The sequence below is a fragment of the Haemaphysalis longicornis genome, unplaced genomic scaffold (assembly GCF_048455015.1).
Source record: "Haemaphysalis longicornis isolate Haplotype H1 unplaced genomic scaffold, Haemaphysalis longicornis Haplotype H1 scaffold_13, whole genome shotgun sequence".
Taxonomy (NCBI): Eukaryota; Metazoa; Arthropoda; class Arachnida; order Ixodida; family Ixodidae; genus Haemaphysalis; species Haemaphysalis longicornis.
Window position 1 is genome coordinate 14,921,403 of NW_027526233.1, and position 72,089 is coordinate 14,993,491.

Below are 72,089 nucleotides of genomic sequence, written 5' to 3' on the forward strand. Positions count from 1 at the left end.
GCGCTGGCATCACGCCGCCAACTGTCGGCGCTCATTAGGTTCATGATGCGCTACTTCGCTTCGCCTCTTCTAGACGGCGCGCACCATCTGAGAGAGATAGAGTTCCTGTATATAGCTCCCCTAGGGGAGGAACTCTAGAGTGAGTCATATGGAAGGACATAAGGCGCGTTCGTACAGTTGAGGTCGTCTCGGTTCGTAGCTACGAAGACTGCCACGTACCTCCCGTTGCGGCCAGAGAGTCGTGGGTCGAAACCGGGCGCCGCCGCGTCAATGGCCGTTTTTCTGGCGACGTCACTTCCGTAACGGTACACGTCACCAAAATCTTTGTGTACCTTGGCATAAAACACTTTCGTTGTAAAAATGAAGCAAAAACTAGAGGTGCTGGATGCAGACCGCTATCGCGGCGCGCTTGTGCGTGCAAGAGCGGATCAGTTAGCCGCAGGCGGAACGCCCACCAAGCGTGCGCTTGGCTTAGAAAAGGGGCATGCTCGACGTAACCTGATAAGTGAGATAGAATGGAAACGCCGAGTAGTTGCAAAGAAAGAAGATATCCAGAATGCGTTTTTTGAATTCTACCTACAACTGATGCTCGCCGAAAGGTGGATTTAGAGGGTTTTAAAAAATAATTTGTTAGTGCATTACCCAAACTGGATGATGAAACTAAACACAGATTAGAACAGGAAATAACCGCTGAAGAAGTAAAAAAAAGCAATCCAGAACTTGAGCCCGGGCAAGTCCCCTGGCCCAGACGGGTGAAGCGCGGCTTTCTATAAAGCATTTGTAAACATGTTAGCGCCTCTGTTAGCAGCACTGTTCAACGAGGCTAAACTAAACTAAAGTACGAGGCTGTTAACTAAGGTATTTAGCAGCGTCTTTCAGCGAAGCACACACAATATTGATACCGAAAACCAACAACGCAGAAAAACTCAAGCAAGTTACATCATACCGCCCCAATTCCTTGACCTATGTAGACTATAAAATTCTTATAAAAAAGCTTGCCCAGAGAACATGAACCGTAATTCAGCAATTAATCGGGTCACACCAGATATGTGGTATCAAGGGCCGTACAATATTTACTATACTCCGTTTTATACATCAAGTTCAACGCTGTGAAGGCTACACAAGTAGTCCGCAAAGAAAGAAGGTGTATCGCTCCGCGCGGTTTTGTAGCCGTCTGTCGGTGAAATAAAAGTGTGCGGACGGCATGTGCAATTCGTGCATTTTCAGGGAGAGAGCCACGCCCGCTTGGACCACATTTATGTCTCTGTTGATCAAGTGTGGGAGTGTCATGAATATTGTGTCACACCAGGGCCACTTAGTGACCATTGTTTAGTATCTTTCTGTCTTGGTAGGACGAAGCAAAACGTGAATTTTATTTGGAACCTCTTGAAAATGAACAATAACTTATTGCAAGACGAAGATTTTATTCTTGCTGTGAGTAAAAAGATTAAGTAATTAGCATGTATGACTAACTGCGCCCATAGTTGGGAACGTTGCAAGCAAAAATAAAAATGACTGCATTAGAAAGGTCGAGTGCTATGAAGCACTCACAACGTATGAAAAAGGAACGTCTCCGTAGTACCCTTACATCGCTTATTGACGAAGAATCTCAGACACCTGGGGTCTGACATTAGGAAGCTGTGATTAGGAAGCTGACATTAGAGGAGATTAGGAAGCTGAAAGCGCAGCTGGAGGTAATCGACCAGGATAAGTACTACGGCGCCCTAATAAGGGCGAGAGCGGAAAGACTGCTGATAGGTGAGGCACCTAACAAGAGAGCCCTCGGCAGTGAAAAGAGGTATGCCAGTAGAAAAGAAATAACTGAAATCGAAAGTGATGGTGTGGTGTTAACCGATCGTGCTGAAATTACACACGTGTTTAAAGAGCGTTATGACGCATTGTTTTCTTTTCATTCAAGCGATTTAGAAAAATTTTAACGCGAATTTATGGATTTGTTACCCAGGCTAGATGAGGAAATCAGGACTAATCTCGAAGCGCCTATTACCGTTGGTGATGTTAGTCAGGCCATTGAAGAATTAAGCCCTGGAAAGACGCCAGGTCCAGACGGCTTAGGAGCAGCCTTTTATAAAGCTTTCAAGTGTGAGCTGAGCCCATTGTTGTGTCGCCTTTTTACTGAGGAGTACGAGAACGAAGTGCTTCCACCGTTCTTCACTCTTTCCCACACTGTTCTCATTCCAAAAAACTGATGATAGAGTGAAACTCAGAAAGGTCACGGCGTATCGCCCCATTTGCCTCACTAACGTGGATTCATCATCATCATCACCATCACCAGCCTTTCTACACCCACTGCAGGGCAAAGGCCTCTCCCATTACTCTTCAATTACCTCGGTCCTGTGCAAACTGTGACCAATTTATCCCCGCAAACTTCTTGATCTCATCTGCCCATCTAACTTTCTGCCGCCCCCTGCAACGCTTGCCTTCTCTAGGGATCCACTCTCTTACCCTTAATGACCAGCGGTTATCTTGCCTTGGCATTACATGCCCTGCCTACGTCCATTTCTTCTTAATTTCTACTAATATGTCTTTAACACCAGTTTGCTCCCTGACCCACTCCGCTCTCTTCTTGTCCCTTAATGTTACACCTATTATTTTCCGCTCCATTGCCCGCTGAGTCGTTCTCAATTTAAGTTGAACCTTCTTAGTGAGCCTCCATGTTTCTGCCCCGTAGGTGAGTACCGGTAAGATGCAGCTGTCATACACTTTCTTCTTCAACGGCAATGGTAGGCTGCTATTCATTATCTGAGAATGTCTGCCATATGCACCCCACCCCATTCTGATCCTTCTAATTATCTCTGCCTCATGGTGGGGATCTGGGGTCACAACTTGGCCTAAGTATGTATATTCGCTTACCACTTCCACTGCCTCGCTATCTATCTCAAACTGCTGTGCTGTCCCGAGGTTATTGATCATTACTTTAGTTTTCTGCATATAATTTTCAGCCCCACGGTTCTACTCTGTTCGTTCAGTGTGGAAAGCATGCTTTGCAATTCGTCCCCCGAGTTACTTACCAAGGCAACGTCATCAGCAAATCTAAGGTTACTGAGGTATTCTCCATTAACCCTTACTCCCACCTGTTCCCAATCCAACGTTCTGAATACTTCTTGTGAGCATGCTGTGAATAACATTGGAGAGATTGTGTCTCCTTGTCTGACACCCTTCCTTATAGGTATTTTACTGCTCTCCTTATGGAGGATGATGGTAGCTGTAGACCTATTATAGATATCCTCTAGTATTCTTACATAATGCTCATCTACCCCCTGGTTCCGTAGTGCCTGAATGACTGCTAGTGTTTCGATCGAGTCAAATGCTTTCTCATAATCTATGAAGGCTATATATAGGGGTTGAGTATACTCAGCGCACTTCTCTATCACCTGATTGATCGTGTGAATATGGTCCATTGTTGAATAACCTTTACGGAACCCTGCTTGTTCTTTAGGTTGACTGAAATCTAAGGTTGCAGAGATTTAGCGATTACCTTGGTAAATACCTTGTAGACGACTGACAGTAAGCTGATCGGCCTGTAATTTTTCAAGTCCTTCATGTCGCCTTTCTTATGGATTAGGATGATGTTCGCGTTCTTCCAAGATTCCGGTACCATTGCGGTCATTAGGCATTGCGTATACAGGTTTGCCAGTTTTTCAAGTACAATTTCAAGCAGACCTCTTGAAGGATGGCGGAGAAATTGTACTAACGTGGATTATAAAATACTCATGCAAATCCTTGCAAGACGATTGCAGTTAGTAGTTCACGCTATAGTTGGAACCCATCAAATGTGTGGCATAAAGGGCCGTTCAATTACAACAAATATACATGTAGCCAGATGCATCTTAGACGATTGTGATAAATTGGCTCAAGCGGTGTCAATGGTACAGATAGATTTAGAGAAGGCCTTTGATAAGGTGTCACATGAAATAATGATGAAATTTGTTGAACACGTGAATGTAGGAAGAATAATTACCGAAGGAGTGCGTATGGCGTACAATGAGTGCAGCACAAGTATTATAGTGAACAAATCTGTCAGCACTCCCATTAGAGTGAGACGCTCGGTTAGACAAGGCAGCCCCGTTTCATCTTTGCTCTCTTTCATTTACATTGAATTGTTTTGTGCCAACATCGACCACAGCCGTAAAATTCGGGGCTTTGCATTGCAAGCTTCCGAAGTGCGCGTACTTGCTTACGCCGATGATATCGCTTTGTTCTGCACGGATACAAGTAGCATAAACGAGAGTATTGATATTTTAAAAAGATTTTGTAAATATAGCGGTAGTAGCGTTAACTGGGAAAGTGCCTCGGTTTTTGGCATGGTAAATGGCAATCGAAGCCCAGCTTATTTGCACCAATAAACTGGGTAGTCACGTCCACGAAATACTTGGGCGTCCCACTTGAAAATTATCGGGATAGTGGCCCGTACTGGCGAATGCAAGCAATCGAGATGCGGGACAAGGCCGAAAAGTTGGGGGAAAGCAACTATCCGTTTTTGCACGTGCTGCTGTTTGTAATTTGTTTTTCGTATCCAAATTGTGGTACGTGATTAAGGTATTACACTGCGGGCGTGCCAATGTACAAAGATTGCACCGTGTGTTTGCCGTGTTTTTATGGGGTTCCACATTGGAGCGAATGAGTCGGACAAACCTGTTTCGTCGTGCCCACTTCGGTGGACTTCCTTTGGTGCACTTATTCTTGCGGCAAGTAGTAATGCGTTTCCTTTTTCTGCGCGATGTACGCGACCCTTTTTTGCGCACAGTGTGTCAGGTTCGTTTGGGTGCAGCACTGCCCCGATTGGTTGTTTCCTGTTGCGTTTATGGTGGTGGAATCCATGGCTACCGACGTGAAGTTGTTGATGCCACAAGGTTTCTTTGTGCCCGCTTCACCTTGGAATATTTATCTCATGTGCCGAGGAAGAAATTGTATAGGGATCTCGTGGATACGGTGTTGCCGATCCGACTGTACAGGTCCCCATACCGTGTGGGGCCGGGACAAGATGTTCTTCGGCGTGTGAAAAGAATGGCAGCTCCTGCCTATCTTACATTGTTTTTCTTTAAATTGCATGTGGGTGTACTACCTGTAAAAAACTGGATGATTGAGAAAGGTCTATTTGTGCCTTGGGGCCCTGATTGCTTCCAATGGGAAAAACCAGAGACCATTGAACACATGTTCTTAGATTGTTGGGACGGGGTCTTCCTATGGGACGTGTTACAGAGTACCTTAAAGAAAGATTTTCCTGCGGATAGTTATGGAATTCGGTTTTTAGCCATAGAAAATGAAGGGGGTGTTCTACACGACTTTATAATATTTCTGGCCCTACATGGTACATGAAAGGCTCGCATGGCCCGTCAGTACAATGATGTCGATGCTAGGCCAGGGAGGGAATATTTTTGTGAAAATATCCGCTACATAGAAGAGGTGTTGAAAGTCGAGCATAGTCCACCCGAGTGGCTGACTGTGCTGGAGAGTGTGGCGAGACTACCGCCTTTTTAAACCTCACACTGGCAAGGTATGTGCTAGTGTTTTTTCACGTGGTGTAATTTTGTTGATGTTTTGCATGTATGTATTGACCCAAACCAGGCAATAAAAAAGTTTTTGTAGCCGTGTGGTGTAACGCGTTGCTCTAGAGAAAAGGCGCTGAATTTTGAAATACATGCGTTCGAAACCGCGTTCCGACGTTTCTTTTTATTTTTTATCACATATTCTGCGAGTTCAATTCTAAATCTTAATTCGTTCCCAGTAACTAAACACTATGCGCATGCGGATACGAACTGCACGTATGGGTTCACTGGATCCATACCGTTCTCATTTGTGCGGCCCGAAACAAGCGCGCACCGATGTAACTGTGTGACCCTTTCTGTTGAAGGGCTTAAAGTCCAAGAGTAGGTACTTGAATGGCTGGAACGCGTGGAACCACTGACCACACTGAAATAACTTTTTAACGACAACACCATCCGGAAGAACCGGATTGTGGCTTTGTATTGACACGTGCTGTCTTGTGCTGTAATGTGTTGGTTTTCTGTATGTCGAAGTCCGGCAATAAAGATTTAAACTTAAACTATTTAAACTTAGCTATTTAAATTTATATACACATAATGTCGTGAGATGTCAAGCATACCACCTGCGCGCTTGTTATTCTGCTGTTTGAATTTCGCGCCTTTCGTGTATGTTAGGCTAGTGGGATTTGCACGGCAAGATTTAGGCAAACAAGGTATTTTTGTTTATTTCATTCGGGCGAGTAAAATGCTTAAAGTGAACGGGTTTTATTTACGGCTCGAGGTTAGCGGCCAAAAATGTTTTATTTGTTAGTGCATGAGCGTCGTGGGCTTTATTATTCTTATTATGCTCTAAGTGGGCCGTGAATGTCTGCCGTTATAAAGATAAAAACTATATTAAGTACACAAAAAGTGTACTAAGGGCATAGTTTGAGCAGTTGGAGGGTTTATTTTTTGATATGTTATTTGGGAGCGGAAAATAACGAAAATTCTATAGATCCAGACCTTTGAGCCTCTCCAATCCACTGTTCATGAACTTCGGAGGTCAACTGTCAGTTTAAACGTCTAACTGGATGAGGGCCTTGTATTTTGTTCAAATGCCTACTGTTAGAACTGTGAATGAATGAAGACCAGAGAGGTTTAAAAAAATTTCCGTAGGGGAAGCGGTGCCCCGTTGTTGGAGCCGGCGGTCGCCATATTACTGCAGGCAGAAAATGTGGAAGCGACCACTTGGGCCCACGCAGCAGTTGCGGCGTTAGCGGCGGTTCTCCACTCCTCGTGTGTTAAAACGCTTCTTAACGCTATGGCAGGGGTGAGACAGCTGAATCAAGTTTGAGAGCAGTTTTTGGAGCAGTAAAATCTCGATTTCGGAGTAGAAGAACCTTGGTTTGGAGCAGTTAATGACATTTAATTACGTCACCTTAGGTGCCGAAAAAATAAATTTTTGGCAACCCGGGGGGCGGGGGGGGAAGAGCACTTTTTAATTGCTTTTGAGCGTATATAACACTGAAACAGCCTTTTAATAAAGTTTTTCTACCGGAGTATCACGTGGTATCAAATGCACTACCTTTTTACAAACCATTTTTAAATTCTTAGGCTCTATGTATAGATAGCATGGAGTTGCGTTGAAAATATCGAATTGAAAAACTAAGCAATCGTAAAAATTTTTTATTATCATGGGAATGCCGAAATAATTATTTTTGTAATCCCAGACTTGACTTTAAGCACAAGTGTAGAGCCACAGAAAATGCTTGGTGAACTCGAAAACAAAATTTGCAGACGCGTTCTTCGGAGGCGTGATATCTTGCACTGACGTCACTTTCATTGCCGAGTTGATGCGTTGGTTGCACAGTAGAAATTTGCAGCTCTTCTCTCGAGCAGCGCTGAATCGATCAAAAAGTGTGGTGACAAGCGACATGGTTTACGAGACGTTCCAAGACGCGAGCTTAAGCTAAAAATGCAACGGCTGGCGTTGCCGTTCATCATTAAAAACGGCCCCTTGTCGAGGCCTTCCACAGTGCCATCTTAAACTCGGCAGTAGTTTCTAGCGAGGGCTGGTCTCCCCGCCAGTAAATAGCACATGAAGGTAGGGGAAAAAATTCCCCCGCACCTCCCCGAGGGGGATTATGAGGATGCAGAAATGCGAACGTCGAACGCAACGTCCTCGGGTACCATGTGAGGAAGGCACCGCACAACCTTTCACACGTCGATGGGCACGTTCACCGCCTGTCCCTTGATTCCAAACTGCCCGTTGCCTCGAGTCAGCCACCTGATGCTCATGAAGGGGAGTCGAGGCGCGATGAGCCGCTCTTCGACCGGGTTCGACAGGGAAGATGCGCCGGTCGAGGAGGATAAAGGTAGCCAAAACTCACACAGCCCTCCTCTTCACAGCTTTGTCTTCTTCTCCTTCTTCTTCTTCAGCGGTTCCCCTACGGGAAGATGACGATGGTCGTTTAACGCGAAGCTATCTCGTGATGGATTGTTTGGTTGGCCAATTTCTAGGGTCATCATGCCACAATCATCATCAGACGCACTGCGCACGCCGGCCAAGGGACGCACGACAACCCCCGACTATAATGCATTTCTGCATAAAACAACGACCGGAATTCACCATCGTCGTCAGCTTCCTCATTACATGGTGGCATAAACTAGAAGCGGCACATCGGGTTGCCATTCCAAAGCAAAACGCTCCTCCAGCGGCAAGATGACGGAGCTCTTCGACAAAATATGCGAGGCGAAACAAGGCGCCGCACGCGTTAAACTGGGCATTATGATGTCCGATTAACAACCCACAAACGTGCTTCGGTGTACTCGGATATTTTATTTCCAATGCAGGGTCAAATTAAACCACCATGCCTGCACGGTGGGGCTATACGCTTACTTGTAAATGGAATGCAACGCGAGGGTGGTAGCCAGCGCCACTGGCTCCCACCCTAAAGCGTCAGGTACAGTCGTACTAAATATAAATACCCCAAAAAGTGAAGGAGAACAGAGTCGCCCAGACAGCCGAATCGGTAAGGCATTTGAGATCTAATCGAAATGCGTGGGTTCGGTCTCCACACTGGGCGCGTGTTTTTCTTTCTTTCTCACGTAATTAATACAAAATAATGTAACGTCACTAACAGTAAAAAATAGTCTAATCATTCCCCTATGCCTTCTTTGGTGTTGTAGACTGCCGGCATTTTTTTCTGTTTTTCCTAACGAGCCCCTCATTTCCAAACCCTATTATCATGCGAAAGCTGAGTTAGTGCCTCGGTTCTGGCAGCCTTGATTCGGAGGTAGCATAAGAGGATTTCCCGCCAGTTACCCGCTTATGAGAGGCTGTAGACGTTTGCGTCACACCCCGGGGTTGAAAAGAAGGTCCCCTTCTCCCCGTGAAGTCTGAGTGGCACTGGCTACCACCCTTAAGCTTCAGATACAGCTGTACTAAATATAAATACGCCAGAAAGTGAAGGTGAACACAGTCGCCCAGATCGCCGAATCGGTAAGGCATTCGAGATCTAATCGAAAGGCGTGGTTTAGGTCCCCACTCTGGGCGGGTATTTTAGGGGCGAAGCTCCTTAAGTCATGGGTCTGTCCATCCCTTGTGTCTCGTGGTACGTGACCACCGCATGCTTTCGGAGATGTCGCAAAGTGGGCCGCGTTGCACGCGCAAGAACCGGCTGCAACCGGCAGCGCAAACTCGGCACCGGGAGCGCGAGGTTGTCTGTGTTCGCCAACGGAGGCGCGAGCGCACGTGCACTGCGAGGGGGAGATCACGCAAGAGATCACGCCACGAACGCAGGCAGTCGTTCTCGGAGATCGAACGAGACGCAAGGACTTTTGCTCGTTTCCTCTCGTCTTGTTCGGGCACAAGTTCGCCCTAAATAAAAGTTCTTTCTTTACCGTTGTGTCCCCTCCTACGTGACAAATTGTGGTGGAGGTGCGGGGTAGTCCTCGATGGCGCGGGGTCTTGCACCAGGTCTGGGCCTGGGAGCATTGACTCCGAAAATAAAAGTTGATTTGTACAATGTACGCACACAGTCTTACGTCTTTCTTAATGATGTAAAGGGCGAACTTTCACGGGAGAGTTACGGTTACCGATGATCTCCCCCTCTCGAGCTTCGCCCCACTTATCATCATTCATTCCGTGGATATGGCGTGATTTTTTTTCTTTCTTTCTCCCGTAATAATAAAAAATAATGTAACATCACTAACGGTAAAAAATAGTCCCCTATGCCTTCTTTGGCGTTGGAGATTGCCGGAATTTCTTTCTATATATATTTATATATATATATATATATATATATATATATATATATATATATATATATATATATATATATATATATATATATATATATATATATATATATATATATATATATATATATATATATATATATATATATATATATATATATATATATATATATATATATATATATTTATATAGATATATACATATAGATATATATATATATACCGGCTGCAACCGGCAGCCGGTATATATATGGCAGAACAGTATATATATGGCAGAACCGGTAAGAGTGGGCAGAACAGCAGCAGCTTCGGCATGTTGCTCAAACGGCGCTTGTTCTATCTGCAGATTTTCTTCGCTTTCACCGGGCCTGCGCTCTCGGGTACTGCTCCATTACGGTCAACTACTTCGGTGTCCAGTCCTCGACACGTGGGTGCCAAGCGGGTGCCTGCAGACTGCCCTATCACCCTTGGAGGTGATAGCCTTGGTGCGTCCGTTGGCGCAGCTGATGGCGCGCCGCGTGCTCTGTTTTGGGCCAACGTCACCGCTGATCATCCAATGATGGACTGCCCCAAGATTACGTCATCTTCGTGTCCCAGTATAAAGGACCGGAAACCTTCAACACTCTTCAGTGGGCAGAACAGCAGCAGCTTCGGCATGTTGCTCAAACGGCGCTTGTTCTATCTGCAGGTATGTTACCTTAAGAACGCCTACGGTATTCGCTGTGATGATCGCTTTATGCTGCTGCTCTACTGCCCCAAACGTTTTTCTTGTTTGAATGTTCTGTACAGTTTTATCTGCATTCTCTTGAGCGGGGACGTTGAGTTGAACCCTGGACCCCCTAAACCTGCCCCTTCCTCAAACCAATCAAAGCATGGATCACCCGCAGTAACTGGCCCCTTAACTCGTTCCAAAACTGATACTTCCCCCGCTCCGGAGACGACAGTCATGCTTGAAAGGCTGCTGGCTGGCCAGAACCAGATTGCGAAGGATATTGCCGACATCAAGCAGTCTTTTAATTCTCGTTTTGAAGAACTTGAAACCCGCGTAACATCCTTGGAATTATCCATCAGTACCAACGGCTCCAAACCTTTGTGCGAAAAACTGAGTTCCGAGGTAGCTTCACTGAAGCAGTCCTTAGCAAGGCTTGAAACCAAGAACGAAGACTTAGAAAGCCATTCTCGTAGGAATAACATTTTAATACACGGTTTACCAGAAGATCCCAATGAGAAGAGCGACACACTTCTGTCAGAAGTTTGCAAGCTGCTAACGGAATCACTTGAAATTCCCTGTCCGCACATCGAGCGCTGCCATCGTATTGGTAAGCCACGCGATGGACGTCCTCGTCCAGTCATAATGAAGATTCTGGATTTTACTGAAAAAGTTCTTGTCATGAAAAATGCATCAAAACTTAAAGGATCGGATTATCACATAACTGAAGATTTTTCGCTTAAGGTACGTAATATACGAAAGAATCTGTTCAGCGCTACGTTGCCTTTCCGCAAAAATGGTTCGACAGTCAAAATACGATATGACCATGTCTATATCGATGGCAAACGCTACGTGTGGGATGATCATTTGAAGTCGATTAGGGAAGACAGAAGCAGTTCTGTCAATATGACTGGAGCATCTGCAGTTGCTTCTTCCTCTTCCCGGTGACGGACAAACAATGACTGTGATAGTAAGCTAGTGGTTTTAAATCTTAACGCTAGAAGTATTGTCAATAAATTTCCAGACTTGCTTGCTCTTCTGTCCGTATATTCACCTGACATTGTTGGGATTACTGAAACTTGGTTGCATGACGGCATCTACGATTCCGAATTCACCCCTCCCGGATATATCGTAGTTAGAACTGAACGTCAAATAGGGAAAGGAGGGGGTGTTGCTTTACTCCTTCGTCAAAGCCTTAAATTCTCAATCCTGCCCTCTCCCTCTGACATAGAATCCGCCTGGTGTAAACTTCATCTCCACCAGGAATCTGTAGTAATAGGTCTTTTCTATCGCCCACCCGGCTCTCCAATTGATACATTGCACAACTTAAGCCATTTTATGCTGAGTCATAACCTTCAACACGGTAACTTATTGTTAATGGGGGATTTTAATGTCCCAGGCATTGATTGGTCCTCGTTAAATTACTCTGGTAGCGACACTGCAATTGGGCGCGAGTTGATCACCCAATCTTTGAGTCTTGACCTTACCCAGATAGTACACTCCCCTACAAGACTGACTGCTATCCTTGACCTAGTTTTTGTGAACTCTAGATTGATGCAAAATGTCACCTATGATATAATTGATGGTATCTCGGACCACAAAGGTGTTCTTGTTTCAATTCCCTGTTCATTACCTAGACCTCGTACCGTCTATACAACGTTTCATGATTTCAACCGGGCTGACGATACCTCTATTATCGATACTTTAGCTGGCAATTTTAATACATTTTCTAATCTTAATCTCGATGGTGATGTAAACATTCTTGTAAAAAACTTTGAAAGTGTCATTCAAGATTGCATTAATCGCTTCGTTCCTCTTAAAACAAAGAAAATAAACCCGAACATTCCTTGGATGAATCGCGACATTTTACATGCATCGCGTAAAGTCAACCGCCTACGGCGTAAGAAATCATCCACCAATGGTCAGAGCATTGACCGCTTTCTCAAGGCCAAAGAGCTTCTTCATGCCAAAATTAATAGCGCTAAAGACTTTTATTTTCGTTTCCAGCTGCAGGGTTTATTGAAAACTAATCCACGTAAGTTTTGGCAAACAGTTTCACCTACTAACACCACACCGACCTCATTTGTTTCCGGAGGCCAAATAATCTCAGATACTAAAGAGATATAACACGCTTTCAACACGTATTTTAACTCAGTCTTTACGGACGATAACAGTGTAATTCCTCCGTTTTCAAATGCTCCTTGCTATTCTCCCATTACCGATGTTTCAGTGAGTGAGCAAGGGATTCTGAACCTCATTTTGAACTTAGATACTAAAAAAGGCGCGGGACCGGATAATATCCCGAATGCATTTCTCGTTCGCTACTCACTTTGGACATCCCGTTACCTCACCATCATTTTTCAGAAATCGCTGTCCACCGCCACTGTCCCTTTAGCATGGAAACATGCGAAGGTACTTCCGTTCTTTAAAGCGGGCGATCGACAACTGTTCTCGAACTACAGGCCTATCTCTATAACCTCACACTCATGTAAGCTTATCGAACATATAATTTTTAAACATATAATGGAGTACCTTGAGTCAAATTCCATACTTTCAAAAGTTCAGCACGGTTTTCGTCGTGGTTTCAGTACTGTAACGCAACTGGTAGAATTTACACACGACATATCTCGTAGCATGGACTCCGGAAGCCAAATAGATGCCATATTCATAGACCTTTCAAAAGCTTTTGACACCGTCATTCATTCTAAATTACTGTGTAAATTAAACGCATTACTAAAAAACCCTTCTCTTGTTCAATGGATTTCTAACTTTCTTTCCGAGCGCACACAATCTGTTTGTTTTAAATCTGCTGAATCTTCTACTATGGATGTCTCTTCAGGAGTTCCACAAGGCTCAGTCCTTGGACCACTGTTATTTCTCTTGTATATTAATGATCTTCCGAGTAACATAAATTCCAGTATTCGACTTTATGCAGATGATTGCGTGTTATATCAAGTAATCAACTCGCAAAACGATCACCAAGTTCTCAACGAATCATTTGCTAACTTCTGTTCCTGGTGCAGTAAATGGCAGATGAAAATTAATTTTAATAAGACTGTTATACTAACCTTCACTACCAGCATATCCTCTTCCCAGTTCTGCTACTCGTTTAACAACTGCACGCTGTCTAGGGTAAATAATTACAAGTATCTTGGCGTTATCTTCGACAATAAATTATCATGGGCGAAACACATAGACTACATAACTGCTAAAGCCTTAAAAAAACTTGGATATTTACGTCGTGTTTTAGCTAAAGCTCCTAAAGATACTAAACTCATTATGTACAAGTCATTAATCCGCCCAATAATCGAATACGCCTCACCCGTGTGGAACCCGCACAAGCAGCTCGAAATTAATAAAATCGAATCAGTTCAAAGAAAAGCCATTCGATTTATATGCCGCTGTTACGACAGACATTTTTCGCCCACCTCTGCTTTGCTGTCTCTTAATCTAACCCTACTTGCCGAACGCAGGCGCATCGAGTCGTTAAAATTGTTACATTCTGCCGTGCACTCCCCTTATAGCGATACTCACTTCACATTTTCGAGACCATTATCAACGCGAAGCCCACTATCTTAACCTGACATCAATATTTGCCCGAACCGATATTTTCAAATACAGTTTGTTTCCCCGCACCATAGAGTGGTGGAATGCCCTGCCTGGCTCTGTTCGTGCAAAGCCGCAGCAGCAATTTTTGACAGTGGTCTAATCGCAATAATCGCAATAGTGTTCACGTCATCACTGTCTTCCCATTGTATTATAGTGTATGGCGCCTCTGTAAAATATAACTGTTTAAATTTTGCTACTGTATGTGTGTTGCTTTCGATGTAATTAATATGTATTATTTGGTTTTCTTGTTTTATTTTTCCTAACCCTGTGTAGATACATTACACTGATCCCACATCTGCATTGTACAAAAACGTTTGTACCCACTCCTGCTATAACCCTCCCTGGGTTGCAGTATTTTGAAATAAATAAATAAATAAATAATATATATATATATCTATATATATATATATATATATATATAAGAGAAGAAAAACTTCGAACAAGGTAAAAGCACGATTGTGGCCTACGTTTCAGCAAAGAGAACTTGCTTTCCTCAGGGCAATCTCTCGCCTGGCAGGCAGGATTTATATAGGGGTAGGACCCCAGGTGAAAGGAGAGGGAAAGAGGGAAGGGAATTTGAGCAAGCTGATTGGTTTCGGAGTGTGTCGGGGGAGAGATTGAGGGGCCAAGAAGGTTGTCTAGTTTAAGCCGCGAAGTAGGTCACACGGAAGTCAGCTGGTGGTTGATATTCGTGTAATTTTTGGACAGAAAGGATGAGAGGGTGCTTATTGACCCGCCGTTGACTTGACTTATTGACCTGTCGTTTTTGAGTTTGACGTTCGCCGTTGACTTGAGTTCGCCGTTGACTTGACTTATTGACCCGTCGTTTTTGAGTTTCAGGACAGGCCTGTACCAGGAATGTTGCCGTGGGTGACACGTGCCATTTCAGTTGCCGGGCCATTGCTTTTTCTTTTGTGTGTGGGTTTTTGTGGTTCCCCTCCGTGTTTTTTTTTTTCTCCTTTTTTATTTTTTTCTTGACCTAGTTAGTTTTCCCCCGTCTCTATCTTTTCTTTTGACCTTAGGCTTGCAGATAGTTTCTGATAAGGACCCCACCCTCACCGCCCGGTCTGCTTCCTGCGGTTCTGAGATCCTTTTCCTATACCCCGCGGCGGGTCAATAAGCACCCTCTCATCCTTTCTGTCCAAAAATTCCACGAATATCAACCACCAGCTGACTTCCGTGTGACCTACTTCGCGGCTTAAACTAGACAACCTTCTTGGCCCCTCAATCTCTCCCCCGACACACTCCGAAACCAATCAGCTTGCTCAAATTCCCTTCCCTCTTTCCCTCTCCTTTCACCTGGGGTCCTACCCCTATATAAACCCTGCCTGCCAGGCGAGAGATTGCCCTGAGGAAAGCAAGTTCTCTTTGCTGAAACGTAGGCCACAATCGTGCTTTTACCTTGTTCGAAGTTTTTCTTCTCTTGTGTTCTCTACCATCTTCAAAGTTCTACTACTCCCTGGATTTCGTGTACGAAGATGACGGAGCAAGGTAAGCCCCCTCTCCTCTCCCTGGCACACATAGCTCTCATCGGTGATAGCCACTTTAAGTACATTCACGACCACTTCCCTTCCGGACAACATTCACCATACATCAGCTTTCAAAGCGGCGCCACAACCCATGACATCAGAAAACTGATTGACGCCGCCCCACGCAACATCACTCACTTCGTTCTGCACTTTGGCACTAACGACTTAAAGAACGACACCGCAGAAAGCACCATCGAGGCCATGAAAACTCTTGTTCACGATGTTCAGACCAACAGGCCCAAAGCAAAGATAACCCTGACAACAGTACTTCCCAGGATCGAAAACAAACACAAGCCAGACATACCCCAGACACACAGACTTCTAGCTCACTCACAAAGGTCAGCTAAGCTTAACGACTTCCTCATGTACCTTGGACACAACACAGGAAACGTTGACATCATCCACCACGCAAAAATTCACCACGACCCCCTAGGACACCTGGCCAAGGACGGACTACACCCTAACTTTCGAGGCGTCCGACTGATTTCCGAAAACATCAAGCACAGGCTGAGGAACACATTTAAGGTGACGCTCCCAACTTCACGTATCAACCTCCCGTCTCCGGCCAGCACAGAACAACAGAACCAACCCAACACCCCCAACGGTAACGAAATGCCATGTCCACCTAAGAACAGCACATGTGACGCCAGCAAACAAACCGTGGACGTGGCCGCAACACCAGCTGTACAGCACGTGAGCGAACAACAACCCGACCCACCAAAGACAACACGCTCATGGTTCACGCAGACCCCAACACGCAGTATAACGCAAACAGGCACCCAAACAGGCATCGATGTGGACCTCACCCCTAGCAGCCCCCCTAAACTACTGACTCCAAGCAAAAAAGTGTCACCCCGGAGGTCTGCTCGGAACAAACACAAATGACTACCACCGAGTAGGCCGTATGCTCCAACCCCTAAATCCCGCTCTTTCCTCAAAGCTCGAAAACTAGCCGGCAAACAAACCAACTACAGATTTCATCTAAAAACGTACTCCTTGTATCTCCAAAGCAAAAAGATCCCCAAAGGCCTCCGCCTAAAAGTTAGATGTGCCCTTGGTGAGCTCCCTCCTGAACTAGCTGCCAGGTGGCAAGATATTCTGAATAATGCTTCTCTTTCCCTCCTAGAAATTCTTAGAGAACACTGTACTAGCCAACTCAGCCTCTTCAACGACCAGATTGAAGCTCTTCCACTAACCGAGCAGGAGAAACTAGATCTCAATATTTTCATAAATCGTAAGGAAAATGATCTTAGCAATAAGCAAGCGGTTAAGTTTCAGCGTGACCAACTTCCCTCGCAAAATGCAGCATGTACTGTAAGAGATCAGCCTCTCAATAGCCGCGACTATGAAGCACTAGGTCATGTAATGTCCCCCCTCGATACAGAGATCGCTTTAATAGAACCTCCTCCCCCAGCCAATAATCCTATAGAAAAAACTAGCTCTCTCGCTACCTGCCCCAGCAACGTTATTGACATTTCCAAAACACTAACGGCCGACGAAAAAGGTATCCTAGAACGAGGTCTAACTTTCTGTCCCACAAATAACAGTGTGAATGAGTACGAGTTACACAAAGATCTCACTGAATTTTCTCGGAGAATGAGACTAAGCGAGTTTTTTTCGGAGAAGCAGGACCAACCTGACATTAACGAACGCACCCTCCACCCTCCTAGCACTTGGACTCCAGATTTAGATCAATCTCCAGAATTGGATCTGTACTTAAAATCAGTATCAAGAGAAATTTTGGCAACAACTAAGCGATCAAACAAGCGCAAGAACCTAACTCCGTCGGAAGAAGTTACCCTGAATTGCCTATCAGCCAGAACCGACATAGTCATAAAGCCAGCCGACAAAGGTGGGAGTGTAGTTGTTTTGCCTATGGGAAAATACAAAGATGAAGCTTATAGGCAGCTCAATAACCCTTGCCACTACAAGCCCTTAGATAACGATCCGAGCCAGGAATACAGCCTAAAAATCCTTCAGACCCTCACATATCTACGATCTAGAGAATTAATAACGACTACTGACTTAAATTTCATGAAACCGAATAATAAGCATGCAGGACGTTTTTACCTCCTCCCAAAAGTCCATAAAGTCCCCGTAGACTTATTGTTCACTGCCGACATTCCTGGCAGACCCATAGTTTCGAATAACAATACCCCAACCGAAGCACTATCTCTGTTTCTAAATCATCACCTATCTGACATTCCGGCTCTTCTTCCTTCATTCGTTCAGGACACCCCCCACTTCCTCCGCATAATAGAAGAGATAAATATGGGCGGGCACCTACCCAGTGGAACCCTCCTTGTTACTCTTGACGTTGCTGCATTGTATACAAACATTCCGTTCGCCGAAGGAATTGAAGCGATTTCAAAATCTCTATCAGTTAACCCGCACCAACATGCACCAGAAGTGTACATAACTTTGTTAAAACTAGTTCTAACTCTCAATTATTTTGAATTTGAGTCTTCTTACTTTTTGCAAGTTTTTGGAACTAGCATGGGTACTCCATTCGCACCGACCTATGCCAACATTTTCATGGGGCAACTTGAAGCTACCCTATTAAGCTCTTTTCCGCATAAACCTCAGGTTTACCTCCGCTACATAGACGACATCTTTATGATTTGGGAACACGGTCGCGCGACTCTAGAAACGTTTATATCCCATCTCAATTCTTCGCATCCGACTATTAAATTCTCCTGCCAGTATTCTGAAAAAGAAGTGAACTTCCTAGATACTACCGTCATTCTAGACAACGGTAAACTTAAAACCACGCTTGTTAGAAAGCCAACAGACAGGCAGCAGTACCTAGATTATAAAAGCCATCACCCCAGACACTGCAAACAAGGGATCTTTGTAGGACAAGCCACCAGGCTTAGAAGAGTATGCAGTGATGACAGTGACTACGCAGAGCACCTAGACGAACTAAAGGCCACCCTTATGAACAGGAACCACCCCGAAAGCTCGCTCGATCAGGCGTACCAACGTGTGTCTAATCTCAAAAGGAATGACGTTCTCAAGAAACAGCGGCAAAACGAAAGCGCCAGGCCACCTGCCCTAATAACTAAATTTTCAAACGCCCTCCCAAACGTAAACAATATACTGCGGAAGTACTACCCCATTTTAGCCAGTAACGACCGACTTAAAAAGACTTTCCCGGAAGCACCAAGGGTTACCTACCGGAGAAACAGGAATCTAAAAGATATTTTAGTGCATGCTAAAACAGGGCCTTCAAAGCAACCAGTCACAGCCAGCTGCTCCCGCCCCAGATGCAAGACTTGTCGGCACCTGCAAACAGACTGCGTTGTAAAAAGCACAGCCAGTAATTATGTCCACAAGATTAATTCAACTTTTACGTGCACTTCATCCAACATTGTGTCTATGTTGGAATGCTCAATGTGCCACAAACAGTATATAGGCGAAACGAGCCAACCTATGAGCCTACGACTTAATGGTCACCGGGCAGATACTCTTAGCAAATCCTCCATAGCTGTAGCGCAGCATTTCAACCAACCAGGCCACAATTTTGATGACCTTAAGTTATATATACTTCAGTCAAATTTTAAGTCCCCTAGGGACAGGAAATACCGAGAATCCTACTTAATTCACAAATTCAACTCCATGGAACCTGCTGGAATTAATGCGTCTAAGGGCAACTTGGAATCCTTGCGATATTCACCGGGAATACAGCATTAGGCATTTTCGTGCCTATACCTCATCCAAAGACTATGACCGTTCACTCTGCTCTGTACCTGGTCACCTAATTTTTCTTTTTCTTTTTTTTTCCATTCCTTAGTGTCTAGCTTAATACTCGCCCTCATGCCTCCAACCTTTGCTTTTGGAATTCAATTTTATTTATTTTAATTTCTATTTTTTTTTTACTCCGCGTGGTCTTGTGCCCCGTATGTCACTCTAACTTTATCTTTTCGTTTTTGAGTTTCAGGACAGGCCTGTACCAGGAATGTTGCCGTGGGTGACACGTGCCATTTCAGTTGCCGGGCCATTGCTTTTTCTTTTGTGTGTGGGTTTTTGTGGTTCCCCTCCGTGTTTTTTTTTTTTTCTCCTTTTTTATTTTTTTCTTGACCTAGTTAGTTTTCCCCCGTCTCTATCTTTTCTTTTGACCTTAGGCTTGCAGATAGTTTCTGATAAGGACCCCACCCTCACCGCCCGGTCTGCTTCCTGCGGTTCTGAGATCCTTTTCCTATACCCCGCGGCGGGTCAATAAGCACCCTCTCATCCTTTCTGTCCAAAAATTCCACGAATATCAACCACCAGCTGACTTCCGTGTGACCTACTTCGCGGCTTAAACTAGACAACCTTCTTGGCCCCTCAATCTCTCCCCCGACACACTCCGAAACCAATCAGCTTGCTCAAATTCCCTTCCCTCTTTCCCTCTCCTTTCACCTGGGGTCCTACCCCTATATAAACCCTGCCTGCCAGGCGAGAGATTGCCCTGAGGAAAGCAAGTTCTCTTTGCTGAAACGTAGGCCACAATCGTGCTTTTACCTTGTTCGAAGTTTTTCTGCTCTTGTATATATATATATATATATATATATATATATATATATATATATATATATATATATATATATATATATATATGTATATATATATATATATAGTTGGGAGGTACTCACAATATTTGGGAAATGGTCACTGGCGTCCTCGTTGTGCACTTTCAAATGGAATTTTCGGAAAAATACCTTGGCACAGTGCAACTTACTTCCATTGTTTCCGGTACTGGAAATCATTTTTGATTTTCGTTCAACCATACTCACTAACCTTATTTCTTCTGAGTTTGTGGAATCTTATGGTAACGACTGCGGGTTTATAATGTTCACTATCACATATTTTTTCTATCCTAGAATATCAACAACTGTAAGTGAGCCCAGACATGCTCTCAGAGGCTGTTCAGCGTGTACACTGACAATAATGCGCGGGAACTTCAGCGATAAATGGAACGCCGTCAACGACAGGCCACACAATGCGGCGCACAAATCTTACGCAGAGTACGTGTCATACATTCTTAGCGGGTTAAGGGAATGATAGCAGGCTAAGAGCGTTAAAGCATTAACGGAACGCGCAAAGGAATGGCCGGTCTACGTTCGCGTCACGGTCAGCGTCGGCCAACAGCGCTTGTTTAGGCACAAACAATCTCTGTAGCGGGAGCAGTTAAGAAATGCGAGTCAACACGAAGTGGTCGTATTAGAGTAGCTGTGAATCCAAAGATGCATACATTTCTTACAGATATCACATAAACAGCCTCGGCCTAGGCGAAGTCTGGCATGTGTAAAAAAATTGTATTCTTAGCTCGAACACCACGTCATAGTCAATAAAAGACAAGTAATTGTGCTACATAAGCCGCTGATGAAGTACGCATATGGATGCGCCAGGCGTCATTGCTTCGATTTGCTATGCATGTTATACGTCGCAGCCAAAACAGTGTCATGTGTCTTGATATTCTTCTGTATGGGCAGTTACCTCCAGCCATTACATGCAAATAAATGTTCTGTCACACTATGACCAAACCCGGCCGAAAGGCCTTTTACGCAGGACAAAGACCACTGAAAATATACCGCTGTATACCAGAAGCTCTGCTCCAACTTTTCAGGCGGCTGTTGCCTAGCATCTTACGGGTGTAACCAAGACCAGCGGCCTCAATGGCACTGCCACAGTGCGACATCACGTAAGAATACAATACAGAGTTACAAAACATCAGTGGGTGTCTACCGTCCCACTTTCCTTTTTAAGCTACACGCTTGGCCGCATTGAAGACCTCTAATCATTACTTTGTGGGATTTGCATCTTTAAAAAAATTAAAACTGTTCCACTCGAACTGAAGGCTGACGGAAGGACAGGCGGAGCAGCGTTTCGGCAGAATGGGCAGTGGAGCCTTTATCTGCTAACTGCTACCACCCATCACGCTCTCCGCCCCCCTGTCTCGCTCCGTTCTTGATCAATGGAATAGAGGTTTGTTTTTTAAATTATTTAAGTAAAAACTTCCATAGGCGTTAATAGATACGTGAAAACCTATAAAAGCATTCACGCGTTTATTTTAAATTTTCTTGGTATATTTAAGCAGGTATCATCTAATGGGAAGGGGTTTGAGGATGTCCAAAACGGAAGGAAGACTGTGTAGTGTGCTATACGTAAAACTTGTTCAGGTGGTGTTTGAAGTCCAATATAACCACAGAGAAAACTGGGAAAGCTTAAGAAGCGGCTGCTAATAAAAAGAAAATCAAGTAAGGATCACAGGGTCTTGTACCCTTCTCCAGTAAAATCGGCAGTCACCTTACGGACATCTAGGGCGGTATTCTTGTGTTTCGACCCTTTTGTGTCTTTTTCAAAAGCGTCCCCCTTGGGCGAGCCCTGATTGGCTAAAAGCAAACAACCGGATGTGACGTAACGCAAGCGGGGCGGACCTACTGCGTTTGACAACGGCTTGTTCGAACAGGCGATTTGAATTTCAAACAGATGGTTTTTGGAAGCAGTAATGAATGCGCCGATTATCTCCTTGTTATCAAATGTAGACGCGTTCGATATGCCCGAGAAGCATTCCGCCAGCATTTCTGTCTCTCAAAGAGGACCATGCGGTGGCTTGCAACGAGCTCCGCGATGAACTTGGCCGGCGGATGCGCGGCCTCAGCGTTGGGGGCTAACTGTTAGGCGCACTTCGCTCCTTCGTTTCCGGTTGCTTTCAGTCAGCGGCCGGTAACAAAGAAACAATATCGCTGTCACTGCCCTCCGTGAGCCTGGGCATCATACGCCGCCACCACACAGTGAAACAAAAGGATCGCCGGTGAGTTAGCTAACGATCAGCAGGTGCAATGGAATAAACAATCGTCTGCGAGCTTGATAGCTGTCGGGCAGACGACCAAAATTACACAAGTACTCCCCATAACATTTATAACCTTTGATTGGTACTTTACGCATGCACATACCAGCTTAACCAGCTGAACTTTGATTGGTACTTTACCAGCTGAACGTTCGTACACTTCTCGAGCAACAGGTACGTCGTTACGAAACAAAACTCGTGCCCTCTTACACATTTATTCAGTCGTAGAGCACAACAAAAATATCAACGACAAAGCGCCATTCCAGGTACTTGGAAAAAGATACATCGGCATTCCACAAGTGCGTCGATGCCACAATACGTTACTGGGCGGTGACCTTGATACACAGGCATTGTCACCGACCTCAAAACGGAGTCTAACTGCAAAAAACTGAGTAGCCGTATCATTGTTTATTTTTCACGGTCACAAAGAAACAGCTGACTGAAGCTGCCATCTTTGGACGTTTCTACCGTTGCGGTGAAATATTTCAACGTCGTAACAAAAAAAATTTCATCACGTTTAGTTTTTCAAAATACGTTCAAATAAACACATAAAAGATACTCTGATACGTTTCCTGTTCGTTAAAATGGGTTTGAAAGAAGAGTTAGGGTATTTTATTCAAAGGCCCACTGCTTAACCGGAAGTACGTCACAATGAAAGGGATGCCAAAGAGATGGTTTCAAAAGGGACAGTTACGAGAATACAACCCCTGTTCAAATGGTAGAATAAACGTGCTTCCTGTGAAACGTGAGTAGATGGGAAATTTTTCTCGTTGACTGTGGCATCAGTGACTTTTAAAGCAGGTGTCTTTTATAAGACTACAGCTGTGTGTTCGCTTCAGTGTAATATAAGGGAGTAACATTTTTTATTTTTTATTAGGGCATAGAGTTGGTAATAACGAGAATGAGACTACACAGCTCTCGCCATCGGAAAAGCAGGCTAAATATACTAAAAGCGCGTTTCCTACGCAGTGTAATCGTTTCATTTATTTACACCACCAAAAACGGGGAATTGACGATTGGAGTTGTTTGTATCCACAAGTGGAGAGAGAGAGAGAAGAAACATTTAATAGAGCAGACGGTAGTGGTTGAGCCGTCACTCGGTGGGGTGGGTTCACCTCAGTCCAGGTACCCTTGGGCCTTGGCTGCAGCCCTGGCACAGGTGAATAGAAAGATCTGGTCAACGTGATGGGAGGTTGTCAGCGGGCCCTCCCACTGCTCTTGGGAAGGTCTGAGATTGGGGTAAGCGATGGGGTGTTTTGACAGGCCCACACCATGTGGTAGGTAGTATTAAGAGAGGGGCAGAATTGGCAGGTGAGGGTGTATTGGGTAGGGGAGATAGCGTGGAGGATGGGTGCGTTGTAATATGTGTTTGTTTGTAATCGACGCCAGATGACTGCTTCCTCCTTGGTTAGTTGAGGGTGAGTTTTAGGCAAAGTGAGGCAAAGGTTGCGATAATGGTGCAGGATATCGTGGTAGCGTGATGAAACAGCGGGAGTTGGAGGAGGCTGGACCGTAGGTTCTGTTCCTGAGGGAAATGCCCGGTGTGGAAGGGCGCGGGGAGCGGCGCCAGCCGCCTCATTTCCCTCGAGGGACGAGTGGCCAGGGGTCCAGACGATGTACAGCTCGGGGAGGAGATTGATTGATGCGAGTATGCGTAATGCAGGAAGTGAGATGCGTCCACGTTGAATGTTACGGCAGGCTTGCTGGGAATCTGTTATTATTGTAAGGTATTCGAATCCAGTTGTAGCGGCGATGGCTATGGCAATTTCTTCGGCAGTGGTGGTTAATGTCGAGAGAGTTGTGAGGGAGGTGAGAAGTGTGCCTTCTGAGTTTACAACCGAAAGAGCATGAGCCTGGCGTGTGGGGTACAGGGCTGCGTCGGTGTAGCGAGTATCGGGGTGAAAGTGGAATTGTTATCGCAGATGCTTAACCTGGGAGAGCCTTCTACCTTGGTTGAATTCTGGGTGCATATTATTAGGAATTTTGGATAGAGTAATGTGGGACCGGATTGAAGATGGAATGCGCTGAAGGGCTTGTTAAGCAGGTGGGGTCGGGTATCCGAGAACCTGGAGGACGTGTCGGCCGGTAGTGGTAAGGAGGAGTCTGGTGAATGTGCTGTTGCATTGAGCTTCCAGGAGTTTTCCGAGGGTGTTGTGGATTCCGAGTTGGAAGAAACGACAGGTAGAGGTTTGAGAGGGGAGGCCAAGTTTAATTTTGAAAGCTTTTTGAATTAGTATATCGACTTTCTCCCGTTCTTTGGGATTGAGGGCGATGTATGGGGTGGAATATGTGATGCGACTAATTAAATGTGCTTGAATTAGTCGTATTGTATGGTCTTTGGGGCCCTGACGTTCGTTTGTGATGGGTTTGATGGGATGGGTAAGTTGAGTGACAGTGGCTTGAAGGTGGGGAAGAACTGCAGCGCCAGAGCCATCTTGATGGAATTGAACTCCGAGTATACCAAGGGTGTGTACTTTAGGAATGGGTGTGGATACCATTGTTGGGAACTGGACATCGCCCACGAGTTCGGGAGCGGAGGATTAGGAGTGCTAATTTGCTGGGGGCACACGTGAGGCCTCGAGGGCGGAGATAAGCGAGAATGGTTTCGATAGCTTGTTGTAGGGTATCTTGTTGTGTGCCAGGAGATCCGGTGGTCGTCCCATGAGTTAAATCATCAGTGTATAGGGCATGGTGGAGACAAGGAATGTTTTGAAGGAGAGGTGGGAGCTTGAGGAGAGCGATGTTGAAGAAGAGGGGTGATATAACTGATCCTTGTGGGGTTCCCTTGGGAGGAGTACGAAATGTGTCAGATCGAAGTGGGCCAATTACAAGGGTGGCAGTTCCGTCGGTTAGAAGGCCCGAATGTAGTTGTATGTACACGCACCGCACTGGGTTTCTCGAAGTCCTTCTAAGATAGCCTGATGTGTGACGTTGTCAAAAGCACCCTTTACGTCGAGGGCTAAAATGACACTGGGATGAATTGTTCTGAGGTGATCGATGACTTGCTCTTAGATCTGTAGGAGAACATCTTAAGTTGAGAGGTGTGAGCGAAAGCAGAACATGGTGTGAGGGAATAGGTCGCCGTCTACAAGGTGAGTAGTGAACCGGGTGTGAACCATGTGTTCAAAGAGTTTACCGAGACAGGAGGTGAGGGAGATGGGGCGAAGGTTGGAGAGCTGGATTGGCTTGTTGGGCTTAGGAATTAGTGATATATCTTCGTGCCGCCATTGCGGAGGGAGGGTACAGTTTGTCCAATGGTTGTTGAAGAAATCTAGTAAAGCAGTTAGAGGGGCATTGCCCAAGTTACGGATAGTTTTGTTAGTTATACGGTCGTGGCCAGGAAGGGTATTTGTAGTGAGATAAGAGATAGCTTGGTCGAGTTCTTGCAGCGTAAAGGGAGCGTCAAGGGCAGGATTCGAAGCGCCGGTGTAATCAGCGTGGCAGAAAGGAGAGGTATTGCTGTCTGTACCAAAAAGGGTGGTCATGAGCTCTTTAATTAGCTGATCATTCGAACGGGGATAGTTGTGAAGAAGACGGCGAACGTGATTGTGGGTGGCAGCTTTGGCAGGCTTCGAGCCAAGAAGACTACGGAGGAGGTGCCACGTGTTTTACTGCGGAGTGTTCCTTGGAGCTGGTCGCAGAAGGTAGCCCAGTTTTGTTTGTGAAGGGTGTGAGCGTAGATAGCAGCTTCTTGGGTCAAGGCAGCAATTCGACTTTTCAGGGATCTATTATATTTCTGCCTCCGCCATCGACGAACGAGGCCGCGGCGAGCCCCCCATAGAGGGATTCTCCACCGTCAGAGGAATTGTCTTGGAATGCTTCTTGACAGCTGTGATTAATTGTGAAGTCCAGTCTTCTAGGTTGGTGATAGTGTCTGGGAAGGGTTCAGGATATTTACGAAAGGATTGCCAGTCGGTGAGTGTGGCTTGACCGATGCGAGGTTTGAGTGTGAGGCGAGGTATTGTGATACGGATAATGTGATGATCGCTGCCCAATGTGTCTTGAAGACACTGGCATTCCAGGTAGGAAATATTATGTGAAAAGGTGCGGTCGGGGTTCGTATCTCGTGATACACTGTTGCCCAGCCGTGTAGGGGTCGTAAGGTCGTTGCAGAGAGTGAGAACGTGCTGCTGTGTGGCGTTGAGTAAGGTTGCCCCTTTTTTGGTTGCGTTATGATAGCCCCATGCTGGGTGCGGAGTGTTGAAATCACCTAAAACAATGAGAGGAGCGGTGCGAGAGGTGCGAATTGCGTTGTGGATGAGGTGGTCGATGGTGGTGAGGGAGTGCGTTGGAGGGCTGTAGATGTTGAGAATGAACGGCTTGTGCTCTTCGGGTGGGAGGGAAGAATTTCCAGAAAGGTATGAGTGATGGGCGATGCAATGTCGTGTATTTGGGCGGCGAGAGTCTTGGATACGAGCGTGGCGGTGCGGTGACTCGGATCTTGAGTGTATCCTTCATAGCCTCTCAGTTTCGGTGAAGGGGTGTCCGATTCTTGTAGGACCAAAATGTCAGGTTGGTGTTGCTGAGTATAATGGCCGAGTTGAAAGCGTTTGCTGAGGAAAGAGCGGCAATTACATTGGAAGATCGTAACAGTGGAGGCGTTAGACATCTGGAAGGGGGGTTATAGAGGCAAGTTGCTCGTCGCTGCTGTAATCGATTTTAGGCTTTTTGGGGTTTTGGGGTTGTTCGAGTTCAAGTCAATCGAGTCGGAGATGAAGTGATTGAAGCATCTGGGTGATAGAGGAGTGAGATTGCTCTATGGCTGTGATTCGGGCTGTGATGGTTTCTCCGAGCTGGACGATTGATTTGGTAGTTGTGGATAGTGCTTGGTTTACTTCTACAAGAGATACTTGTATCTTCGTATCTAAGAGCGCCGAAGTTGTTTGTTCGTTCTCATGTATCTGGACAAAAAAAGCCGTATGAACTTGTTGGGATCTCGGTTCAGCCGGTGGTGACATTTATTCCTGTGACCTCCACTGGTCTTGTAACAGACTTGCGTAAAATGGTCATTGTGGGCCTCGCGGGCTCCCACTGCTCCTAACTGAACAGATGCAGGCCGCTGGGACAGGGAGTATTGAGGCAGGTGTACAATGTATGAGCTAATTGTAATCCATGGACTGCGGTCAGGCAGCCAACATGCCTGTGACCACGTAGTCGTAGGGTTTCAGGGTTAAGAACGAACTGGTTAAAAAATGCGTCCATGAGCTTTTGGTCCATGGGTTTCGCTGAGTGATGTTTTGGACATTCAATATTTTCACCTGTGCCTGCAGTAGTTCTTCTCAGTGTGCGTTTTTTGCGTTCTCTTGATGGACTGAAAAAGATGTCACCCACTGACAAGTTGACAAAGTGCTGTAGAGCAAAATGTAGAGAAAAATGTATATATTCATGTTCGCTAAGACAACCCTATCAATTTTGGCCAGCAGGCCCAAATGTTGTGTCGGCAATATTTGAGAAAAAAAGTGAACAAACGTTTGCATTCAGAAGTGAATCGTGGGCGCTAAATGCCGGTTCCTGTTATCAAGAACAATACGTTTTCCAGACATCAACGAGGAATGATTTCAAAATCCGCAGCATCTGATTTGCATTTCTTTTTCGTTTTCACAATAAGAGAGTGAGTGCACTGAATGCTATAGACCTTCCATGTATGGGTACAGTTTCTCTATAAACACCAATAAAATTAAACACGGATAATACCTTGCTGTAGATCACCGATCTGGCGACACGAAGTGATACATGTTTTTGTGGCAGTTGTTTATTTCTGTTTTATATTGTTATTTCAGAGATCTCTATTGGCCTGCCTCTGAACAAATTGTGCGCTTACTAAGAAAATAATATCTTTGTGCAAAGCAAAATATTAACTTCGCTCGTGAAGTACCCGTCAAAAAATGATTATCTGCGATTCGACGAACGTTGCAGGGGTTATTCAAATATTTTCTCTGAATTAGTTATGGGTTAACGTATGTTCACCTAAAAGCTGAAATTTCCAAGGTTTTTCAAGACTCCAAAATAATGTTTTTGAATTAGAGTGGGTGTTTCGGTTCTGACAACATCTGCAATTGCGCAACCTATTCTCTGAACATATAGTATTGGTGTCTGCGGCTTTCACTTTCTCTTACCCATTTTTAAAAGCCTATTTATAATAAAAATAGTACTTATCCCATTTACTTTACGTAATACCATATTTGCTATTTTAAAGCTGTAAACTCCACGCTGCATTGGTTGGTGTTTTACAACATCTGTATGTTCAGTCCTGCGATATCCTCTAAAAGGTCGGCTGTATCTGGAACAATAAAGTAATAGTCAGTGCACTGTTTCTTGCTAATTCGACGGTCGGAACAGCCGTCTCGGGGTAAACAAGGTTTGGAGAGCCTTTTTACGGGCTGGTTTTACAGCCATACAAAGGTCATAAACGTAAGCAAACATAGCAATCTTCTTATGGTAAACGCCTCTTCGAAGTAGCTCCAGAATTATTCCTCCAAGTACACACCAATTTCAAGACATAATATTCCCCTGGATCTCAATGGCCCAATGCTGATTCCGAATAATTGAACAGTTCATTTACTACAGTAAAAATGAAGAGTTAATACGATTAAAAAAGGAAATCATCAAAAGGTTCTCGTTTTCCCCTGCAAAGACAATATTAAGCTATTTAAAATTGTTTTTTGAAGTGAAGGTGCCATTTGAATTTATATGAAAATATTACTTTTGTCTGCTTGTAAAAATGGTGTTTTTATATTACGGCTAAAAGATTACCGTCTTGTTTAGTAGTTAAAATATTTTTCTAGCAATGGAGCACTCTAGCACAAGAATTTATACTTTCACGTATTTTACCTGAGCCTTTTGTAGTTGTAGAATTGCAGTCTTCATTCAACCAACTCTTGAAGTGGTATTCGGGCTGCGCCCATTTAAATTTGGAGAAAAAAGTACAGAAGATATAACTTTTCAAGGTTGTGTAGCAAGGCGCCAGCGGCACTCTTGGTGCGCGCACGCTTTTCGCTACCTGACAATCTCCAGCAACAGGCAGCTGAAAAGTTCGTTCAGGTAGGTGACCATCGAGCGACGCCTCGTGTTCTGCTCTCGTTGAACGTACGGCAGAGCGTTTTGGCTGTGACGGTGACAGCTTCACCAGCCTCTTTGTAATGCGCGGAAGCGGGCTGTCGTGTACTGGTGCACTTTTTAAAGCAAATCTTTCTATCTCTACCAGCCAACGGCTGTTTCGTGGGGTGCGGCACACCAAACCCCCAACGCAGCGGAGGTGGCGGCAGAGGGAGGGGTGCGGAGGTTTCACTAACGAAGCAGACACTAGATGGCGCGGCGAATTTACCCAGCGCTCGCCGCGCGGAAGTGCCTGCTCGCCGCCGGCACAATCAGCGGTAATGCTTTGTCGTCTGCTTTAGCGGGGATTGTTTTCGGAGTGTTTTGGCGCAGCTTCGCGTTCCCTGCGCGCTGCCTTCGCACTGGTTGATAACTTGTTCTCCAGCACCTCCAGGGTATAGTGGTCGTACGGCAAACATACGTAAAGGATTGGTTTGCAGGGAGGGAAACAGTATGTACAAACCACAGAGAGACGTCTGGCCCCTGAGAAACGCTACATTTTGCGCACGGTTTTCTACGAATGGGACTACGTTTTCTAAATAGGTGAATACCAATCTGGTTGCGTTTTAACGGTTATTACAGAAGGTGCAAGGACCAACTGGTTCTTATATATAGTGATTTTAAAAGTTCCCTCACCTTCCGCGCAATTCAAAAATTTACTAAAATAGCTGGGAATGACTAAGCTGGCACGAATAAAAATAAAATAAAATCAGCTAAAATAAACCAATGGGAATGACTAAGCTGACATGCCGAATTGTGTCGGTGTCTGCACTTGTGACAGGCGATGGTGCAGCCCCAAGCGAGCACATCAGGGTGGCTAGGCTCCGCTGTCTCACCCATCGAAAGACGCTCCTCTCCATTTTCTTTCTGCGGACTCACGGCAGGGCTACAGCAGCGGCAGCATTCGCTGCTCCAACCCATCAATGGCCCGCGCTGCTGCTATATTCGGGACGGTGCAGCCTCAAATTCCTTGTAATGGCTGGCAGAATCCCTGGTTTCACTCTTTTTGGAGCCGCGTGTGGAAATTCATGTGACGTCGCACGGGCAATTGTTGTGGGAGTCGCTTAAAGCTTTGCTTAACAAGCGCCTTGACAGCATGGATTCGAGCTATTTTTTTGTTTCCGAATGAACTGCGCTGTGGCACTTTCCCATAAACTACGTCAGCCTTTCCTCGTGCATGGTCGTTATTCTTTCAATGCCGGCTGTCTCTCGCTACTATTTACTGGTTTCTAAACTATCCGGTATTTGTGCTAACACACAGTACTGCCTGCAAACCGTCACACGTAAACTATCTAGTACCACTGTCACTGCCTGTTCCGTTCTCGCATACTCAAATGGGGTTCTCACCTGTTTTTACTCGACAGAATTTTGTTGAGAAGTAAATTTGGCTGAAATAAACGCTCTCAGCAGTGCACAGGGATCACTGAAGGGCCGTCAAATGTACGTGGTTACGATTTACTAAACAAGTAAGGGCCAAGCTTTGACGACAGTGTGTCAACGCAGCTGTGTCGACTGCGCCGGCATTATTCTTTTTTACACAAATTTTTCTTCAATGAGAAAAACTTCATTTTTAATTACAATTTCCGGTTACTGGGCGAGCCTTCTCTAGCTGCGTGCACTCACCAAATTGATTTGATTTGATTGTAGGGTTTAACGCGGCCACGCAACGCAGGCGATGAGGCGCACCGTAGTAGAGGGCTGGGCTCCGGATTAATTTTGACCAACTAGCTATCTTCAACGTGCGTCGAAATCTCGTACACACGGGCGTTTTTGGTTTTCGCCGCCATCAGAAAAGCTGCCGCCGCGGCCGGGAATCAAACCCGCGACCTCGTGCTCAGCAGCGCAACACTCTGCATGATAAACCGAAATTTGGTATTCGTGGTATTTACTTTCGGGCTACGCGTTTATGGCTGCCATCCAGCGCAATCAGCTCTGACGACCGAGCAAGGGTAGGAATTTTTTTGCGTATGACAAAAAACATTGCACTTTGAATGAATTCGGTAGGAGCTCGATATTTCTCTGTAAAAGGGCGATATTGTTTGCGATAAATGTTTCCCCAGCAAAGCAATTGAGTTTAGAGGTGCAGAGGACTTTCAGGATATAAGTGTAAGATTAGATTTGCTAGCTGCCTTTCCCACATTGGCTGTTGCACGGTCAAGCATTTACTACTGCCCCCTCTGTTCTCCGCTCCGACGCAGGTGCCGCATTCGCGAATAGTGTGTACTCCTCACAACACGTGGTGTCTCCGCGCCCCCCTCACAGTGCGCAGTCCCGCGCACTCTTCGGCCGCCTTCTTTGCAGCACTCAAAACATGTACTTTTATTGCAGCAGCTGCGCCACATTAAAACTAACCATCAAGGACAACCCAATTTCTGGTGACCTGTGTGATTGCCGTGTTGCCACGCTACTGAACATCTAATTCAACACGCGAAATTCCAATACAGCAAAACAATCAACAAAGCAAACACCACAAGAGTGCCAGCTTTCCTTGGCTTCCTTTTTCCCAGCTCCAGAGGGGCGCTCCGATCGCTCAATCTGTTCGGACGTGCCTCGTATGGGCTCTGCCGAGTTTCATGCGTTGAGCCGAAACTTCCAGGCCCATTCATCTGACGTCAGCATCCAGAGACATCGGAAGGCGTCAGGACCACCACAAGTATCCTCTCTGGTGGGTCCCTACAGCCCTGGTGCCGAAATTGCCGATCGACCGAAGACCACGCCGGGGTTAGGCTTAACGTTTAGGACTCGCCCGGCCTTGCCTCGCCGAGCCTCAGCGCAACGCTACCAATATGGAGGCAATCGCCGTCGATGGTGAGCCAATCAACGCGGAAGAACTCCTTCACGAGGATTGGAAGAGTGTGTGCAGCAGACAACGAAGTCTTCAAGAACCTGAAAAGAATGCAACCATGGAAAATCGCCGCTTGCAGAAGGCGCCATGCCGTGGCCCTCTGGCCGCGCCGCTGCCGCCCGACGACATCAAGATAGTCCTCCGACCACGGGGAGGAATGAATCTTCGCAAAGTTACGCTGGCAGCACTAGCGGACACGGTGCTTCAAGCAACCCAAATCGCCCAAAACCCTCAAGATCAGCTACGTATTCGACCTACACCGAACTATGTAATCGTCAGCACTCCCTCAGAAGAACGAGCTCAACGCTACGCCGACATCAAAGCCATTCAGATAGGCGGCAACACCTTCATGATTGCTGCGCATGTAGCGGCTCCTTCGAATACCACGGCAGGGATAATTTTCAATATCACCGAAACGGATACCCGTGATACACGGGTACCCGTTTTCAATATCACCGAAACGGATACACGGAATCCAAAGCAGCATTTTCAACTACAACCCAGAACTCCCTATTTTGGCCGTTAAGAGACTCGGAACATCGAATATGGCACAAATCCTATTTAATGGAAACCGAGTACCTTATTGGGTGCGGTACAGATCGACGACCTACCGCTGTAAGCCATATCGACGTACAACTGAAGCATGCCTCGCCTGTTGGCAAGTCGGTCACAGACAGGATGTTTGTCCTAATCAGAAACCCTCAAGCCGGTGCAGTATCTGCGGAACACCGAATCCCACCGAAGACCACACGTGCACCCCAAACTGCATAGAGTGCGAAGGAAACCACCCGACCGGGACGACGGACTGCCCGAAACAATTTCAACCACGTCTACGCATAACATATGCTCAAGTGCTTAAGGACTCGCCCTAAAACCCCTCATCAAATAGTGTCAGCCAACCCTCAAATGACTGCGGGACCAAAAGGTCAATAAATAACCAAGCAAGCAACACCCAACGAACAGCAAGCAGACCTAACGGCGAACCGAAGGTGAGCCACACAGTTTCTTCTTTCCACTGCTCAGCCCTCAAAGTTACATCTCCACCACCCTCGACGCCCCCACCACCACCAGCCGCGATACCGCCTGAGTTCCTCCTAGAATGTAAGGCCATGCGCCAGAAAATACAGGCACCTCGTGCAGAAAATCAAGCCCTAAGAAATAAAATAACAACTCTTAAAGCTACAAATGATCAACCAGACGCACAAATGGACAAAAAAGGAAGATCTCATCAGCCAAATCAAAGATACATACTTCCCAGAAACATCACCGGATCCATTCCACCCTTACAGAGAAGAAGTGAACCACGACCTAGACAAAGAAATCACTGAATCGGAACTAAGAGCAGCCATGCACAAACTACGCACACAGTCCGCACCAGGATCAGACAAAATCACTAATAAAATCCTCAGAAACCTAGACGACACTTCAATAACAACACTCACAGCCCTTTTTAACGCATATTGAACCACGGATACACTACCCCAAGAATGGAAACATGCAAAGGTCACGTTTATACCGAAACCAAGAAAATACCTCAAAATCGAGAATCTAAGACCAATATCTCTAACGTCATGCCTGGGCAAGCTATTAGAGCACATAATACATGCGAGATTGACACAGCACTTAAGCAGACTCCAAATCATACCACCGACCATGATAGGTTGTCAAGCGGGACTCTCCACACTAGATATACTACTGCAAGTTAAACAAGAAATAATCACCCCAGCAAATCACTTTGACACAGCAGCAATCCTAGCCCTAGACCTCCACAAAGAGTTCGACAACGTCAGCTATTCTAAACAACTTACAAGCAACAAACCCCGGACAAAGAACTTACAGATACATCCAAAATTTCCTCTCAAATAGAACAGCAACAATATCAGTACGAGATGTGCAGTCTGACACCATAACACTACCAGCTAAGCGTATCCCACAAGGGGCTGTGCTGTCACCACTCCTCTTTAAGTTAGCAATACTAAACACCCCAAAAGAATTAAACAAAATACACACATTGAAATAAACTTAATACGCGGATGATATTACATCGTGGATACATGGAGGCAGCGACGCTCACATAGAACACAGCCTTCAAAAAGGAGTAGAGGCAGTCTCAAAAGCTGCAAACGAAGCAGAATTATTCTGGTCACCTTACAAGTCAGAATTACTCCTTCTCCCGCCCAAATGACAGAATGAGAAAACACCTCCACAGATTTCACTCCACATTCAACAACATCAGATACCCATAGTTAAAACAATCAGAATACTAGGATTGCACATACAAGCGAATCGCCCAAACACAATCCACATCAATAATCTTTCAACACACGTAAACTAAACCGTATGCAAAAAAAGAATCACCAATCGAAGAGCAGGACTTAAGGAGCGAGACCGTATTCGCCTGATTCTAGCATTTGTAATCAGGCGAATTACCTACTCCATCCCCTACCTCCATCTAAGCGCCCAAGAAATGAAAGCAATAAATACACTAATTAGAAAAGCATAGAAAGCAGAATTACGAATACCTTTATGTACAACTAATGCTAGACTCGATGAGCTAGGCATATACAACAATTGCGAGGAATTAATAGAAGAGAATTTAACTAATCAATCAGTCCGTCTGACCAAAACACCCACAGGTCGACATATACTTAAACAGCTCAGAATCAACCTCCCGGCAATAATAGCTGAGAACGAGCCCATTTCACAGAAATAAGAGACAATCTGATCATAAAACCACTGCCGAAGCATATGCACCCAACACATCACCAATGCAGACGAGAACTTAGGGCACAATACCTACAAAAAAATACCCCCCAGGTCAAAACATCCTCTTTGTGGATGCCGCCGAATACCGACATAAAACAGCATTCGCCATTGTCGTAACCAAAGGCACAGACGAACCACCAGTGCATTCAATAACCATCCTCACAAAAAACCCAACAGAGGCGGAAGAGGCAGCAATAGCCGTAGCATTGACGCAATGCCCCACGCCCCCCCACAATTATTTCAGATTCCAAAACGACTATTCAAAATTTCGCCCAGGGCAACATTTCATGCCTGGCACTAAAAATTCTTCATAAGAGTCCCCGCCTCACCCAAGTAGACACACTCTGGACACCGGCCCACGCGGGACAGGAAGGGAACGAAACCGCACCCTCTCAGCCTCGAGATCTTACCCTCTGAGCTGGAGTGGCGCCCGACCCATTCCACGGGGCAAGGTCATCCAGAGACAGTCTCCTTAACTGTACCGATATTACGGAACATTACCGCCTCTGCCGCCGAAAGCTAGCACCCCCGCACCCGAAACTCACAACAGCCCAAGAGCAAGAGTGGAGGCTCATACAAACAAACACATACCCACACCCAACCCGCCTGCACCTAATCCATCCAACACAAGTCCTTTCCCCGAACTGCACCAACTGCACAGCCCCAGCCACCCTACCCCACATTCCGCGGGCCTGCCCCAAAACCCCTATCCCCGAATCACCACAGCTGAGCAGTGGCGAGAGAGAGAGAGAACAGACTTTATTTACAGATCCTGCGTGGGGTTGCCAACCGGCCGCGCAGGGCTCGGGGCTTCCCTTCTAATGCCCTAGTCTATTAAAAGTCCTAGGGCACTGGGCCTAGATCTCGGGGTGTGCTCCTGGCAGGGCGTCCGGTACTGGGGTTCCACGGCACCCGGTAACCGGGTCCTTGGTCCCCTTTCTCTTCTGCCTAGCCAGGGCCTCCTCGAGCCGCTGGATCGCCCATCTCTGTGATGATGAGGCTATGGAGCGCAACCAGCGTTCCACTTGCTCGGGGTACGTGGCATCCAGGGACTGCCCGTCCCCATCGCGCACTTCACCGCCGCACTTCATGATGTGGCCGAGTGTCGCTAGTTCCCTTTCACAGACGCTACACACTGGGTCTGCGAACACCTCGGGGCAGATGTGGCGCGCCAACGCCGGGGTTAGCACGCATTCCACTTGCATCTGACGAAGCATCACTGACTCCGCACGGGATAGTTCGTGGTGCGGGGCCGGGTACTCCCTCCTCTCGCCCCTGAATCGCTTTAGGATCTCTCCGTAGTCCGTCAGGGGCTCGAGGTCTTCCTCGGCGTTGGTTTCACCTGCATCCGCGGAGAGGCTGGTGCTGGCGTCCCGGCATCTGACGAGTTCACGGGCCGCCGCGTCCGCCTCCTCGTTGCGGTTGTCGACGCTCGGCAGCTCCCCCATGTGTGCGGGGAACCACTTGATAACGGTAGTCGGGCTAGCGGGGGTGCTCCCTGCAGCCCGCGAGGCCCTGGCGAGCCCCACAAGCCGCTCGGCATCCCGCCAGACCGTGCTCCTGGCGAAATTCTTTACCGCCGCCTTTGAGTCACTTAGCACCGTGCGGGTGCCCGGTACCCCCATCGCCAGGCCTATCGCCGCCTCCTCTGCCTGGCCGGGCGTACTGGCCCGCACGGTGCCTGCGTTGAGTAGATCCCCCGTAGATGCCTGGACGACTGCGACCGCGTAGGCGTCTCTCCTTCCAGGGTACTTGGCTACGTCCACGTACGCAGCGCCCCCGTCGTGTTGGTATTGCCTGGCCAGAGCTGCCGCCCTCGCCCTGCGTCGGTCCAGGTCCCTCTCCGGGTCCATGTTCTTGGGCAGCGGGAACACAATGATGCCCCTCGCCGCCTCGTCGCTCAGGGGGACTTGCTCTTCTAGCACCCCGTCGCTGCTTGCTCGATCTCCCGGTGGCTTGAGCCCCGCGCGGTCGAGGACTCTCCTGCCCGTTGGCGTGCCGTTCAGCCGGGTCAGCTGCGATATTCGTTGGGCCTCGCTGATCTCCGAGAGCGTGTTATGTACTCCCAGAGACAGCAAGGCCGACGTTCTCGTACTGGGTAGTAGGCCCAGGGCACTCTTGTAGGCCTTTCTGATGGCGGCGTCGATCTTGCCTTCTTCCGCCTTGGTCCAGCGGTGGAAGGCTCCCGCGTATGTTGCTTGGCTAACGACGAAGGCCTGCAGCAAACGCAGGAGCCCCCTCTCGTTCATGCCTCGGTGTCTTGTCGACACCCGCTTCACGAGGCGGGTGGCGATCCCGATCTTTGTCACGATGTTCTTCAGAGCCGTGGTGTTCGTCTGGACCCCGTCCACGAACATCCCCAGGATCCTCAGCCCGGGCACGTGCGGGATCGGTGCACCGTCGCTCGTCCGCACCACGATGCTCCTTGCGGCCTCCTAGCTTGCCGCCTTCCGGTGCCTCCCCGGGGGCGGCAGGATGAGAAGCTGCGATTTTTGCGGCGAGCACCGCAGGCCCGTGCTCGAGAGCGCGGACTCCACGGCGTCCACCGCGGCTTGGAGATTCGACTCGATCTCCCCGTTGCTGCCGCCCGTGACCCAGATGGTGACGTCGTCGGCGTATAGGCAGTGTCGGACCCCCGGGTTCAGCGTCTCCAGGCGCCTCGCCACCTCTATCATGACGATGTTGAAGAGAAGTGGCGAGATGACCGAACCCTGCGGGGTCCCGACACTGCCCAGCTTCCGCTCCTCCAGCTTCTTGCCTCCCACTTCCAGCCGGGCCGTGCGGTCCGACAGGAAGGCTCGAACGTAGTTGTAGGACCTCGCCCCCAGGCCCAGGCGGGAGACCTGCTCCAGGATCGCCGAGTGCCTCACGTTGTCGAAGGCACCCTGCAGGTCCAAGCCCAGGATTGCCCGGTTGTCCTTCCCGGGCAGCCTTCCCGGAGGGTCGAGGATCTCCCTCTGGATCAGCAACATGGCGTCCTGGGTCGCCAGGCGTTCCCGGAACCCGAGCATGGAGTCCGGGTAGATGCCGTGTCGCTCCGGGTAGTCGTTCCACCGGGTGTTGAGTACGTGCTCCAGCACCTTGCCCACGCAGGACGTGAGCGAGATGGGGCGCAGGCCCTCTATTCCCGGTGGCTTGTTAGGTTTGGGTAGCAGGATCGTCTTCGACGTTCTCCACGCTTTCGGTAGAGTGCCGCTCCTCCAGCACTCGTTGTAGTACTTTGTTAGCGCCGCAATCGCCGAGTCGTTCAGGTTGCGGAGCGTCTTGTTGGAGATCTTGTCCAGCCCTGCGGCCGAACGGCAGTTGAGGTTCTGCGTTGCGAGCCTCACCTCCCACTCTTCGATATCTCTGTCCAAGTGGGAGTTGGGCCGCCCCTCGTAGTCTCGGTGGTCTTCCCTGCTGGTCTCTGGTAGGTAACGGTCGTTGAGACGTTTGTGCATCTCTTCTTCCCCCATCTGGCGCGCCGTGGTGTGGAGGATTTGCGCCATTCGGGTGTTGGAACTCGTGGCTCTTGGTTTCGTCCATCAGTTGTCTGAGGATCTTCCAGGGGCCGCTGCGGTGTAGTAGTCCGTCGACCTGGTTACATAGGGCGAACCACTGTTGGGCGCAGAGTTGCTTGCTGTACCGCTCGATCTCGCGGCCCAGCTCGGCTATCTTCTTACGAAGCTTTCTGTTGTGTCGTTGTCTTCGCCATCGCCGCTGAAGCGATCGTCTGGCGTCGAGGAGGTGTGCGAGCCTCGAGTCCATCGTTTCGATGTCTCCGGTAGCTTCCACCTCTTTCGTGGCTTTGTTCGTGGCTTCTTTTAACCTTGCGGACCATTCGTCTATGTCGGCTATTTCGCCCAGCTCGGATTTTCTGAACTCGTCCCAGTTTACGAGTCTGTGCCTCTTTAAATTGTCCCTGCTCTGGTCCCCGTTCGTGTGGGCCAGCGGGATCTCTATTTCGATTATAAAGTGATCGCTGCCCAGGTTGATCCCGGTGTTTCTCCACCTCGCGGTACCACCGCTGGGTAGCAATGCGAAGGCAAGATCCGGGTTCGTATCCCGGGCAGTGGACGTCCCTATTCTTGATGGCTGTGCTGGGTTCGTTAGTAGCGTGAAACCCGCTTCGGCGGCGTCTTCTAACAGGTCTTTCCCTTTTGCTGTGGTTACCGTGTATCCTAGCTCGAGGTGCTGCGCATTGAAGTCCCCGCAGACTATCGCCGCGGCGTCTCCCATCTTGGCCATTTCTCGCTTCGCTTTGGTCGTGGCGCCTTTGACTTTGTTGAAGAGGGTCTTGAACTTCGGTCCGCTGTGCCTTGGATTGCTGTAGATGTTGGCGAGAAGAAGCGACGTCGACGTCTTCTGCCTTCTACCCCGCGATCTGCCTCCCTTGCCGATGAACGCTAGTTCGGTTACGCACATTTCAATCGCGGTGCTTGAGTTGCCCAGAAATTGCTGGTGTTTCACATGGGCTAGCCCCTTGCGGATCAGCGTACACACCCCCTGCGCCGCCCCCTTCCCGCATGTGCGAGCCGAGGGCGGGCAGTCGTGCGCCCGGTAACCCGAGAGTTTCGGGGTTTCCTCCAAGTGAGTCTCTTGTATCGCTATTATGTCTGGCCTTTTCGCTGGCTCCAACGATCTGATATGTTGCTGTAGGACAGCTGTGCGGCATCCGAAACCGTTTGAGTTCCAGTGCCATATTCTGATCTTATTGTTGCTGGCCATCTTGAGGTTTGGGTTCGCAACGGTGTTGCTGTAGCATATTAGCAAATTGCTGCAGCATCTGCTTTTGTAGCTGCTCGAACTGTTGAGCTATCTGTTGTTGCACTAGCTGGGAGCATCTTTGTATGATCCTCTGCTCCATGGCTTCTAGATTCTTATCCCATTTCTTGTACGCATGTTCTAGCCTCGTAAGTCTATTACTAAGGCCTGCGTACCCTACGGGTTTCGGTGCTTTCTCCCTGCATTCTAATCCGGTGGCCGTTGATAGTGCGTCGTCGTCGTCTTCTTCTGCCTCTTCGACTTCGCTTTCGCTGACGTTCTCGTCGTCGGATTGTAGCTCGATCCCCCTGGACGCCGCTATGGCCGCCGCCCTGGATTGGAGTCTACCTCTAACCGTGTGCGTCGCTTTCTGGCTGGAGCCGCCCGCTGCCTGCGGTCCTGTTCCCTCCATCTCGACGGGATCTTCCGTCGCCATCTTCTCTTCGGCTTCTTGCTTCTGCCCGCGCTCGGGCCCGCCGCCATTCTGGAACCTTTTTATGATGTTGTCTTGCTTGGCGATGTGTTCGCGTTGTTGCTTAATGGTAAGCTGTAAAGCCGCCATTACTGTCTGCAGGTCTTGAAAGTTTTTTGCATCTTTCTAACCGTCGCTTTGAGTTCGCGAGTTTCTGCTTTGCATTGTTCGCCGCAACCGCTCTCGCCGCTACCGCTCTCTCCGCTTTTGCCGGGCCCTCGCTCCGTTGTCTTGGCAACGCTCTGTGGATCGGGTTTCGCCGGCGCCGGCCTGGCGCTGACGTCAGCCTTGTTTTTCGACTCCGGTCTTTTCTTGGAAACCGAGCGGCGCCGCGATGCGGACCTTCCGCTCGACTTCGAGTGCCTTCGCTGCTCTTTACCGGATGTGACGTCTGCCCACGTCAGCCCTTCTGGCCTATCCCTGCTTTTACTCCTCGCCGCCTTATGTGACGTAGGAGGTTCTCGAACCTTCTGTGCGAGAAAATCGCTCTTTCTAGAAGGTCTGATGGCCGGGCAGGAAACCGGCGCCATCTTGTTCGGCGCCATCTTGCCTTCTATAGTTTCGTTTTTCAGTTTTGCCGCCATCCGCTTCTTTATTTGCGGTGGCACTTTGAATTTGTTTATGCAGCTCCCTGCCCCTGTGACATGGGAGCCGCCACACAGTTTTCAGCGTGGCCTGCAGTGATTTACGTGTTCTTCGTCGGGATTTTTATGCCCGCATGCAAAGCACACGCTCACGTTGGGCGTTGGGCACACATCTCTCCTGTGCCCGACTTGCCCGCACGTACTACACACCTCACGGTGCTGCCTGTATAGCGTGCATTTCGTTACGAAGCCGCCATATTTCACGTAGTACGGAACTTTCTCTCCGTCAAACAGGATTACTACCGACTCTGTTCTACCGAGTCGGTGGGCCGCCATGATCGTAGGATTTTGCTTGTTAACTAAGCACCGGGTGATTTCTTCCTCGGTCTCGTCAAGCCCTACCCCGCTAATTACTCCTCGCGAAGTGTTCTCCGGGGTGCTCTTATACGCGAACGCTTCATACGTTCGGTCTCCGATGACGACGCTCTTGATCGATCCGTAGCGGAAAGACCTTCCCTCGTTCGGGGTGCTAAGCACGATAATGTTTTGGGCAGCGTTTCGGGCGAACGAGTCGTCCTGCGCTTCCTCTCTGGGTATCTTGGCTGCAGCAATGATTGCTTCGCGCAGCACAGACATCCTCACGTTGTTTGCTGCGAGCCCCCCGCGAGGCCTAACTACCACCCGGTGCTCGTCTTTCCTAGCGAAAGTCGGCATTCTCGCCGCTTTTGCCATATTGGCGTTAACCCGAGCCACGTACTGAGCTCGCAGCTCCTTCTGACGCTCTTCCTTGCTTTTAGCGTTCGAAGCCGAGGCTGCGCTGCCTGGCTTACCTGTAGACGGCGATCCTCGCTGCGATGAGGCCTCCGTTTCTAGAAGTTTCTTCCCGCGCCGACGTGGAAGCACTGGCATCCCACGATAGTGAGGTACACACCTCCCTGATCGCAAGGGCCGCCTCGGTCGTCGTTGGGCTGATAACAACGACCACCAACTTTTCACGCTAAAGACAAGCTCAGTTTAATAAAGTTTTGTCTCTCTCTCTCCATTTAGACGCGTCCCCCGTACACGAAGGCGCTGGCATCACGGCGTCAACTGTCGGCGCTCATTAGGTTCATGATGCGCAACTTCGCTTCGCCTCTTCTAGACGGCGCGCACCATCTGAGTGAGTTAGAGTTCCTGTATATAGCTCCCCTAGGGGAGGAAGTCTAGAGTGAGTCATATGGAAGGACATAAGGCGCGTTCGTACAGTTTCGGTCGTCTCGGTTCGTAGCTACTAAGAGTGCCACGTACCTCCCGTTGCGGCCAGAGAGTCGTGGGTCGAAAACGGGCGCCGCCGCGCCAATACCCGTTTTTCTGGCGACGTCACTTCCGTAACGGTACACGTCACCAAAATCTTTGTGTACCTTGGCATAAAACACTTTCGTTGTAAAAATGAAGCAAAAACTAGAGGTGCTGGATGCAGACCGCTATCGCGGCGCGCTTGTGCGTGCAAGAGCGGATCAGTTAGCCGCAGGCGGAACGCCCAACAAGCGTGCGCTTGGCTTAGAAAAGGGGCATGCTCGACGTAACCTGATAAGTGAGATAGAATGGAAACGCCGAGTAGTTGCAAAGAAAGAAGATATCCAGAATGCGTTTTTTGAATTCTACCGACAACTGATGGTCGCCGAAAGGTGGATTTAGAGGGTTTTAAAAAATAATTTGTTAGTGCATTACCCAAACTGGATGATGAAACTAAACACAGATTAGAACAGGAAATAACCGCTGAAGAAGTAAAAAAAAGCAATCCAGAACTTGAGCCCGGGCAAGTCCCCTGGCCCAGACGGGTTAAGCGCGGCTTTCTATAAAGCATTTGTAAACGTGTTAGCGCCTCTGTTAGCAGCACTGTTCAACGAGGCTAAACTAAACTAAAGTACGAGGCTGTTAACTAAGGTATTTAGCAGCGTCTTTCAGTGAAGCACACACAATATTGATACCGAAAACCAACAACGCAGAAAAACTCAAGCAAGTTACATCATACCGCCCCAATTCCTTGACCAATGTAGACTATAAAATTGTTATAAAAGTGCTTGCCCAGAGAACACGAACCGTAATTCAGCAATTAATCGGGTCACACCAGATATGTGGTATCAAGGGCCGTACAATATTTACTATACTCCGTTTCATACATCAAGTTCAACGCTGTGAAGGCTACACAAGTAGTCCGCAAAGAAAGAAGGTGTATCGCTCCGCGCGGTTTTGTAGCCGTCTGTCGGTGAAATAAATGTGTGCGGACGGCATGTGCAATTCGTGCATTTTCAGGGAGAGAGCCACGCCCGCTTGGACCGCATTTATGTCTCTGTTGATCAATTGCGGGAGTGTCATGAATATTGTGTCACACCAGGGCCACTTAGTGACCATTGTTTAGTATCTTTCTGTCTTGGTAGGACGAAGCAAAACGTGAATTTTATTTGGAACCTCTTGAAAATGAACAATAACGTATTGCAAGACGAAGATTTTATTCTTGCTGTGAGTAAAAAGATTAAGTAATTAGCATGTATGACTAACTGCGCCCATAGTTGGGAACGTTGCAAGCAAAAATAAAAATGACTGCATTAGAAAGGTCGAGTGCTATGAAGCACTCACAACGTATGAAAAAGGAACGTCTCCGTAGTACCCTTACATCGCTTATTGACGAAGAATCTCAGACACCTGGGGTCTGACATTAGGAAGCTGTGATTAGGAAGCTGACATTAGAGGAGATTAGGAAGCTGAAAGCGCAGCTGGAGGTAATCGACCAGGATAAGTACTACGGCGCCCTAATAAGGGCGAGAGCGGAAAGACTGCTGATAGGTGAGGCACCTAACAAGAGAGCCCTCGGCAGTGAAAAGAGGTATGCCAGTAGAAAAGAAATAACTGAAATCGAAAGTGATGGTGTGGTGTTAACCGATCGTGCTGAAATTACACACGTGTTTAAAGAGCGTTATGACGCATTGTTTTCTTTTCATTCAAGCGATTTAGAAAAATTTTAACGCGAATTTATGGATTTGTTGCCCAGGCTAGATGAGGAAATCAGGACTAATCTCGAAGCGCCTATTACCGTTGGTGATGTTAGTCAGGCCATTGAAGAATTAAGCCCTGGAAAGACGCCAGGTCCAGACGGCTGAGGAGCAGCCTTTTATAAAGCTTTCAAGTGTGAGCTGAGCCCATTGTTGTGTCGCCTTTTTACTGAGGAGTACGAGAACGAAGTGCTTCCACCGTCCTTCACTCTTTCCCACACTGTTCTCATTCCAAAAAACTGATGATAGAGTGAAACTCAGAAAGGTCACGGCGTATCGCCCCATTTGCCTCACTAACGTGGATTCATCATCATCATCACCATCACCACCCTGTCTACACCCACTGCAGGGCAAAGGCCGCTCCCATTATTCTTCAATTACCTCGGTCCTGTGCCAACTGTGACCAATTTATCCCCGCAAACTTCTTGATCTCATCTGCCCATCTAACTTTCTGCCGCCCCCTGCAACGCGCTTGCCTTCTCTAGGGATCCACTCTCTTACCCTTAATGACCAGTGGTTATCTTGCCTTCGCATTACATGCCCTGCCCACGTCCATTTCTTCTTAATTTCTACTAATATGTCTTTAACACCAGTTTGCTCCCTGACCCACTCCGCTCTCTTCTTGTCCCTTAATGTTACACCTATTATTTTCCGCTCCATTGCCCGCTGAGTCGTTCTCAATTTAAGTTGAACCTTCTTAGTGAGCCTCCATGTTTCTGCCCCGTAGGTGAGTACCGGTAAGATGCAGCTGTCATACACTTTCTTCTTCAACGACAATGGTAGGCTGCTATTCATTATCTGAGAATGTCTGCCATATGCACCCCACCCCATTCTGATCCTTCTAATTATCTCTGCCTCATGGTTGGGATCTCGGGTCACAACTTGGCCTAATTATGTATATTCGCTTACCACTTCCACTGCCTCGCTATCTATCTCAAACTGCTGTGCTGTCCCGAGGTTATTGATCATTACTTTAGTTTTCTGCATATAATTTTCAGCCCCACGGTTCTACTCTGTTCGTTCAGTGTGGAAAGCATGCTTTGCAATTCGTCCCCCGAGTTACTTAGCAAGGCAACGTCATCAGCAAATCTAAGGTTACTGAGGTATTCTCCATTAACCCTTACTCCCACCTGTTCCCAATCCAACGTTCTGAATACTTCTTGTGAGCATGCTGTGAATAACATTGGAGAGATTGTGTCTCCTTGTCTGACACCCTTCCTTATAGGTATTTTACTGCTCTCCTTATGGAGGATGATGGTAGCTGTAGACCTATTATAGATATCCTCTAGTATTCTTACATAATGCTCATCTACCCCCTGGTTCCGTAGTGCCTGAATGACTGCTAGTGTTTCGATCGAGTCAAATGCTTTCTCATAATCTATGAAGGCTATATATAGAGGTTGAGTATACTCAGCGCACTTCTCTATCACCTGATTGATCGTGTGAATATGGTCCATTGTTGAATAACCTTTACGGAACCCTGCTTGTTCTTTAGGTTGACTGAAATCTAAGGTTGCAGAGATTTAGCGATTACCTTGGTAAATACCTTGTAGACGACTGACAGTAAGCTGATCGGCCTGTAATTTTTCAAGTCCTTCATGTCGCCTTTCTTATGGATTAGGATGATGTTCGCGTTCTTCCAAGATTCCGGTACCATTGCGGTCATTAGGCATTGCGTATACAGGTTTGCCAGTTTTTCAAGTACAATTCCAAGCAGACCTCTTGAAGGATGGCGGAGAAATTGTACTAACGTGGATTATAAAATACTAATGCAAATCCTTGCAAGACGATTGCAGTTAGTAGTTCACGCTATAGTTGGAACCCATCAAATGTGTGGCATAAAGGGCCGTTCAATTACAACAAATATACATGTAGCCAGATGCATCTTAGACGATTGTGATAAATTGGCTCAAGCGGTGTCAATGGTACAGATAGATTTAGAGAAGGCCTTTGATAAGGTGTCACATGAAATAATGATGAAATTTGTTGAACACGTGAATGTAGGAAGAATAATTACCGAAGGAGTGCGTATGGCGTACAATGAGTGCAGCACAAGTATTATAGTGAACAAATCTGTCAGCACTCCCATTAGAGTGAGACGCTCGGTTAGACAAGGCAGCCCCGTTTCATCTTTGCTCTCTTTCATTTACATTGAATTGTTTTGTGCCAACATCGACCACAGCCGTAAAATTCGGGGCTTTGCATTGCAAGCTTCCGAAGTGCGCGTACTTGCTTACGCCGATGATATCGCTTTGTTCTGCACGGATACAAGTAGCATAAACGAGAGTATTGATATTTTAAAAAGATTTTGTAAATATAGCGGTAGTAGCGTTAACTGGGAAAGTGCCTCGGTTTTTGGCATGGTAAATGACAATCGAAGCCCAGCTTATTTGCACCAATAAACTGGGTAGTCACGTCCACGAAATACTTGGGCGTCCCACTTGAAAATTATCGGGATAGTGGCCCGTACTGGCGAATGCAAGCAATCGAGATGCGGGACAAGGCCGAAAAGTTGGGGGAAAGCAACTATCCGTTTTTGCACGTGCTGCTGTTTGTAATTTGTTTTTCGTATCCAAATTGTGGTACGTGATTAAGGTATTACACTGCGGGCGTGCCAATGTACAAAGATTGCACCGTGTGTTTGCCGTGTTTTTATGGGGTTCCACATGGGAGCGAATGAGTCGGACAAACCTGTTTCGTCGTGCCCACTTCGGTGGACTTCCTTTGGTGCACTTATTCTTGCGGCAAGTAGTAATGCGTTTCCTTTTTCTGCGCGATGTACGCGACACTTTTTTGCGCACAGTGTGTCAGGTTCGTTTGGGTGCAGCACTGCCCTGATTGGTTGTTTCCTGTTGTGTTTATGGTGGTGGAATCCATGGCTACCGACGTGAAGTTGTTGATGCCACAAGGTTTCTTTGGGCCTGCTTCACCTTGGAATATTTATCTCATGTGCCGAGGAAGAAATTGTATAGGGATCTCGTGGATACGGTGTTGCCGATTCGACTGTACAGGTCCCCATACCGTGTGGGGCCGGGACAAGATGTTCTTCGGCGTGTGAAAAGAATGGCAGCTCCTGCCTATCTTACATCGTTTTTCTTTAAATTGCATGTGGGTGTACTACCTGTAAAAAACTGGATGATTGAGAAAGGTCTATTTGTGCCTTGGGGCCCTGATTGCTTCCAATGGGAAAAACCAGAGACCATTGAACACGTGTTCATAGATTGTTGGGACGGGGTCTTCCTATTGGACGTGTTACAGCGTACCTTAAAAAAAGATTTTCCTGCGGATAGTTATGGAATTCGGTTTTTAGCCATAGAAAATGAAGGGGGTGTTCCACACGACTTTATAATATTTCTGGCCCTACATGGTATATGAAAGGCTCGCATGGCCCGTCAGTACAATGATGTCGATGCTAGGCCAGGGAGGGAATATTTTTGTGAAAATATCCGCTACATAGAAGAGGTGTTGAAAGTCGAGCATAGTCCACCCGAGTGGCTGACTGTGCTGGAGAGTGTGGCGAGACTACCGCCTTTTTAAACCTGACACACTGGCAAGGTATGTGCTAGTGTTTTTTCACGTGGTGTAATTTTGTTGATGTATTGCATGTATGTATTGACCCAAACCAGGCAATAAAAAAGTTTTTGTAGCCGTGTGGTGTAACGTTTCTTTTTATTTTTTATCGCATATTCTGCGAGTTCAATTCTAAATCTTAATTCGTTCCCAGTAGCTAAACACTATGCGCATGCGGATATGAACTGCACGTATGGGTTCACTGGATCCATACCGTGCTCATTTGTGTGGCCCGAAACAAGCGCGCACCGATGTAACTGTGGGACCCTTTCTGTTGAAGGGCTTAAAGTCCAAGAGTAGGTACTTGAATGGCTGGCACGCGTGGAACCACTGACCACACTGAAATAACTTTTTAACGACAACGCAATCCGGAAGAACAGGATTGTGGCTTTGTATTGACACGTGCTGTCTTGTGCTGTGATGTGTTGGTTTTCTGTATGTCGAAGTCCGGCAATAAAGATTTAAACTTAAACTATTTAAACTTAGCTATTTAAATGTATATACACATAATGTCGTGAGATGTCAAGCATACTACCTGCGCGCTTGTTATTCTGCTGTTTGAATTTCGCGCCTTTCGTGTATGTTAGGCTAGTGGGATTTGCACGGCAAGATTTAGGCAAACAAGGTATTTTTCTTTATTTCATTCGGGCGAGTAAAATGCTTAAAGTGAACGGGTTTTATTTACGGCTCGAGGTTAGCGGCCAAAAATGTTTTATTTGTTAGTGCATGAGCGTCGTGGGCTTTATTATTCTTATTATGCTCAAAGTGGGACGTGAATGTCTGCCGTTATAAAGATAAAAACTATATTAAGTACACAAAATGTGTACTAAGGGCATAGTTTGAGCAGTTGGAGGGTTTATTTTTTGATATGTTATTTGGGAGCGGAAAATAACGAAAATTCTCTAGATCCAGACCTTTGAGCCTCTCCAATCCACTGTTCTTGAACTTCGGAGGTCAACTGTCAGTTTAAACGTCTAACTGGATGAGGGCCTTGTATTTTGTTCAAATGCCTACTGTTAGAACTGTGAATGAATGAAGACCAGAGAGGTTTAAAAAAATTTCCGTAGGGGAAGCGGTGCCCCGTTGTTGGAGCCGGCGGTCGCCATATTACTGCAGGCAGAAAATGTGGAAGCGACCACTTGGGCCCACGCAGCAGTTGCGGCGTTTGCGGCGGTTCTCCACTCCTCGTGTGTTAAAACGCTTCTTAACGCTATGGCAGGGGTGAGACAGCTGAATCAAGTTTGGGAGCAGTTTTTGCAGCAGTAAAATCTCGATTTCGGAGTAGAAGAACCTTGGTTTGGAGCAGTTAACGACATTTAATTACGTCACCTTAGGTGCCGAAAAAATAAATTTTTGGCAACCCGGGGGGCGGGGGGGAAAGAGCACTTTTTAATTGCTTTTGAGCGTATATAACACTGAAACAGCCTTTTAATAAAGTTTTTCTACCGGAGTATCACGTGGTATCAAATGCACTACCTTTTTACAAACCATTTTTAAATTCTTAGGCTCTATGTATAGATAGCATGGAGTTGCGTTGAAAATATCGAATTGAAAAACTAAGCAATCGTAAAAATTTTTTATTATCATGGGAATGCCGAAATAATTATTTTTGTAATCCCAGACTTGACTTTAAGCACAAGTGTAGAGCCACGGAAAATGCTTTGTGAACTCGAAAACAAAATTTGCAGACGCGTTCTTCGGAGGCGTGATATCTTGCACTGACGTCGCTTTCATTGCCGAGTTGATGCGTTGGTTGCACAGTAGAACTTTGCAGCTCTTCTCTCGAGCAGCGCTGAATCGATCAAGAAGTGCGGCGAAAAGCGACATGGTCTACGAGACGTTCCAAGACGCGAGCTTAAGCTAAAAATGCAACGGCTGGCGTTGCCGTTCATCATTAAAAACGGCCCCTTGTCGAGGCCTTCCACAGTGCCATCTTAAACTCGGCAGTAGTTTCTAGCGAGGGCTGGTCTCCCCGCCAGTAAATAGCACATGAAGGTAGGGGAAAAAATTCCCCCGCACCTCCCCGAGGGGGATTGTGAGGATGCAGAAATGCGAACGTCGAACGCAACGTCCTCGGGTACCATGTGAGGAAGGCACCGCACAACCTTTCACACGTCGATGGGCACGTTCACCGCCTGTCCCTTGATTCCAAACTGCCCGTTGCCTCGAGTCAGCCACCTGATGCTCATGAAGGGGAGTCAAGGCGCGATGAGCCGCTCTTCGACTGGGTTCAGATCGGGAAGATGCGCCGGCCGAGGAGGATAACGGTAGCCAGAACTCACGGAGCCCTCCTCTTCACAGCTTTGTTGTTGTTGTTGTTGTTGTTCCTTCGCAAAATGGCGCATACCCAATCAGGGGATCGGCCAAACATCAGTTGCTAATTCGAATGAGATTGCTGCCTAGGTGGATGATGCAAGGAAAGTTAGAAAATTTTGGAAGCTTTTTTCTTCTTGTTTTTGAGGAATCGAGATTGGAAATTAGTCAAAATTGAAACACAGCTTTGTCTTCTTCTCCTTCTTCTTCTTCAGCGGTTCCCCTACGGGAAGATGACGATGGTGGTTGAACGCGAAGCTATCTCGTGAAGGATTGTTTGGTTGGCCAATCCCAAGTGGCATCATGCCACAATCATCATCAGACGCGCTGCGTCGCTCTTCGACCGGGTTCAGATCGGGAAGATGCGCCGGCCGAGGAGGATAACGGTAGCCAGAACTCACGCAGCCCTCCTCTTCACAGCTTTGTCTTCTTCTCCTTCTTCTTCTTCAGCGGTTCCCCTACGGGAAGATGACGATTGTGGTTGAACGCGAAGCTATCTCGTGAAGGATTGTTTGGTTGGCCAATCCCAAGTGGCATCATGCCACAATCATCATCAGACGCGCTGCGTCGCTCTTCGACCGGGTTCAGATCGGGAAGATGCGCCGGCCGAGGAGGATAACGGTAGCCAGAACTCACGCAGCCCTCCTCTTCACAGCTTTGTCTTCTTCTCCTTCTTCTTCTTCAGCGGTTCCCCTACGGGAAGATGACGATGGTCGTTGAACGCGAAGCTATCTCGTGATGGATTGTTTGGTTGGCCAATCCCTAGGGGCATCATGCCACAATCATCATCAGACGCGCTGCGCACGCCGGCCAAAGGACGCACGACAACCCCCGACCATAATGCATTTCTGCATAAAACAACCACCGGAATTCACCATCGTCGTCAGCTTCCTCATTACACGGTGGCATAAACTAGAAGCGGCACATCGGGTTGCCATTCCAAAGCAAAGCCATTCGAAAGCAAAACGCTCCTCCAGCGGCAAGATGACGGATCTCTTCGACAAAATATGCGAGGCGAAACAAGGCGCCGCACGCGTTAGACTAGACATTATGATGTCCGATTAACAACCCACAAACGTGCTTCGGTGTACTCGGATATTTTATTTTCAATGCAGGGTCAAATTACACCACCATGCCTGCATGGTGGGGCTATACGCTTACTTGTAAACGGAATGCAACGCGAGGGTGGTAGCCAGCGCCACTGGCTCCCACCCTAAAGCGTCAGGTACAGTCGTACTAAATATAAATACCCCAGAAAGTGAACGAGAACAGAGTTGCCCAGAGAGCCGAATTGGTAAGGCATTCGAGATCTAATCGAAATGCGTGGGTTCGGTCTCCACTCTGGGCGCGTGTTTTTCTTTCTTTCTCACGTAATTAATAAAAGTAATGTAACGTCACTAACGGTAAAAAATAGTCTAATCATTCCCCTATGCCTTCTTTGGCGTTGTGGACTGCCGGCATTTCTTTCTGTATTTCCTAACGAGCCCCTCATTTCCAAACCCTATTATCATGCGAAAGCTGAGTGAGTGCCTCGGTTCTGGCAGCCTTGATGCGGAGGTAGCATAAGAGGGTTTCCCGCCAGTTACCCGCTTATGAGAGGCTGTAGACGTTCGCGTCACGCCCCGGGGTTGAAAAGAAAGTCCCCTTCTCCCCGTGAAGTCTGAGTGGCGCTGGCTACCACCCTTAAGCTTCAGATACAGCTGTAGTAAATATAAATACGCCAGAAAGTGAAAGTGAACACAGTCGCCCAGATCGCCGAATCGGTAAGGCATTCGAGATCTAATCCAAAGGCGTGGGTTCGGTCCCCACTCTGGGCGGGTATTTTAGGGGCGAAGCTCCTTAAGTCATGGGTCTGTCCATCCCTTGTATCTCGTGGTACGTGACCGCCGCTTGCTTTCTGAGATGTCGCAAAGTGGGCCGCGTTGCACGCGAAAGAACCGGCTACAACCGGCAGCGCAAACTCGGCACCGGGAGCGGGAGCTTGTCTGTGTTCGCCAACGGAGGCGCGAGCGCACGTGCACTGCGAGGGGGAGATCACGCAAGAGATCACGCCACGAACGCAGGCAGTCGTTCTCGGAGATCCAACGAGACGCAAGGACCTTTGCTCGTTTCCTCTCGTCTTGTGCGGGCACAAGTTCGCCCTAAAGAAAAGTTCTTTCTTTACCGTTGTGTCCCATCCTACGTGACAAATTGTGGTGGAGGTGCGGGGTAGTCCTCGATGGCGCGGGGTCTTTCACCTGGTCTGGGCCTGGGAGCATTGACTCCGAAAATAAAAGTTGCTTTGTACAATGTACGCACACAGTCTTACGTCTTTCTTAATGATGTAAAGGCGAACTTTCACGGGAGAGTTACGGTTACCGATGATCTCCCCCTCTCGAGCTTCGCCCCACTTATCATCATTCATTCCGTGGATATGGCGTGATTTTTTTTCTTTCTTTCTCCCGTAATAATAAAAAATATTGTGACATCACTAACGGTAAAAAATAGTCCCCTATGCCTTCTTTGGCGTTGTAGACTGCCGGAATTTCTTTCTGTATATATATATATATATATAGAAATATATAGTTGGGAGGTACTCACAATATTTGGGAAATGGTCACTGGCGTCCTCGTTCTGCGCTTTCACATGGATTTTTCGGAAAAATACCTTGGCACAGTGAAACTTACTTCCATTGTTTCCGGTAATGGAAATCATTTTTGATTTTCGTTCAACCATACTCACTAACCTTATTTCTTCTGAGTTTGTGGAATCTTGTGGTAACGACTGCGTGTTTATAATGTTCACTATCACATACTTTTTCTATCCTAGAATATCAACAACTGTAAGTGAGCCCAGCCATGCTCTCAGAGGCTGTTCAGCGTGTACACTGACAATAATGCTCGGGAACTTCAGCGATAAATGGAACGCCGTCAACGACAGGCCACACAATGCGGCGCACAAATCTTACGCACAGTACGTGCCATACATTCTTAGCGGGTTAAGGGAATGATAGCAGGCTAAGAGCGTTAAAGCATTAACGGAACGCGCAAAGGAATGGCCGGTCTACGTTCGCGTCACGGTCAGCGTCGGCCAACAGCGCTTGTTTAGGCACAAACAATCTCTGTAGCGGGAGCGGTTAAGAAATGCGAGTCAACACGAAGTGGTCGTATAAGAGTAGCTGTGAATCCACAGATGCATACATTTCTTACAGATATCACATAAACAGCCTCGGCCTAGGCGATGTCTGGGATGTGTACAAAAATTGTATTCTTAGCTCGAACACCACGTCATAGTCAATAAAAGACAAGTAATTGTGCTACATAAGCCGCTGATGAAGTAGGTATATGGATGCGCCAGGCGTCACTGCTTCGATTTGCTCTGCATGTTATACGTCGCAGCCAAAACAGTGTCATGTGTCTTGATATTCTTCTGTATGGGCAGTTACCTCCAGCCATTACATGCAAATAAATGTTCTGTCACACTATGACCAAACCCGGCCGAAAGGCCTTTTAGCAGGACAAAGACCACTGAAAATATACTGCTGTATGCAAGAAGCTCTGCTCCAACTTTTCAGGCGGCTGTTGCCTAGCATCTTACGGGTGTAACCAAGACCAGCGGCCTCAATGGCAGTGCTACAGTGCGACATCACGTAAGAATACAATACAGAGTTACAAAACATCAATGGGTGTCTACCGCCCCACTTTCCTTTTTAAGCTACACGCTTGGCCGCATTCAAGACCTCTAATCATTACTTTTTGGGATTTGCATGTTTAAAAAAATTAAAACTGTTCCACTCGAACTGAAGGCTGACGGAAGGACAGGCGGAGCAGCGTTTCGGCAGAATGGGCAGTGGAGCCTTTATCCGCTAACTGCTACCACCCATCACGCTCTCCGCCCCCCTTTCTCGCTCCGTTCTTGATCAATTGAATAGAGGTTTGTTTTTTAAATTCTTTAAGTAAAAACTTCCATAGGCGTTTATAAATACGTGAAAACCTATAAAAAGCATTCACGCGTTTATTTTAAATTTTCTTGGTATTTTTAAGCAGGTATCATCTAATGGGAAGGGGTTTGAGGATGTCCAAAACGAAAGGAAGACTGTGTAGTGTGCTATACGTAAAACTTGTTCAGGTGGTGTTTGAAGTCCAATATAACCACAGAGAAAACTGGGAAGGCTTAAGAAGCGGCTGCTAATAAAAAAGAAAATCAAGTAAGGATCACAGGGTCTTGTACCCTTCTCCAGTAAAATCGGCAGTCACCTTACGGACATCTAGGGCGGTATTCTTGTGTTTTGACCCTTTTGTGTCCCTTTCAAAAGCGTCCCCTTTGGGGGAGCCCTGATTGGCTAAAAGCAAACAACCGGATGTGACGTAACGCAAGCGGGGCGGACCTACTGCGTTTGACAACGGCTTGTTCGAACAGGCGATTTGAATTTCAAACAGATGGTTTTTGGAAGCAGTCTTGAATGCTCCGATTATCTCCTTGTTATCAAATGTAGACGCGTTCGATATGCCCCGAGAAGCATTCTTTCAGCATTTCTGTCTCTCAAAGAGGACCGTGCGGTGGCTGTGCAACGAGCTCTGGGATGAACTTGGCCGGCGGATGCGCGGCCTCAGCGTTGGGGGCTAACTGTTATGCGCGCTTCGCTCCTTCGCTCCCGGTTGCTTTCAGTCAGCGGCCGGTAACAAAGAAACAATATCGCTGTTGCTACCCTCCGTGAGCCTGGGCATCATACGCCGCCACCACACAGTGAAATAAAGGATCGCCGGCGAGTTAGCTAACGATCAGCAGGTGCAATGGAATAAACAATCGTCTGCGAGCTTGATAGCTGTCGGGCAGACGACCAAAATTACACAAGTACTCCCCATAACATTTATAACCTTTGATTGGTACTTTACCCGCTTAACGTTCGTACACTTCTCGAGCAACAGGTACGTCGTTACGAAACAAAAATCGTGCCCTCTTACACATTTATTCAGTCGTAGAGCACAACAAAAATGTCAACGGCGTAAAGCGCCATTCCAGGTACTTGGAAAAGGACACATCGGCATTCCACAAGTGCGTTGATGCCACAATACGTAACTGGGCGGTTACCTTGATAGACGGGCATTGTCACCGACCTCAAAACGGAGTCTAACCGCAAAAAACTGAGTAGCCGTATCATTGTTTACTTTTCACGGTCACAAGGAAACAGCTGACTGAAGCTGCCATCTTTGGACGTTTCTACCCTTGCGGTGAAATATTTCAACGTCGTAACAAAAAAAATTTCATCACGTGTATTTTTTCAAAATACGTTCAAATAAACACATAAAAGATACTGATACGGTTCCCGTTCCTTAAAATGCGTTTGAAAGAAGAGTTAGGGTATTTTATCCAAAGGCCCACTGCTTAACCGGAAGTACGTCACAATGAAAGGGACACAAAAGAGATATTTTCAAAAGGGACAGTTACGAGAATACCGCCCCTGTACAAATGGTAGAATAAACGTGCTTACTGTGAAACGTGAGTGGACGGGAATTTTTTCTCGTTGACTGTGGCATCAGTGACTTTTAAAGCAGGTGTCTTTTATTAAACTACAGCTGTGTGTTCGCTTCAGTGTAATATAAGGGAGTAACATTTTTTTATTTTTTATTAGGGCGTAGAGTTGGTAATAACGCGAATGAGACTACACAGCTCTCGCCATCGGAAAAGCAGGCTAAATATACTAAAAGCGCGTTTCCTCCGCAGTGTAATCGTTTCACTTATTTACACCACCAAAAACGGGGAATTGCCGATTGGAGTTGTTTGTATCCACAAGTGGAGAGAGAGAGAGAAGAAACATTTAATAGAGCAGACGGTGGTGGTTGAGCCGTCACTCGGTGGGGTGGGTTCACCTCAGTCCAGGTACCCTTGGGTCTTAGCTGCAGCCCTGGCACAGGTGACCAGAAAGATCTGGTCAGCGTGATGTGAGTTGATCAGCGGGCCCTCCCACTACTCTTGGGAAGGTTTGGAATTGGGGTAAGCGATGGGGTGTTTTGACAGGCCCCTACCATGTGGTAGGTAGTATTAGGAGAGGGGCAGAATTCGCAGGCGAGGGTGTATTGGGTAGGGGAGATAGCGTGGAGGATGGGTGCGTTGTAATATGTGTTTGTTTGTAATCGACGCCAGATGACTGCTTCCTCCTTGGTTAGTCGAGGGTGAGGTTGAGGCAAAGTGAGGCAAAGGTTGCGATAATGGTGCAGGATGTCGTGGCAGCGTGATGGAACAGCGGGAGTTGGAGGAGGCTGGACCGTAGGTTCTGCTCCTGAGGAAAATGCCCGGTGTGGAAGGGCGCGGGGAGCGGCGTCAGCCGCCTCATTTCCCTCGAGGGACGAAAGGCCAGGGGTCCAGACGATGTACAGCTCGGGGAGGGGATTGATTGATGCGAGTATGCGTAATGCAGGAAGTGAGATGCGTCCACGTTGAATGTTACGGCAGGCTTGCTGGGAATCTGTTATTATTGTAAGGTATTCGAATCCAGTTGTAGCGGCGATGGCTATGGCAATTTCTTCGGCAGTGGTGGTTGATGTCGAGAGAGTTGTGAGGGAGGTGAGAAGTGTGCCTTCTGAGTTTACAACCTCCAGAGCATGAGCCTGGCGTGTGGGGTACATGGCTGCGTCGGTGTGTCGAGTATCGGGGTGAAAGTGGAATTGTTATCGCAGATGCTTAACCTGGGAGAGCCTTCTACCTTGGTTGAATTCTGGGTGCATATTATTAGGAATTTTGGATACAGTAATGTGGGACCGGATTGAAGATGGAATGCGCTGAAGGGCTTGTTAAGCAGGTGGGGTCGGGTATCCGAGAACCTAGAGGACGTGTCGGCCTGTAGTGGTAAGGAGGAGTCTGGTGAGTGTGCTGTAGCGTTGAGCTTCCAGGAGTTCTTCGAGGGTGTTGTGGATTCCGAGTTGGAAGAAACGACAGGTAGAGGTTTGAGAGGGGAGGCCAAGTCCAATTTTGAAAGCTTTTTGAATTAGTATATCGACTTTCTCCCGTTCTTTGGGTTTGAGGGTGATGTATGGGGTGGAATATGTGATGCGACTAATTAAATGTGCTTAAATTAGTAGTATTGTATCGCCTTCTTTGAGGCCCTGACGTTGGTTTGTGATGCGTTTGATGAGATGGGTAAGTTGAGTGACAGTGGCTTGAAGGTGGGGAAGAACTGCCGCGCCAGAGCCATCTTGATGGAATTGGACTCCGAGTATACGAAGGGTGTGTACTTTAGGAATGGGTGTGGAACCGATTGTTGGGAACTGGACATCGCCCACGAGTTCGGGAGCAGAGGATGAGGAGTGCTAATTTGCTGGGGGCACACGTGAGGCCTCAAGGGCGGAGATAAGTGAGAATGGTGTCGATAGCTTGTTGTAGGGTATCTTGTTGTGTGCCAGGAGATCCGGTGGTCGTCCCATGAGTTAAATCATCAGTGTATAGGGCATGGTGGAGACAAGGAATGTTTTGAAGAAGAGGTGGGAGCTTGAGGAGAGCGATGTTGAAGAGGAGGGGTGATATAACTGATCCTTGTGGGGTTCCCTTGGGAGGAGTACGAAATGTGTCAGATCGAAGTGTCCCAATTACAAAGGTGGCAGTTCGGTCGGTTAGAAAGGCCCGCACGTAGTTGTATGTACACGCACGGCACTGGGTTTCTCGAAGTCCTTCTAAGATGGCCTGATGTGTGACGTTGTCAAAAGCGCCCTTTACGTCGCGGGCGAAGATGACACTGGGATGAATTCTTCTGAGGTGATCGATGACTTGCTCTTAAATCTGTAGGAGAACATCTTGAGTTGAGAGGTGTGAGCGAAAGCCGAACATGGTGTGAGGGAATAGGTCGCTGTCTACAAGGTGAGTAGTGAGGCGGGTGGGAACCATGCGTTCAAAGAGTTTACCGAGACAGGAGGTGAGGGAGATGGGGCGAAGGTTGGAGAGCTGGATTGGCTTGTTGGGCTTAGGAATTAGTGATATATCTGCGTGCCGCCATTGCGGAGGGAGGGTACAGTTTGTCCAATGGTTGTTGAAGAAATCTAGTAAAGCAGTTAGAGGGGCATTGCCCAAGTTACGGATAGTTTTGTTAGTTATACGGTCGTTTCCAGGAGTGGTATTTTTAGTGAGATAAGAGATAGCTTGGTCGAGTTCTTGCAGCGTAAAGGGAGCGTCAAGGGCAGGATCCGGAGCGCCGGTGTAATCAGCGTGGCAGAAAGGAGAGGTATTGCTGTCGGTACCAAAAAGGGTGGTCTTGAGCTCTTTTAGTAGCTGATCATTCGAACGGGGATAGTTGTGAAGAAGACGGCGGACGTGATTGTGGGTGGCAGCTTTGGCAGGTTTCGAGCCAAGAAGACTACGGAGGAGGTGCCACGTGTGTTTACGGCTGAGTGTTTCTTGGAGCTGGTCGCAGAAGGTAGCCCAGTTTGGTTTGTGAAGGGTGTGAGCGTAGATGGCAGCTTCTTGGGTCAGGGCAGCAATTCGACGTTTCAGGGATCTATTATATTTCTGCCTCCGCCATCGACGAACGAGGCCGCGGCGAGCCTCCCATAGAGGGATTCTCCACCATCAGAGGAATTGTCTTGGAATGCTTCTTGACAGCCGTGATTAATTGTGAAGTCCAGTCTTCTAGGTTGGTGATAATGTCTGGGAAGGGTTCAGGATCTTTACGAAAGGATTGCCAGTCGGTCAGTGTGGCTTGATTGATGCGAGGTTTGAGTGTGAGGCGGGGTATAGTGATACGGATAATGTGATGATCGCTGCCCAATGTGTCTTCAAGACACTGGCATTCCAGGTAGGAAATATTATGTGAAAAGGTGAGGTCGGGGTTCGTATCTCGTGATACACTGTTGCCCAGCCGTGTAGGGGTCGTAAGGTCGTTGCAGAGAGTGAGAACATGATGCTGTGTGGCGTTGAGTAAGGTTGCCCCTTTTTTGGTTGCGTTATGATAGCCCCATGCTGGGTGGGCGCGTTGAAATCACATAAAATAATGAGAGGAGCGGTGCGAGAGGTGCGAATTGCGTTGTGGATGAGGTGGTCGATGATGGTGAGGGAGTGCTTTGGAGGGCTGTAGATGTTGAGAATGAACAGGCTTGTGCTCTTCGGGTGGGAGGGAAGAATTTCCAGAAAGGTATGAGTGATGGGCGATGCAATGTCGTGTATTTGGGCGGCGAGAGTCTTGGATACGAGCGTGGCGGTGCGGTGACTCGGATCTTGAGTGTATCCTTCATAACCTCTCAGTTTCGGTGAAGGAGTGTCCGATTCTTGTAGGACTAAAATTGCAGTTTGGTGTTGCTGAGTATAATGGCCGAGTTCAAAGCGTTTGCTGAGGAAAGAGCGGCAATTCCATTGGAAGATTTTAACATTGGAGGCGTTAGTCATCTGGAAGGGGGGTTATAGAGGCAAGTTGCTCGTCGCTGCTGTAATCGATTTTAGGCTTTTTGGGGTTTTGGGGTTGTTCGAGTTCAAGGCAATCGAGTCGGAGATCAAGTGATTGAAGCATCTGGGTGATAGAGGAGTGAGATTGCTCTAGGGCTGTGATTCGGGCTGTGATGGTTTCTCCGAGCTGGACGATTGATTTGGTAGTTGTGGCTAGTGCTTGGTTTACTTCTACAAGAGATACTTGTATCTTCCTATCTATGAGCGCCGAAGTTGTTTGTTCGTTCTCATGTATCTGGACAAAAAAAGCCGTATGAACTTGTTGGGATCTCGGTCCAGCCGGTGGTGACATTTACTCCTGTGACCTCCACTGCTCTTGTAATAGACTTGCGTAAAATGGTCGTTGTGGGCATCGCGGGCTCCCACTGCTCCTAACTGAACCGATGCAGGCCGCTGGGACGGGGAGTATTGAGGCAGGTGTACAATGTATGAGCTAATTGTAATCCATGGACTGCGGTCAGGCAGCCAACATGCCTGTGACCACGTAGTCGTAGGGTTTCAGGGTTAAGAACGAACTGGGTAAAAAATGCGTCCATGAGCTTTTGGTCCATGGGTTTCGCTGAGTGATGTTTTGGACATTCCATATTTTCACCTGTGCCTGCAGTAGTTCTTCTCAGTGTGCGTTTTTTGCGTTCTCTTGATGGACTGAAAAAGATGTCACCCACTGACAAGTTGACAAAATGCTGTAGAGCAAAACGCAGAGAAAAATGTATATATTCATGTTCGCCAAGACAACCCTATCAATTTTGGCCAGCAGGCCCAAATGCTGTGTCGGCAATATTTGAGAAAAAGGGACCCCGACATGACCCCCCGGGAGGGGCACGAGTAAATGCAGAGCATTAGCGGCGTTACGCGCGTGGCAGTGGCGATGGGTGTTGTAATGGTGGTGTTAGGGTTGTTGTTGTTGGTATGATTGGGCAGAGAGAGAACGAGACGAGTATTAGGTAACATGTCGGACAGGCATGTCGGAGTCCCTTAGCTACCTCGATCTCTTAGCAACTGCGACAACTGCGACGAGAAGAGAGCGAAGCAGAACTGGAGTGCGGCTGACGCGCCGACACCCGGGTTTATATTCCCAACGAACGCAGAAGAGGGAGAGGAGGCGGAGAGAGAGCGCGCAATCACGCCACCGTCACGCCACGACACGCCCGCACCTGCTGTTGCTACGGTGCTTGCAACGCCGGAGCGCGCGCTGCACCTGTTGTTGCAAACGTGTTGAGGGCGAGAAGGAGTGGGGGAGAGGGCGCAGCTGCCGTGGTGCGGACGCCGAGTTACGGACGCATAACATCGTGAGGTAAAGAAATGCTGTGCATTTAAAAAAGGGAAGAAACGTTTGCATTCAGAAGTGAATCGTGGGCGCTAAATGCCGGTTCCTGTTATCAAGAACAATAAGTTTTCCAGACATCAACGAGGAATGATTTCGAAATCCGCAGCATCTCATTTGCATTTCTTTTTACTTTTCACAATAAGAGAGTGAATGCACTGAATGCTATAGACCTTCCAAGTACGGTTACATTTTCTCCATAAACACCAATAAAATAAACACGGATAATACCTCGCTGTAAATCACTGATCTGGCGACACGAAGTGATACATGTTTTTTTGCCAGTTGTTTATTTCTTTTTTATATTGTTATTTCAGAGATCTCTATTGGCCTGCCTCTGAACAAATTGTGCTCTTACAAAGAAAATAATATCTTTGTGCAAAGCAAAATATTAACTTCGCTCGTGAAGTATCCGTCAAAAAATGATTATCTGCAATTCGACGAACGTTGCAGGGGTTATTCAAATATTTTCTCTGAATTAGTTATGGGTTAACGTATGTCCACCTAAAAGATGAAATTGCCAAGGTGTTTCAAGACTCCAAAATAATGTTTTTGCATTAGAGTGGGTGTTTCTGTTCCGACAACATCTGCAATTGCGCAACCTATTCTCTGAACATATAGTATTGGTGTCTGCGGCTTTCACTTTCTCTTACCCATTTTTTAAAAGCTTTTTATGATAAAAATAGTACTTATCTTATTCACTTTACGTAATACCATATTTGCTATTTTAAAGCTGTAAACTCCACGCTGCATTGGTTGGTGTTTTACAACATCTGTATGTTCAGTCCTGCGATATCCTCTAAAAGGTCGGCTGTATCTGGAACAATAAAGTAATAGTCAGTGCATTGTTTCTTGCTAATTCGGCGGTCGGAACAGCCGTCTCGGTGTAAACAAGGTTTGGAGAGCCTTTCACGGGCTGGTTTTACAGCCATACAAAGGTTATAAACGTAAGCAAACATAGCAACCTTATTAACGTAAACGCCTCTTCGAAGCAGCTCCACTATTACGGAGTTTTAGCTGACCGTTTTTCACGGTCCGCTCCGCTCCGATAGCAAGCGGGAGGGCTACTGCGCATGTGCGGCGCGCTTGGCCGCGAACGGCATTGGCTCCGGTTGCGCCGAGCGGGCCGCCGATACCGGAGCGGACGGTCGAAAACGGTTAGCTAAAACTGTCTATTATTTCTTCGACTAAACACCAATTTCAAGACTTATTATTCCGCGTGATTGATGATTCCAAATATTTGAACAGTTCATTTACTACGGTAAAAATGAATAGTTAATACGATTAGAAAGGAAATCATCAAAAGGTTCTTGTTTTCCCCTGCAAAAACAATATTAAGCTATATAAAATTGTTTTTTGAACTGCAGGTGCCATTTGAAATAATTTTTAAACAGTGGCTTGTTCCTGTTTGTAAATATGGTATTTTTATATTACGGCTAAAAAAATTACAGGTTTGTTTAGTAGCAAAAATATTTTTGTAGCGATGGGGCACTCTATTACAAGAATTTATAATTTCACGCATTCTACCTGCGCCTTTTGTAGTTATAGAACTGCAGTCTTCGTTTACTGAACCAACCCATGAAGTGGTATTCCGGCTGCGCCCATTAAAATTTACAGAAAAAAGTATGGAAGATACGACTTTTCAAGGTTGTGTAGCACGGCGCCTGGCGGCACTTTTGGTGCGCGCACGCTTTTCGCTACCTGACAATCTCCACGAACAGGCAGCCGAAAAGTTCGTTCAGGTAGGTGACCATCGAGTGACGCCTCGTGTTCTGCTCTCGTTGAACGTACTGCAGAGCTTTTTGTGTGTGACGCTGACAGCTTCACCAGCCTCTTTGTAATGTGCGGAAGCGGGCTATCGTGTACTGGTGCACTTTTTAAAGCAAATCTTTCTATCTCTACCAGCCAACCGTTGTTTCGTTGCGTGCGGCACACCAAACTCCCAACGCAGCGGAGGTGGCGGCAGAGGGAGGGGTGCGTAGGTTTCACTAACGAAGCAGACTTTAGATGGCGCGTCGAATTTACCCAGCGTTCGCCGCGCGGAAGTGCCTGCTCGCCGCCGGCGGTAATGCTTTGTCGTCTGCTTTAGCGGCAATTGTTTTCGGCCTGTTTTGGCGCAGCTTCGCGTTCACTGCGCGCTGCCTTCGCCCTGGTTGATTAACTTGTTCTCCAGCACCTCCAGGGTAACCCGAACCCAACGGAATTAAGTGGTCGCACGGCAAACACGCGTAAAGGGTTGGTTTGCAGGGAGGGAAACAGTATGTACAAACCACAGACAGACGTCTGGCCCCTGAGAAAGGCTACCTGTTGCGCACGGTTTGCTACGAATGGGACTCCGTTGTCTAAATAGGTGGATACCAATTTGGTTGTGTTTTAACGGTTATTACAGAAGGCGTAAGGAGCAACCGGTTCTGATATATAGTGATTTTAAAAGTTCCCTCACCTTCCGCGCTATTCACAAATTTACTAGAATAACTGAGAATGACTAAGCTGACACGAATAAAAATAAACATCAGCTAAAATAAACCAATGGGAATGACTAAGCTGACACGCCGAATTGTGTCGGTGTCTGCACTTGTGACAGGCGATGGTGCAGCCCCAAGCGAGCACATCAGGATGGCTAGGCTCCGCTGTCTCACCCGTCGATAGACGCTCCTCTCCATTTTGTTTCTGCGGACTCACGGCAGGGCTACAGCATCGGCAGGATTCGCTGCTCCAACCCATCAATGACCCACGCTACTGTTGTATTCGGGACGGTGCAGCCTCAAATTCCTTGTACTGGCTGGCAGAATCCCTGGTTTCTCTTTTTGGAGCCGCGTGTGGAAATTCAAGTGACGTCGCACGGGCAATTGTTGTGGGAGTCGCTTAAAGCTTTGCTTAACAAGCACCTTCACAGCATGGATTGGATCCATTTTTTTTTGTTTTCGAATGAACTGCGCTGTGGCACTGTCCCATAAGCTACGTCAGCCTTTCCTCGCACGTGGTCGTTATTCCTTCAATGCGGGCGGTCTCTCGGTACTATTTACTGGTTTCTAACCTATCCGGTATTTCTGCTGACACACAGTGCCGCCTGCAAACCGTCCCACGTAAACTATCTAGTACCACTGTCACTGCCTGTTCCGTTCTCGCATACTCAAATGGGGTTCCCACCTGTTTTTACTCAACAGAAGTTTCTGGAGAAGTAAATTTGGCTGAAATAAACGCTCTCAGCAGTGCACACGGATCACTGAAGGGCCATCAAGGTTAGCTAGATGTACGTGGTTACGATTTACTAAACTAAGGGCCAAGCTTTGATGACAGTGTGTCAACGCAGCTGTGTCGACTGCGCCGGCACTATTCTTTTTACATAAATTTTTCTTCAATGAGAAAACACTTAGTTTTTTTTACAATTTCCGGTTACTGGGCGAGGCTTCTCTAGCTGCGTGCATTCACCAAATTGATTTGATTTGATTGGAGGGTTTAACGCGGCCATGCAACTCAGGCGATGAGGCGCACCGTAGAAGAGGGCTGGGCTCCGGATTAATTTTGGCCACCTAGCTATCTTCAACGTGCGCCGAAATCTCGTACACACGGGCGTTTTTGGTTTTCGCCGCCATCAGAAAAGCGGCCGCCGCGGCCGGGAATCAGACCCGCGACCTCGTGCTCAGCAGCGCAACACTCTCCATAATAAACCGAAATTTGGTATTCGTGGTATTTACTTTCGGGCTACGCATTTATGGCTGCCATCCAGCGCAATCAACTCTGACGACCGAGCAAGGGTAGGACATTTTTTGCGTATGACAAAAAACATTGCACTTTGAACGAATTCGGTAGTAGCTCGATATTTCTCTGTAAAACGGCGATACTGTTTGCGATAAATGTCTCCCCAGCAAAGCAATTGAGTTTAGAGGTGTAGAGGACTTTCAGGTTATAAGTATAAGATTAGATTTGCTAGCGGCCTTTCCCACATTGGCTGTTGCACGGTCAAGCATTCACTACTGCCCCCTTTATTCTCCGCTCCGACGCAGGTGCCGCATTCGCGAATAGTGTGTACTCCTCACAACGCGTGGTGTCTCCGCGCCCCCCTCACAGTGCGCAACCCCGCGCACTCTGCGGCCGCCTTCTTTGCAGCGCTCAAAACATGTACTTTTATTGCAGCAGCCGCGCCACATTAAAACTAATCATCAAGGACACCCCAATTTCCGGTGACCTGTGTGATTGCTGTATTGCCGCGCTACTGAACTTCTAATTCAATACGTGAAATTCCGATACAGCGAAACAATCAAGAAAGCAAACACCACAAGAGTGCCAGCATTCCTTGGGTTCCTTTTTCCCAGCGCGAGAGGGGGCGCTCCGATCGCTCGATCTGTTCGACATGCCTCGTATGGGCTCCGCCGAGTTTCATGCGCTGAGCCGAAACTTCCAGGCTCATTCATCTGATGTCAGCATCCAGAGACGTCGGAAGGCGTCAGGACCACCCCAAGTATCCTCTCTGGTGGGTCCCTACAGCCCTGGTGCCGAAATTGCCGATCGACCGAAGACCACGCCGGGGTTAGGCTTAACGTTTAGGACTCGCCCGCCCTTGCCTCGCCGAGCCTCAGTGCAACGGTACCAACATGGAGGCAATCGCCGTCGATGGTGAGCCAATCAACGCGGAAGAACCCCTTCACGAGGATTGGGAGAGTGTGCGCAGCAGACAACGAAGTCTTCAAGAACCTGCAAAGAATTCAACCGTGGAAAATTGCCGCTTGCAGAAGCCGCCACGCCGTGGCCCTCCGGCCGCGCCGCTGCCGCCCGACGACATCAAGATAGTGCTCCGACCACGGGGAGGACTGGATCTTATAATAATAATAATAATAATAATAATAATAATAATAATAATAATAATAATAATAAAGTTTTATTTTCCTTTTGTACAAGGATGGAGCGGCCGCAAAAAGCTGAGTGACAGCTTGACGTGGCGGCTGCCCCGTTAGTGACAGCAGCGGTGGGTAAAATACCAAACAGCACGTACAAGGGTATGTACATTTTACACAATTGTACGTATTTTTACAATCTAATAGGACTACAGAAGTACAGTCTGAAACAGGCGCAAGTGTTTCAACAAAAAAAAATTACTTATACAGGGATACAAAACACAGTCTAGTTACAAGGGTGCAAACAAAAACAAGTGTATAAACAAAAAAATCCAAGTTCCGAGTGCAACACAGGAGGCTACAAAGGCAAGCTATGGAGAATGATTTCTAACCAATCACGGACAAATTATAAAAACATTTCTTTCAATTTGTTTTTGGAAAACGACAGACTATCAGTTGACTTCGTGGCAAGATCATTTAATACCGTTGGTAGGGTGTAACCGATCGATTGCATGGCATAATTATTAAGTGGGGTTGGTGTGTACTATGCATCTCGGTGCCGGGTAAGGTAAGTCGGAGTGTTTTGTTTCAATCTCGCTAGTTCACTGTAAAAATTATTCTGACGCTTTACGGCAGTAATGTATGATTGCGTGAGACGATATTTATAGTAATTTGTAGCCTTAAGAACCTTAAATCGCTGAAAAAGCTCATGCGTGTGAGAGTTATATGGCAGGTTTGCTATTACTCTGACTGCTTTCTTCTGAAGTAGGAGCAATTTGTCCAAATTACTTTTCGTAGTTGTTCCCCATACTAAATGCGCATACGTTAGGTGAGGCAAGAATAACGAGTTTTAAATTAATAGTTTAATGCACTCAGGTAATTCGTGCCGACATTTATTCACTGCACCTAGAGTCTTACAAAGCTTTTTGTGAATTTCATTAATGTGGTAATCCCAAGTAAGGTTGCTAGAGAAATGTACACCTAGCACTTTCAGGTTCTCGACAACTTCTATCACGTCTTCGCCAAGGACAAGGTTTGGGAAAACAACCGTTTTATTTTTTGGTCTAAAAAGCATGGCTTTTGTTTTTTCCGTATTTATGATCAGCGAGTTTTGCTGGGTCCAGGTTACGAGTTCAGTTAGCACTTTCTTGGATGTTTTTTCTATGTCAGTGGTTGTTTTACCAGTTACCAACAGGGTAGTGTCATCAGCATAACAGAGTAACTAACGATAGAAAATGCAAATCATTTACATATAAACAAAATAACAGGGGACCTAGTATGCTTCCTTGAGGTACTCCGGCATTGATGCATTTCAGTTCTGATGAATACTGGCCTATGGAAACATGCTGTTTTCTGTGGGACAAGTACGAGGCTAGGAGATCATACGCCACGCCACGCACGCCGTACAAGAGCAGTTTAGAAAGAAGCGTATCATGTCGGAGCGAGTCAAACGCCTTTGATAAATCGACGTAAATGCCAAGTGTTAAGTTGTGGTCACGAAAGTTTTTCAAGATAACCTCTTTTTGCACGAGCAGGGCAGTTTCTGTTGAACAGTTTTTGCGAAAACCATGTTGAAACGGGTGTAGTACTGAATGCTTCTCAAAATATTTAGATAATCTTGAATGTACAAGCTTTTCAATTATTTTAGAGAACGCTGGCAAAATTGAGATAGGCCTGTAGTATTTTAGAACATTTTTGTCACCGCCTTTGAATAAGAGGGTCACCTTTGCGATCTGCATATTTCTGGGAAAAATACCTGTAGATAAAATGAGGTTAAATATGTAAACCAGTGGGGAACATACAACTTCCGCAACACATTTTAGAGGGCTTATTTGCAGCCCGTTTGAATCGCATGCACTACTATTGTTTAAATTTAAAAGCGTAGATATTACCTCTTCATCATCGGTCGGGAATAAGAACACCGCGGGAAGTTCAGATGTAGATACTTGGGATGTCGAGACGATTTGTTGTTCGTTAGACGTACTGAACTGGTTAACCAAAAAATCATTGAAAAGATTTGCTAGACGTTCGTCAGATACATTGTCACCATTGACACAGATAGAATCAATTTGGTTAGGTCCTCGCGTGCGTCCCAGTACTGAGTCTATTTTCTTCCAGGTAAGATCAGGCCTGTTTGTGTTATGGGCGAATAAGTTAGAGTAGTACGTAGATTTAGCCTTTCGGAGTATGGCAACCAGCTGATTTCGAAGACGTTTGAAATCTGCAAACACATTTGGGTCTCTAGTTCTTATGAATTCATTATATAGACGACCTTTAAGTTTGATTTTTTCTAGAATATCCTTTGTTATCCACGGCTTTCTAATTTGGTGTGCACGCCTAGTCTTTTTAAGAGGAAAACTTGCTTGTTAAGTAGCTGCCACGATACGCAGGAATGTGTCATATGCCTCGTTCGGGCAGCCTGAGTTGTAGACGCAATCCCAAGAAATAGATTGCAAAGTTTCTTTGAAATGCGCTAAGTTACTTTCCGAAATAACTTGATAAGTACGTGCTTCTACTTGTTCTTTTATTCGGCCGGTCGCTGTAGCAACTAACATATAAACTGGTAAGTGATTGCTTATACCTGTCACTATAGTATCAGCGGTAATTATAGTAGGTTGGTGGTTAGTAATAAAAAAGTCTAATAATGACTCCGAAGTCTCGGTAATGCGGGTTGCAGTTGTGGTAATAATATCAAAACCATACGAACTGATAAATTCTGATAGCAGTACTTGCTTAGGATCACATTCACACATGTTTACATTGAAATCGCCACCTACAACAAGTTTTAGTTTCCTCTCGGTTGCGAATGACAGTACTTGTTCTAGAAAAGCGCAGAAGGTGCGGAAGCATCCATTTTGCGGTCGGTACAATCCTAAAAACATGTGCTGATCATAAAGAACCGTCACTGATTCAAAGTCATCATTTACACAAGTGAAATCACTTTGCGGATAACACGCGTAACATTCCTGTATAAGCATGGATACGCCCCCACCTCGTCCAGTAGATCGTGTCACGAAAAAATGAGAATAACCGTCTGGTACGTACATTTTTGATTCATGAGTGTACCAAGTTTCTGTAAGAATCAGTACGGAAAAACGCCATTTTAAACAGTCAAAAAACAGTTCCAACTCATCTACTTTTGATTTCGCTGAACGGCAGTCTAAGGTTATGAAAGACAAACCAGGTTTAGAAGTCTGCATGATCTGAGAAAATTGTTTGGGCGAAATAGCCATAGAATATTATCAGTTCAGCCAACCTATTGCGTGAGCTGGTGCAGCTGGTTATTTGGTTTTACAACGGTAGTGTCATCACCAGTGTTTTTCTTTAGCAGGATTCGATTGTTTGCAAAGTTACGCAAAGTTATCTTCGCAAAGTTACGCCGGCAGCACTAGCGCACACGGTGCTTCAAGCAGTCCAAATAGCCCAAAACCCTCAAGATCATCTACGTATTCGACCTACACCGAACTATGTAATCGTCAGCACTCCCTTAGAAGAACGAACTGAACGCTACGCCGACATCAAAGCCATTCAGATAGGCGGCAACACCTTCATGATTGCTGCGCATGTAGCGGCTCCTTCGAACACCACGGCAGGGATAATTTTCAATATCCCCGAAACGGATACCCGTGAAGAAATCCGAAGCAGCATTTTCAACTACAACCCAGAACTCCCCATTTTGGCCGTGAAGAGACTGGGAACATCGAATATGGCACAAATCCTATTTAATGGAAACCGAGTCGCTTATTGGGTGCGGTAGAGATCGACGAACTACCGCTGTAAGCCATATCGACGTACAACTGAAGCATGCCTCGCCTGCTGGCAAGTCGGTCACAGACAGGATGTTTGTCCTAATCAGAAACCCTCAAGCCGGTGCAGTATCTGCGGAACACCGAATCCCACCGAAGACCACACGTCCACCCCAAACTGCATTGTGTGCGAAGGAAACCACCCGACAGGGACGACGGACTGCCCGCAACGTTTTCAACCACGTCGACGTATAGCATATGCTCAAGTGCTCAAGGACTCGCCCTCAAACCCCTCATCAAACAGTGTCAGCCAACCCTCAAATGACTGCGGGACCAAAAGTACAATGAATAACCACGCAACCAACACCCGACGAACAGCAAGCAGACCTAACGTCAAACCGAAGGTGAGCCACACAGTTACTTCTTTCCACTGATCAGCCCTCAAAGTTACATCCCCACCACCCTCGACGCCCCCACCACCCCCACCACCACCACCAGCCGCGATACCCCCTGAGTTCCTCTTAGAACGTAAGGCCATGCGCCAGGAAATACAGGCACTTCGTGCAGAAAATCAAGCCCTAAGAAATGAAATAACAACTCTTAAAGCGACAAACGATCAACCAGACGCACAAATGGACACAGATCTCCCTCCCGCGCAAAAACTCAAAGCGGCGGATCCGCTCCCTAACGAACCCGAACCGTCACTTGACCATCGAATTGCCGTTTTTGAGAAGAGCTTAAGCAACATCCGCAAAACACTGCACGAGCACAAGGTAGAATTTAAATCAACCTGCAGCAACTTTAGTGGCAGCCTCGACGCACTCCGAAGCGAACTACACGAAGGCATTAAACGAGTTAAACGAGGCATTACACGGAGGCATTAAAGGATACTATAAAAAAGCTAAGCCTACAGTTACTCATCCAAGCTCAGCAATCCCTTCCGCAAATTATAACGCTACAGGAAACAGGCAAGACGGTCTCGCTCCCTGGGCACATATCATTTCAAAACAGGAACAGTCCACTCACAGCAATACTGGTACACCGCAACATACCAGCAGTAAGGGAACAGTATGAAAACACCGACGTCAAACACGACTTGTTGCAATTCATCCCACCCAAAAACAAGACGACACGCTCCACATACTGAACGTATACAGCCCCCCAAGAGCGCACCACCAAAATTTTAAGAACCTCTTCACACTAGCTGAAAATGCAGCGGGGTCACAACCTCTAATTGTAACAGGCGACTACAAGGCACCACATCGAGCCTGGGGTTACCCCACAGACACAGCAAAAGCGAGAAACCTATGGGAACAGATACAACAATTACATTTTACACTTGAAAATGACCCCCAGACACCCACCAGAATAGGAAACAGCGTACAGAGAGACACTACACCCGATCTCACCTTCACCCATCGCATAAAACAAGCAACGTGGCAAGTTACAGAACACACACTAAATAGTGACCACTACATAATACAAATACAATAATACAATATAATAACATAATACAATACCCATAAGTAATAAGCTAAGACAACTTCGCAAATCATCAAACATAATAGACTGGCGAAAATTCAGACTTTATAGACAAAACCAACAGGAATCATAAGCAACGACATCCCTAGAGAGATGGACACAACAATTACTGGAGGATGTCAAGCTACATACGAAAACGCCAAATGAAACTCTCCCGGATGAAATAATGGACCCCCATCTCCTACACATTAGAGAAGCATATCAGAGCATCCAAAAAAGATGGCGGAAAAATAAACTAAACCATCGCCTACGAAGGAAACTAGCAAAGCTGGGCGAAACAATACAAAAGTATACAGCTCAACTAGCACAAACCCAGTGGTATGACATATGCAACCAAATGCGAGGAAACCTGGGCATGAAAAGAACATGGCAGTTATTGAAACACCTCATTGACCCCAACAACACTAAATCAGAAACAACAAACCGAATAACACACCTAGTACAAAGCCATAAAGGAGGACAGGAAGATCTGATCAGCCAAATCAAAGATACATACTTCCCAGAAACATCACCGGACCCATTCCACCCTTACAGAGAAAAAGTGAACCACGAACTAGACAAAGAAATCACTGAATCGGAACTAAGAGCAGAAATGCACAAACTACGCACACATTCCGCACCAGGACCTGACAAAATCACTAATACAATCCTCATAAACCTAGACGACACTTCAATAACAACCCTCACAGCGCTTTTTAACGCATATTGGACCACAGATACACTACCCCAAGAATGGAAACATGCAAAGGTCACGTTTATACCGCAACCGGGAAAATCCCTCAAAATCGAGAATCTAAGACCAATATCTCTAACGTCATGCCTGGGCAAGCTATTAGAGCACATAATACATGCGAGATTGACACAGCACTTAAGCAGACTTCAAATCATACCACCGACCATGATAGGTTTTCAAGCGGGACTCTCCACACAAGATATACTACTGCAACTTAAACAAGAAATAATCACCCCAGCGAATCACTTTGACACAGCAGCAATCCTAGCCCTAGACCTCCAGAAAGCGTTCGACAACTTTAAACACTCCGCTATTCTAAACAACTTACAAGCGACAAACCCCGGACAAAGAACTTACAGATACATACAAAATTTCCTCTCAAATAGAACCGCAACAATATCAGTAGGAGATGTGCAGTCTGACACCATAACACTACCAGCTAAGGGTACCCCTCCAGGGGCTGTGCTGTCACCACTCCTCTTTAACATAGCAATACTAAACACCCCAAAAGAATTAAACAAAATACCCACATTGAAATACACTTTATACGCGGGTGATATTACATCGTGGATACATCTAGGCAGCGACGCTCATAGAACACACCCTGCAAAAAGGAGTAGAGGCAGTCTCAAAAGCTGCAAACGAAGCAGAATTAACCTGGT

At 47.0% G+C, this 72,089-nt stretch overlaps 1 protein-coding gene across 1 annotated transcript; it reads right to left on the minus strand.

Moving 5' to 3' along the window:
* Positions 1 to 38,652: 38,652 nt before the first annotated feature.
* Positions 38,653 to 39,835, minus strand: LOC144163709 (uncharacterized). Its single transcript, XM_077694460.1, has 2 exons — positions 38,754 to 39,835; positions 38,653 to 38,704 (listed from the first exon to the last, which is right to left on the minus strand). Exons 1-2 carry the CDS (start codon positions 39,833 to 39,835, stop codon positions 38,653 to 38,655), a joined length of 1,134 nt encoding a protein of 377 aa, XP_077550586.1.
* Positions 39,836 to 72,089: the final 32,254 nt, after the last annotated feature.

Coding starts and splice junctions, on each gene's coding strand:
- LOC144163709 (XM_077694460.1), bottom strand. CDS start 39,835: ATGGCCAGCAACAATAAGATCAGAATATGGCACTGGAACTCAAACGGT. Junction 38,705..38,753: donor CTGGGCCGCGAGATCGAGCG/GTACAGCAAGCA, acceptor CTATGTAACCAG/GTCGACGGACTACTACACCG.